This window comes from Mustelus asterias, chromosome 4 (genome assembly GCF_964213995.1).
Source record: "Mustelus asterias chromosome 4, sMusAst1.hap1.1, whole genome shotgun sequence".
Taxonomy (NCBI): Eukaryota; Metazoa; Chordata; class Chondrichthyes; order Carcharhiniformes; family Triakidae; genus Mustelus; species Mustelus asterias.
In genome coordinates this window covers 16,051,095-16,123,183 of record NC_135804.1, presented here as the reverse complement: position 1 = coordinate 16,123,183, position 72,089 = coordinate 16,051,095, and positions in this window count along the sequence as shown.

The window sequence follows — 72,089 nt, the reverse complement described above, 5'->3', positions numbered from 1 at the left end:
TTTTTTTAAACAATGCTTTAATAAGCCAGTAATCGTGGGTGGGATGGTGGCACAGTGGTTAGCACTGCTGCTGCACAGTGCCAGGGACTCAGGTTCAATTCCAGCCTCGAGTCACTGTCTGTGCGGAGTCTGCACATTCTCCCTGTGTCTGCGTGGGTTTCCTCCAGGTGCTCCAGTTTTCTCCCACACGCCAAAAATGTGCGGGTTAGGTTGATTGGCTATGCTAAATTGACCTTAGTGTCAGGGGATTAGCAGGATAAATAAGTGGGGGTACAGGAATAGGGACTGGGTAGGATAGTGGTTGGTGCAGACTCGATGGGCCAAATGACCTTCTTCTGCACTGTCGGGATTCTACAATAAAAGACACAAAGAAATGTTGTTTTTATTTATAGAAAATGCAAATAAGGCAAAGCCCATACACTCTGTTATGCCTGTGCCTACACTGAACCTTCAGTTACATAAATCTACTCCGATCTCACCTCCATTTGTATCATTTTATACCCCGGGTCAAGATATTTCTGCATCAAAATATTTTGTAACTTTTCAGCAGCAGTTGATTACGGAACAACGTGAATCCAATAAATGAGTTGAAATGATAGGAGGAGTGGGGATGGAAGAGGAGGTAAAAGAAACTAACTCCAGAGAGGCAAATAACACAGGCCAGGTTCGATCTGAGAGGAAAGTCTGAAATTTCATCTTGCCAATGTGTAGCTCTCTGACACAGGCACAGCCAAGTTGTCTGTAACACTTTAGCAGTGGTTGAAAGAATGAGAAGGGTGAAAAGCGATGGTGCAAACTTGGCCTCGCTGGTTCCACATTGGCTATCCCTAAAACGCTCAAATGACATTTTAGTTTGGCTGCGAGAGCCTTTTTCAAGCTGTCTTTAATCAGACAATGGAATAGCCAGACACAGGCCAGGCAGCCAATCAAGGCTGTCTTGAACCACCCAAACTAACTGCACAAGGTGGCTTATGTGGGAAAAATAAACTAGGCTTGATGGGCCAAATGACCTTTCTCCCTGAGCAGTAACATTCCATGATTAAAGACACCAAATTTTGCAAGCAAGTTAAAAACAGTGAGTGGGATTTTCCAGCTGTTCCCGCGGGTGGGATGTGCCAATTCTGCCGAGGGTGTTCCCCCCAAACTGCGGGTTCCCCAATGGCAGAGGCTGCCAACAATGGGGAACCCCATTGACAGCAGTGGGATGGGAAGATCCCGCCTCTGGAAAATGGCGGACCATCTCTGTTGCTTCAAAACACGTCACAGGAGACACGGAAAATCCTGTCCATGATAAACATTTTGGGGATGTCTAGTGTAGAAATACTTTCCCTCTTCCTCTCTCTCTCTCTCTCTCTCTCCCTCTATCTCTTTCTCTCTATCTCTGTCCCTCTCCCTATGCAAGCATGAGTCAATCCCACATTGCATGTACCTGTAAATTACCATCAATGTCGATTTTGTAATTATCTTGCTATGACCATGAATTGAAGGCTGGGATTTGCCATTCCAGAGGGTGGGATTTTACGGCCCCTCCTACTGGCAGAATCTTCTGGTCCTGTCGAAGTCAATGGACTTTTGAATGACTCGCCACATTTTCCTGCCCTGCCCCTGCCACTGTTGGGCTGTAGAATTCTGCCAACGTCTTGCGACACAGAGAGGTCAGAGGGTGTTGTGGGGTGAGGAAGGGGAAGGGGGGGAGGGGGGGTTAGGCATTGGGGTCACCCACAAGCACCACACCTGACTTGCCTCAGTGCCTCTTATCTTTCCATCTGCATGGGCACACCACTCTGGAGAGTGCTGCCATGGTTTGGTGCCAATGATTGTCCCTGGGGACAATCGGCAGTGCATCAACCACATGGCACACAGTTCCGTGGGTTATTTGTGAGACTGAAAGCATAGCAAAGATAACTAAAACCCAATTTCACTCAACCCCATCTTCTCTGTGCAGGAAAAGTTATGGACAACAGGAGAGAGAGAGAGAGAGAGAGAGAGAGAAGGGAGGGGGCTACCTGAATTGAGAAACCTCACAGAGTTCAAGAATCATAGAATCCTACAGTGCAGAAGGAGGCCATTCAACCCATCGAGTCGACACCAACCACAATCCCACCCAGGCCGTATCCCCATAACCCCATGCATTTACCCTAGCCAATCCACTTGACCCGCACTTCTTTGGACTGTGGGAGGAAAGCAGAGCACTCAGAGAAAACCCACGATCCATGTGGAGAATGTGCAAACCCCACACAGACAGTGACCCAAGCCGGGAATTGAACCTGGGTCGCTGGCGCTGTGAGGCAGCAGTGCTAACCACTGTGCCACCGTGCCACCCCAGGCAGCTGACCAGGCAGGGGAGGAATCAGAACAAGACTGTGCAGATGGAGGTGTTGACTGGCAACCTCCATCTGTTAAGGATCCATGCACAATGTAGTCATTTGGAAATCTAAGGTAACGCGATCCTCCATGTTGGATTCAGCTCATGCAGTCACTCGCTCTCTCATCTCTCATTTACCACTGCCAGCAGCAAGAGGGGAAGGCCAGAAGAAGGTACCCTGGCCAGTAGCATCTTGAGCTTTTTTCATTCATGGGAATGTGTGCGTCATTGGTTGGGCCAACATTTATTACCCATCCCTAGTTGCACTCCATTTCAGAGGGCATTGAAGCGTCAACCACATTGCTGCAGGTCTGTAGGCCAGACCAGATAAGGATGACAAATTTCCTTCCGTAAAGGACATGAGCGAATGAGATGGGTTTTTACAACAATCAGCAATGGTTTCACGGTTATCATTCGACTTTTAATTACAGATTGTTATTGAATTCCAATTTTACCAACTGCTGTGGTGGATTTGAACCCAGGTCCCCAGAGCATTACTCTGGCTCTCTGGATTACTAGTCCAGTGACAATACCACTGCGCCACTGCCTCGCTAAGTGCTCTGGATCTCTGAATTATCAGACCAGTGGCAACACCATCATGCCACCACCTCCCACGAGGAGCAAAGATATTGGGGAGGAGGAAGGAAGTGCTCCTGAAGAACCATCACAGCAATTACCTCCACCCTCCACCAGCACAGAGACACACACCTTGCTGAGGACAAGGTCTAGTTCAGGCTGAGTCTCACATTCTGGTGGTCACCACCAATAATTGGACAGGGGTGGGGGGGGGAAGAGCAATTCCATTTGGCGCTCCATTTTCACCCCATTTACAGGGTGCAAAATGGCTTCTCATTGACCTATAACGGGAATGGCAATCCACCAGGATGGGCAGGAGCGCATGTTCCTGCTGTCATTGTACACCATTGGGAAACCAGTTTTTCAGCTCCTGGTACATTGTCTTCCCTCTCCCAGCCGCCCCCTACCCCCCTGCTCTCCGCCCCATCCGCCCCACCCCCCCCCCACCCCCCCACCCTCATCATTACACCCGCCACAGAAGTGGGGGAGGGGGACTGGAAAATCCTGGCCACAGTGCTTGTGATTTCGCTTGATCGAGGGTATTAGCTGTCAGAGAGGTGGATGGTACAAACAACATTTTCCAGATCCTCAATATAAAAGCAAAATACTGCAGATGCTGGAGTCTGAAACAAAAACAGAAAATGCTGGAAAATCTCAGCAGATCTGACAGCATCTGTGGGGAGAGAACAAAGAACAAAGAACAAAGAACAGTACAGCACAGGAAACAGGCCCTTCGGCCCTCCAAGCCTGTGCCGCTCCTTGGTACAACTAGACCAATCGTTTGTATCCCTCCATTCCCAGGCTGCTCATGTGACTATCCAGGTAAGTCTTAAACGATGTCAGCGTGCCTGCCTCCACCACCCTACTTGGCAGCGCATTCCAGGCCCCCACCACCCTCTGTGTAAAAAACATCCCTCTGATGTCTGAGTTATACTTCGCCCCTCTCAGCTTGAGCCCGTGACCCCTCGTGATCGTCACCTCCGACCTGGGAAAAAGCTTCCCACTGTTCACCCTATCTATACCCCTCATAATCTTGTATACCTCTATTAGATCTCCCCTCATTCTCCGTCTTTCCAAGGAGAACAACCCCAGTCTACCCAATCTCTCCTCATAGCCAAGACCCTCCATACCAGGCAACATCCTGGTAAACCTTCTCTGCACTCTCTCCAATGCCTCCACATCCTTCTGGTAGTGCGGCGACCAGAACTGGACGCAGTACTCCAAATGTGGCCTAACCAGCGTTCTATACAGCTGCATCATCAGACTCCAGCTTTTATACTCTATACCCCGTCCTATAAAGGCAAGCATACCATATGCCTTCTTCACCACCTTCTCCACCTGTGTTGCCACCTTCAAGGATTTGTGGACTAGCACACCTAGGTCCCTCTGTGTTTCTATACTCCTGATGACTCTGCCATTTATTGTATAACTCCTCCCTACATTATTTCTTCCAAAATGCATCACTTCGCATTTATCCGGATTAAACTCCATCTGCCACCTCTCCGCCCAATTTTCCAGCCTATCTATATCCTGCTGTATTGCCCGACAATGCTCTTCACTATCCGCAATTCCAGCCATCTTCGTGTCATCCGCAAACTTGCTGATTACACCAGTTACACCTTCTTCCAAATCATTTATATATATCACAAATAGCAGAGGTCCCAGTACAGAGCCCTGCGGAACACCACTGGTCACAGACCTCCAGCCGGAAAAAGACCCTTCGACCACTACCCTCTGTCTCCTATGGCCAAGCCAGTTCTCCACCCATCTAGCCACTTCTCCTTGTATCCCATGAGCCTTAACCTTCTTAACCAACCTGCCATGTGGGACTTTGTCAAATGCCTTACTGAAATCCATATAGACGACATCCATGGCCCTTCCTTCATCAACCGTTTTTGTCTCCAACATTTGGAGTCTAGACAACCATTTGCTGACAAAGGGTTATTTAGACTTGAAACATTAGGTCTCTTCTTTCCCCACAGATGCTGTCAGACCTGCTGAGATTTTCCAGCATTTTCCTGTTTTTTTCCAGATCCTTCCGTTGCGCCAATACAGGGAGACTCAAACCAAGGATGGGGAGTTGAAACCACATGGCATATTCGGCATGGACAAACTGCCTAGCACTTACTGAAGTAAAATATCAGAATTAGTCAAATGAAACGAACTATTGTAAAGACGATGTTAAAATCACACTTTCCGACAGCCCTCTGCATCCACTTCCTGCTGGTCTAACTTGTCAGCTTGCAGTATGGCAACAATTACTATTATAAATGTATCGCCGTTAAATATATATCTCTGTTTGACTTGGCGAATGGGCGATATGAATTATAGGAACACACAGTCCATTAAGGATATTTTTTAAAGAATGAACCACTTGCTGTAAAAAAAAAGCTCTTCCTCTTCAATCTGCTTTTGAACAGATTTTTCCATTCGCAGGTTTAATAAACGTCGGAATTGCAATGTGTAGAATAAGGACGATCAGAATTTGCATTCAATGCCTGCAGTCAGTCTTTTTACTCTTCTCAATTAGATAACCACATGGAGCAGACACTATACTTTTTCTCCGCCGTTGCCCCTGGGAGAGATAGCAGTCGCCCGGAGGCCCAAGGCACTCGGATGTTCTCAAATGTCTGGTTCGAGCAGCAGAATTTTGGTGCATCCCTTCTGTTGCACTTTTGCCTGCCTCTCAGGGACTGCTCCGCAAGGCTAAGGGTTAGATTTCCTCTATAGAGTGAGAGCTAGGCTGATGTCAACAAGGTGGCCAAGGAGATAGACTGACAAGGGAAATTTCAAAGAGCTCGCAGACAATAGTCACTAAATCTAAGCATCAGATGATTCCTGTTGATGGTCCAATAAGAAATAGCTCCTGTCAAAAAAAACCAGCAAATTGTTTTTCAATTAACTCTTCGCCTTCATTTGGCTAATTTTAATACATTTATTTGACGGGTAGGTTATGATCCTGTCAATGTTTCAGCAGATCAGAATTAATTATACTCCTTGTAGGAAGAATAGATTTTACAGATGGCAAAAATATTTGGGGCTGTTTTATGAAATTTCAAATCCGTTTGAAAAGAATGGAGACAGAATTTTCCTTCAATGTGCCGATGATACTGGATAGAAACAAAAGGTAAATTTATTCCCATTGGATTCAGAGCGAACACGCTGACCTGGATTTGCACTGAGACCATAAGACCAAAAGACCATAAGACATAGGAGCAGAATTAGGCCACTCGGCCCATCGAGTCTGCTCCGCCATTCAATCATGGCTGATATTTTTCTCATCCCCATTCTCCTGCCTTTTCCCCATAACCCCTGATCCCCTTATTAACCAAGAACCTATCTATCTCTGTCTTAAAGACTGAGTCGGGATGATTCAGGCGCCCTCTAAAGATGGTGGTTGGGACCCAATTCTGGGATTCTCAACCAAATTTCTGGGCTTTCCAATTTTTGGGGGTGCCTTTTAGTGGTGGGGACTGGTTCGAGTCGTGAGCCCCAACCCTGCTCTGCCAGTCTGGCTGGCTCCATTGTGCAGATAGGCATATCCTCACCTTCCGCTATTGTCATGGAGTCAAGCCAAGTTTTCAAAGAGACATGGTTCAAAGCACCTCAGAGGAGTTGTAAACCATAGCCTGCAATAGGGAACTTTTTTGAGAGGTAACTTCAAATTTCCTCCCATGCCACACTGACCAGGGGAGCACACCCACACCTCACCGAAAAGGGACATCCTTTCACCCCAACCCACAAATAACAAGTAGCCCATGCACCCCGCCCCCTCCCCACCACACCAGGCAGACATGACCCAACCCCACCCCCCACTCAAGCCCCTTTCCCCCTCAGGCCACCCTCCTCAGCGACCCTCCTACTCAGACTCTCCACCCAGACCCCCTTCCTCTTCATACCCCCCACTCGGCTCCCCCTTCAGGCCACGCACCTTGGCAGTGCCAATAGTGTACTGTCCCCTGGGACTCTGGCACTGACATCCTAGCTTGGTACCTTGGGCCCTGAGGGGGGGTCAAGGAGGTAGGTCCAATAGCCATTTGCCCCTCTGCTGCTGCCAGTCTGCAGAGGAAGGATTCGACTGTTTGTGAACAGAATTCCCACTCACCTGAAGAAGGGGCTTAAGGCTCCGAAAGCTTGTGGCTTTTGCTACCAAATAAACCTGTTGGACTTTAACCTGGTGTTGTTAAACTACTTACTGAGGAAGGATTCCTCAGGGGTCTTTGGGTTGGGTGGGCATGGGCTGGGGGGCAAGGTGTTGACCTCACCACTATCTGCTGAGATGGGGTGTCATGGCTGGACTGTCACTTCTTCCCCTGGCAGACCTGAAGATTACCCCTGGCATGATGATTTCAGACAATACTATGATCAACATCTGCATTCCTGCCAGTCAGCTGTGAAAATTCTGAAGTGGCCGGGTCACTTTAATCTCTATGCCCCCGGTCACCTGGCAGGGTTTTAAATCCCTGCAGCGCTCCATTCTGCCGCAGAGATTTTCCTTTCCCCCTGTCAGAAGCTGCAGGTATGAGCAGGCCCCTGTGAAGTTCTCTGACAGAGAGATGTCAATTTCACCTTGGGGTGGGGGTTCCATTCTGCACAGCTATGCACTCAGCCCCTGTGTTTGCACACAACTTTGATTTGAGGTTGCTGAGGCTTCTCAGAAAATTGCATTCTTTGAAACCCTCTCCATTCCAATGGAACCTTTATATCGCTAGGAAATTCAATGTGCAGTGCCTCGTAAAAGATTCCATTGACAGCTCAATGGATTTCTATCATCCTCCATCTCCCTGTGTTTATTTTAATTTCCCTTCACGGTTGAATGCACCTCAAGTACCCCATTGACATTGGCCGCAATGTTGACAGAGTCTGAGCCACATTGACAGCCTATGGTTTCACTTCCTCTTCTGCAAATCACAATCATTTTGAAGAAATCTCAGGGATGGAGGTTAAAGTGACCTGGCCACTTCAGAATTTTCACAGCTGACAGGCAGGAATGCAGAAATCAACACCTTGCCACCAGCCTGATCCTAACCCACCCCCAGGATTTTTGAGGGACCCTTCCTCTGCACCCTGGCAGCAGCAGAGGGGCAAAGGGCCACTGCACCAACTTCCTCAAGCCCCTTTGGGGTCCAAAGCTCCAGGCCAGGGTGTCAGTGCCAGAGTGCCGGGGGCAGTGCAGTGTTGGCACTGCTAAGGCATGTGGCCTGAAAGGGTGCTGAGTGGGGGGCCCAAGGAAGGAGGGGGATAAGTGGAGGGTGTGAGGAAGAAGGAAGGTTGAGAGGGGGTCAGATCACCCTCATGCTAACGCGGTTTGTTGAGGGGGAGGATGCCCCTCTTTTCTGAGGGGTTGGCGGTTCTTCCCTAGATCTTCGGGATCCAGCATACCATGACCTCGTTTGTGGGTAGCACATGTAAAGCCCGCCTGGCACCATTCCCACTGGTGGGCCGGGTAAATCATGGAGTCTGGTGAATGGTCTGTCAAACCCACTAATGACATTTGAATAAGCAGGTTTGCATCATTATTGGGTTGCCACCCGGTCTGGACGGGAACGCATTCTGGGCCGACAGGGCAGATAGGGTGAAACCTGAGATCCCTCATGCCCATCAGGAATCCCAATGTTTGGCCAACGACCCATTCAGTAGAACATCGAGATTCCCGTTGGCCTTCTGAGGAGGTCATAGAATAGCCCCATTGTAAAATTGACAGCATGGATTAGGGAGCCAGAGCTGTCAATCATGTAATGTTTTCTTTGGGGCTCAGGTGTTTTAGTATTCTAATGGATGCCTGGATACACAGCCAAAGTTATGTGATGGGGCTTGCCTGAGATATCCATTAGTCTGTTGAAACAGCTGAGCCCCAACAAAAATATTACTTGGTTGCCAGCTCAGACTCTCCGATCTTGATGATTGACAATTTTATTGACCAGTGGTAAAAACGTTTTTTCTTTAAGGAAGTAGAAGGTTATGAATGAATGACTTTTTCTTTGAAGCTTTTTTAGACCTCCTGCTGTCCCTTTAACTTTAACTGTTTCTGATCAGTGTATAGTGGGTGAATGTACACACACATGTGTCATAATGTAGGGATTCCTTGACAGACAGACCTTAGCTTGGGGACATTAGGAGACATTAGCGGCTAAAGGGAATGGATGCGGGCCGTAAGATGGGATGGTTGGGACATGGGGAGCAAATAGGGATGAGGGGCTTTGGGGGTAAGTGATGTCAGGTCTTTCTGGATTTAGTGTAGCTGGGCTAATGTCCCACAGCACAGTCTTTTAAACAGCCCACCGCAACACCCAGCAGCCCTGTGCCTGTCACCAAACGTTTTTTGCGCGCGAAGCCTGGCCTGACTGCAGCCTGCACCTGCCTCCAGAATGAAAACTCTACCTTTGCAAGCACTCCCTCCGAAGGTTTAAAGTTTATTTATTAGTGTCACAAGTGGTCTTACATTAGCACTGCATTGAAGTTACTGTAAAAATCACCACATTCCGGCGCCTGTTCGGATGCACTGAGGGAGAATTTAGCATCGCCAATCCACCTAACCAGCACGTCTTTCAGACTGTGGGAGGAAACTGGAGCACCAAAAGGAATCCCACGCAGACACAGGGAGAACGTGCAGAATCCGCACAGTGACCCAATCCGGGAATTGAACCCAGGGCCCTGGCACAGTAAGGCAGTAGTGTTAACCGCTGTGCCACTGTGCCGCCCATGAGTAGGGCCTGGAACCTTCCCAATGGGATACCCACCTCAAGCATGAGAATCCAGGTCTGTGCTTTCCCCTCCTTGCATTTGACAATGTGTTATTTGTCCAATATATGGACACGCTATGTCATGGGAGCCATTTCAGAGTCAGCGGGGGTAGAAAATAAAAGGTTTGGAAGGCCATGTTTTCCTTTATTTGAAATAAGTTGTTGCCCAGATTGTGTTAGCTATGGCTCAGTGGCAGCAACCTCGACTCTGAGTCAAAAGGTTTAGGCCAGAGTCCGGGGACTCGAGTTCACAGCCTCGGCTGGTGTTTCAGTACTGCAGCAATGCTGCAATGCTGGAAATGCTGTCTCTCCGATAAGATGTTGATCTACTTACGGCCTCATCTGCCCTCTCAGGTAAACATATCAGATCCTATGCCACTATGTGAAGAAGAGCAGTAGGGAGAGGTCTCTGGCCTCTTTGCCGCATGTTTCCCGGCGGCAGGAGATGGCGCGCTGTTCGCTCGCAGCGGGATCCTCTTGTCCCGCCACTGTCAATGGGATTTCCCACTGTTGTCACTCCACACTGCTGCAAAACCCATGGGAGGGGGGGTGTGCTGCCAGCAGGACTGGAGAATCCCACCAGCGTGGACAACTGGAGAATTTCCCCCCCTCCCAGAAGTGTTACTCTAAGTGTTCTGACCAACACGTTATCCTTCAGCCACCAAAAAACATGTCAACTAGTCCATTATTTCTTTGGCGTTTGTGCATGCTCGCTGTTTGTAAATTGGCTTCCATGTTTCCAACATTGCAACAGTGGTGATCAATTCAAAAGTACTTCATTTGTAGTAAAACACCTCAGGCCACCATCGTCTTGTGAATTCCGCTGTATAAATCTAAGTTTGTTATTGATTTTGTTTACAGAGCTTTGGTCTTGCGTTGTCATTGCCAGCTTTGAGTGAATGTTAGATAAATCATTTTCTTAATTTAGGGGTGAATTGTCAAAAACAAACATGAAGGGTGAATCGACTGACATTATTCAGGGTTCGATATTCCTCTTTATAACATTTTCAGTATCGAGATGAGGTAGTATTTAGAGACAGAGGAAAATACACCTTTAAATATTTTCCAGCCTTTCATAGGAAACATCATAGAATCCCTACAGTGCAAAAGGGGACCATTCGGTCCATCGAGTCTGCACTGACCACAATCCCACCCAGGCCCTATTCCCATAAGCCCATATATGTACCCTGCTAATCCCCCTGACACTAGGGTCAATTTAACATGGCCAATCATAACCCGCACATCTTCGCACTGTGGGAGGAAACCAGAGGACCCAGAGGAAACCCATGCAGGCAAGGGGAGAATGTGCAAACTCCACACAAAGTGACCCGAGGCTGGAATTGAACCCAGGTCCCTGACGCTGTCAGGCAGCCATGCTAGCCACTATACCGCCGTGCCGCCCCAACCACTGTGGCACCGTGCCGTCTATGATTCTATGATCATAATTAACAATAATGATATTACGAATGCCTCAATATACAAAACATCCTTTGAAGGCTGTGTATTTATTATTCATCAAAAGTATCCTGTTGAGAAAGAAATGGTAACGTTTGAGAAAATGGAAAGATTGTTAAATTGCACCTTTATTTTTCTTGATCAGTGGGACTTTTGGATTCTGTTGTTAGCTTTGCTGGTATTGACTGCACTTGGTTTCCACATGGCTCCCTCGCACTTTTTTCAAGTTGTTCCATATGTAACCCATTGGTTCTTACTCCTGGTCACCGGCCTATTAATAGTTGCCCAGTTTGCCCCATGACCAGCATGAGGTCAGACGTTTGAAAAAAGCATTTGTTACTTTCCAAAATTGTTGGGGGGGGCGGGGGGGGGGGGGGGGGGGGGGGGCGGCTGCGGTGGAAACAGGGGGACGAAAAGTTTTTAAAATCCTCTGGAAACTGGCAAAGTTCAAGACCCAGGCATATGCCGTACCGTGGTCAGGCTGGAACCTGATCTGACTGTTCTTGGCAATTTTTTTGTAAGCGTGAAATGTCATAAAGCTATACAGTGATGCCTGCATGAATAGTCCATTTGTTTTTTACCCTGACAGCCTTTTCAACCCTTGACTTGCACAGCAGCCTGAAGCAGTTTACCAGACACTGCAGTGCGCTGTTCCTGCACACGTTAACTATAAAAGTTTGTGTGTAAGCTGGCCCCCAGAGCTAAGGTTTTTGTCCACATTTATGAATGTGGCTAAGGTTAAAGCTCGCTTTATTGACAGCACCTGCTTGGGTTTTAAATTTTGGAAACTCATAAAGTGCAGCTGAAAAACTCTAATAACTTGCAAGGAAAAATTAATTATTTGGAAGACTATGATTACTTTGCAAGCGACCTCTTGTCAATGTGAAACTTGAATCTTGAAGCCTATCTAAAAATCAATTTATCAGTAAAAGCTTAGTGCAGGTCTTGTTAACTTACACATCTTTGCAATTGTTTTGGATTGACGTGTGGCAGATTTATTGGAATGTAGACCTCTGGCTGGAGATAATGAAAAAGTAAACATCTACACAGCGGTTTCAAACAGCCATAATGTCACCAGCAACGGGAGTGGCACTGAAAGTCTTGTGAATGTTAAGGGATTTGAACGAGTTGACAGACTGCTGAGCACTGGGCTCTTGGATGGGTGAAGAAATTGTGACACACTGCAATGGGAGCTGGAATTCTCCGACCTCGCCCACATCTGGGATTCTCCAGTCCCGCTGCTGTGAATGGAGATTTGACAGAGCGCCAAGTTCTCCAGGCGGCAATAGCTGGGTGTGTGAGACTGGAGAATTCTGGCTGGTAAATGTTTATAGTAATAGTTCTTTTTGGGCAGCAGTAGTCCTTAGGATCTGGTGTCAGCGTGTACTAGGTGCCAAATATTGTATAATATCCCCCTCATTTGGACTTCCGTAAATCTCTGGAAACAAAAGAAACTACTATTTTCTTTCTTCTTTTTTCACTTTTTCTACCATTCCTGAAGGCAGTAAGTTGTGCTGCAGAATGGTTCAATCGGCATAGGCAATCCTCCAGCACCTCCCACAAGTGATCATTCTTGATGTGTAAGCCTTAGACATTGAGTGTTGGCAGGCTGGTCAACCTCAAAGAGGACGAGACTATCGCAGTAGAGTTCAAACCTGGCTCTCCTGACATCTATGCATCCTGCTTACAGGAATGGTCACAGGGTAGACCATACTTAAGAGTATTGCGTACATTTTAGCAAAGAGATATATGGAGGCACACTGGAGAGGGTTTAGGGGAGGATTTGCAAGGATGATGCCAAAAATCTGTAGGTATACAAATCAAGAAAAGATCGACAGACTGTCTCATTTTTCTCTTGGAACGAAAAGGCTAAGGGTTGACCTAATAGAAGTCTTTAAAATTATGAAAGGTCTTAACAGAGAGAAGGTTTCTCTTCTGGGGAAGATCATCACTAGAATCTATCAATATATGATAGTCACCAAAAATATGCATGGGATTCAGAAGAAACTTCTTTACCCAAAGGGTGGTAAGAATGCGGAACACACTACCATAGGGGGTGGTTGAAATAACTGGAATAGGTAAAGAGAAAGCTACACAAGCACATGAGGGAGAAAGGAATTGATGATCACGATGGTAGATTTAGATGAGAAAAGTTGGAAGGAGGCTTGAGTGGAGGATAGAAACATGGAAAATAGAAGCTGGAGTAGGCCATTTGGCCCTTCAAGTCTGCTCCACCATTCATTTTGATCATGGCTGATCATCAAATTCAATATCCTGATCCTGCCTTCCCCCCCATATCCCTTGATTCCCCAAGAGCTATGACTAAGTTCTTCAACAACGTTTTGGCCTCAACTACTTTCCGTGGTCATGAATTCCACACATTCACCACTCCCTGGGTGAAGAAATTTCTCCTCACCTCAGTCCCTTATCCTCAAACTGCGAAACCTAGTTCTGGACTCCCCCCACCATCGGGAACATTCTTTCTGAATCTAATCTGTCTAATCCTGTTAGAATTTCATAAGTCTTTATGAGATCCCCTCTCACTCTTCTAAACTCCAACGAAAATAATCCTAACTGACTTAGTCTCTCCTCATATGACAGACTATGCTGGTGTGTGACCCCTGACTGGCCTATCCCCATCCTTCGCCCCAACTTTAAATGTTGAAGCCTGAGGTCAGAAACAGGGATGCTGAGAAAAATCAGATCTTCTTAAATAAACCTGAGTAATTATCTGTCCCTCAAGCACCTCTGATCGTTTGAGAAACTTATTACGACAATATTTCATAAATTTTGGAACATAATCGTATTGACGAAAGTGAAACAGGCCTATTTTGATAACTGTAGTTTACTGTGGTAATTCTTAACACACTCTCAGACACATATAAAACTTCAGTGAAAGGGAGTGTTTATCTCTCCTGGGGAAATCTCAAGCTCACTGGCTAGAATGGGACCACCTCTCCCTGGAGATCACATGGTCTGGAATGGGGGGGTGGGGGTGAGTTAATAGTTGTGATGAACAAAGCATCGTAGCTGTGAGGGACAGCTCGGTGGATAGGATATTAGGATGTAGATAGGCTGGAAAATTGGGCGGGGATCCTGGATTCAGGATTCAATCCTGGACCGGGGAGCGGCGCGGGCTTGGAGGGCCGAAGGGCCTGTTCCTGTGCTGTATTGTTCTTTGTTCTTTGTTCTTGTCTGCCCCGATTCTGGGGCGGGCGAGGCTCACAGAACGGAATTCTCCGTTGGCCTCAGGCGGGATTTTACGAGCCTCGCCCAAACGAGGTTGCAAATTCCTGGCCACTGTTAAGGTTTCAAGTCTTAAACTGTTTTGCTGATGTCTTATAAAAACAATAGTGTTTTTCAGATGTGGTGGCACCCTCGGTGTGAAATATGGGTTAGGATGAATATTATTCAAACTACTCTGGTAGACTACAAAGTCAAGTTGTACTAATGCTTGAATGGTTAAAAGCAATGGTATATTTGTTATCATTGCTGTAGGTCTTAGATGAGGTTGCTGTTAATCAGGATCGATAGAGAATGCTGACTGCAAGGCTGTTGGTAAACATTTAAAGTAAAATTTAACGTTTATTTATTAGTCACAAGTAAGGCTTACTTTAACATTGCAATGAAGTTACTGTGAAATTCCCCTAGTCGCCACACTCCGGTGCCTGTTTGGGTCAGTGCACCTAACTAGCACGTCTTTCAGACTGTGGGAGGAAACCGGAGCATCCGGAGGAAACCCACGCAGACACGGGGAGAACGTGCAGACTCCGCACAGACAGTGACCCAAGCCGAGAATTGAACCCGGGTCCCTGGCGCTGTGGGACAGCAGTGCTAGCCACTGTGCCACCGTGCCGCCCAATCTTACCTTTTATTGAACATTACACTAACTATGTACCCTATAATTGGGCTTAGTACAAGGATTCACGTAGAACCATCACTCAGCCTATTCAGTTGTCATGTGATCTTACATCAATGATGATAGACTGTCTACTTACATATTTAACATTAACCGTACATTACAAACCCTACATTAACTCTACAGTACAAAGAACAGGCGAGGGCTAGGGTTGATCCCTTCGAGGGCAGGAATTGGACTGCTGCAATGGCTCTTTTTGAAGATGCCATTTGAAGTCACTATTTTAACTATGTTCCTCTCCTGTCACGTATAGCCTGGGAAAGTTGTTTGCGTATACTGCTCGTGGCTTAGGGGAATACTGGACCATTATTGCATTGCTCTTATTTGCAAGCACCAGTTTAGTTCCATCAGAAGGCTTGAGATGGTAGCCAAATAGGTTGTAGTGCTTGCATCAGGAGGAGCAAGTCATAGAATCATAGACTCCTACAGTGCAGAAGGAGGCCATTCGGCCCATCGAGTCTGCACCAACTACAGTCCCACCCAGGCCCTATCCCCATAACCCCATGCACTTACCCTCCCCCTGACACTAAGGGGCAATTTAGCATGGCCATTCTACCTAACCCACACATCTTTGGACTGTGGGAGGAAACTGCAGCAACCGGAGGAAACCCACGCAGACATGGGGAGAATGTGCAAACTCCACACAGACAGTGACCCAAGCCAGGAATTAAACACAGGTCCCTGGCACTGTGAGGCAGCAGTGCTAACAACTGTGCCACTGTGCCGCCTCATGTGTTGGTGGCAGATAAACTGCGGGAACTTGCAGCACAAATGCACTTCATCAAATCAATCAGTGTGTAACCATTCCATACTCACATTGCTTTTCAATGAAAAATGAGATGACACTGTAGTTGTAGACCATGCTGAACGTTACCTCAATTACCCGCTTAGCGTATCTGCGGGAAGCACCTTGGAATGATACAGAGGCAACAGCAAAAGACACAACAGCTACATGACTGCTCACAAGCCAATCTGAAATCTGTGGAGGATTTTTCTCTTGGTCATTGCAAGGGCCTGCACATACAATTAGTGGCTTCAAGGAAGGTAGGGACAGTTGGCTTGATATTGCAGGTAGATTGTATTTCATTGTGTACTGCATTACCTGTAATATACCGTGGTGCTTACAAAGTCATATTGACATCTATGTGACATGTACTTTGGTGGTAAAAACATTGCTGCTGATGAACTGGAGTGAAGTTTTGCATTGAAGATCTGAGTCTGGAACTTTCCCTCAGTCACTTTAGTTTTATTGGCATAATTCACCCGATAATGAAGAAGCATGAAAGATATAAGTTGATCTTTCTCTACACTATAGCTATGACAATAACATTATATTCTGCACCACCTCCTTTTCTTCTTCCCTATGTACTCTCTGAATGGTATGCTTTGTATAGCGCGCAAGAAACAATGCTTTTCACTGTATTCTAATACATGTGACAATAATAAATCAAATCAAATCAAAAGGACAAATTACTTTCAGCATGGTGACTTGCCTTGATCTTTTGAGTAAGTTTAAAAATCATTGCATCAGGCCCAGCCCATAAAACTGGCCTCACTCCCAACTGAGTTAATCATGGGGAGTTTCCTTTGATTGCACTTACTTGCAGACCGAGGGAGGCTCTAATGTCAAATAATTTTCAGATGCAAGGGCATTAATAAGCATCTTTTAAAAACTTATGAATGTATATTTTAATTTACTAACTTCTGTATTCAAACAACTTCCAAATTATTTATTTCTTAAAGTCATTTACAGTTAGGTTAGTGCCAGATGTTTTAGACTTGACACTGATCTGAATGTGGACTATTGTGATTATTAATTTTCCAATGTATTAATCATTTGCAATGAAGTTACTGTGAAATCCCCTAGTCGCCACACTCCAGCGTCCGTTCGGGTGCACTCAGGGAGAATTTAGCATGGCCAATGCACCCTAAGCAGCACGTCTTTCAGACTGTGGGAGGAAACTGGAGCACCCGGAGGAAACCCACGCAGACACGGGAAGAACGTGCAGACTCCGCATAGACAGCGACCCAAGCTGGGAATCGAACCTGGGTCCCTGGCACCGTGAGGCAGCTGTGCTAACCACTGTGCCACCGTGCTGCCCCCATGACAAATGACCACCCTTAAAAAAACAAGGGATTAATTTTAAAGCATTTATTTTTAAATTGATATATCCTAGGACACCTCCTGATTGCATTGTTTCGTGGCAAATTGTACCTTTGGCAATAAGCGAATGGAGTTTGAACAGAAACTTGAGAAAAAAAAACAACTTTAAACCCAGTTCAATTTGGGGAGCAATTTGCAGGTCATTGATTTCAGCCAAGACACATTTAAAATCTGCCTGTACTGCTGAACGGTTCAAAATTATTTTTTTCCAAGTATTTTTCCAGTGATTTTACAATGATTTGGCTGATTTCCATTAGAACGCACATTTTAAATCTGTCCTGATTAAAAAAAAATGACAACATTCTTTCTCCTAAAGAAAAACAATAAGTCCTCTGTTCCTTTAAGAGCTCCTTGCTGCATACGCCTTATCTTCAACATCCTTTGTAAATTGGCAAAAGTAAACTGGGCGCGACTTCCAGCAAAGACCAACAAATCCTTCGATTCAGCTCCAAACCTTGCAGTTGCCTGCAGGACACACATACCTCATTGAATTCTCCCATATTGTGTGCAAGACTCAGGCGTTAAGCCTGATCGGAAAATCACATCTGGGAAACTGGGACTGGGCGGGATTGCCAGGCATGCAATATCCTGCTTCCCGTAGGAATGGACTGTGCCAGTAGGAGCAACTCCAATAGGCGAAATTCCTGGCCCTAACAATTCTGCTTCTTGCTATTCATGATAACTGCAAAAAATCGGGATCTGTTTCGACAATTCGTGCCATTTCATCATTGGGAAATTGGATAAGTCAGTGCCCGCCCATCACTGATGTTTCCTGGACGATCCTGTGAGTCTAAGCCTCCACTGCAACATCCATGGCCAGGGACGTAAGAGCATAAAGGGCTGGAGCTGTTGCATGGACATAGAAGGGCACGGTCTCCATGTGATGGGGACTTTCAGTGAGGTCAGTAGTTGAACTCTGAGTGAATATGTGGCATTATGTATACTGAGATGCACTGCCTTAATGAGCAAAGAACAATGAAAACTACATCACAGGAACAGGCCCTTCAGGCCTCTAAGTCTGCACCGACCATGCTGCCCGTCTGAACTAAAACCCCCTAATCTTCCGGGGACCTCATCTCTTTATTCTCATCCTACTCATGCATTTGTCTGGATGCCCCTTAAAAGTCATTTTCGTATCTGCTTCCATACCTCCAACGGCAATGAGCTCCAGGCACCCACCACCATCTGTGTAAAAAACTTGCCTCATACATCTCCTTTAAACCTTGCCCCTCGCACCTTAAACCTATGCCTCCTAGTAATTGACTCTTCCAACCTGGGAAAAAGCTTCTGACTATCCACTCTGTCCATGCCTCTCATAATCTTGTAGCCTTCTATCTACCCCTCAACTTCCGTCCTTCCAGTGAGAACAAACCAAGTTTCTCCAACCTCTCCTCATAGCTAATGCCCTTCATACCAGGCAACATCCTGGTAAATATTTTCAGTACTCTCTCCAAAACCTCCACATCCTTCTGGTAGTGTGGCGACCAGAATTGAACACTATATTCCAAGTGCGGCCTAACTAAGATTCTATAAAGCTGCAACAATGGATTGGATAGTCTAGAGTTCCGTCGTGAACCATGGGTGGGTAGTAAAAATGGAAGTTCCAAAATAATCTTATCCGTCATTTTAATTTGGTGAAAAAAATTGTTTAGCTTGGCAGCCCACCCCGAACAAATGAGGACCCTTTTTAGACTTTGAAAGCCATTGGGCCAATTTATGTCATGGGCTTTGCAAAGCAATTTTAACCAGAAAATTGAGAAACCCTCATGACCCTAGGGTTTATATTGGAACCTGACAAAAAACAACAGAGTAGCTAGATTAGGACACCGCATGTCTTCTTGTATTCCTATCCTGCCCCACTCCACCCACCCCTCCGACATCGCTTCCCACAAGCCTTTGCTTACACCATCACTGCAGGCTTGTGGCAGGAGACTACCTTGAGCAATTCAAATGAGTTAAAATTGCATTCATCCTTTTTTCAAGCCATCAATCATTTGTCCCATTTGGGGGCGTCTCGGTGGCACAGTGGTTAGCACTGCTGCCCCACAGCGCCAGGGACCCACGTTCAATTCTGGCCTCGGTCACTATCTGTGTGGAGTTTGCACGTTCTCCCCGTGGCTGCGTGGGTTTCCTCCGGGTGCTCCCAAAGATGTGCGGGCCAGGTTGATCGGCCATGCTAAATTGCCCCTTAGTGTGTGTGTGGGATTAGCAGGATAAATGTATGCTGTTGTGGGAATAGGGCCTGGGTGGGATTGTGGTCGGTGCATACTCGATGGGCCGAATGGCCTCCTTTTCTACTGTAGGGATTCATATGTAGGGATTATGATTCATAATCCTCAGTTTTCCCAATGTATTCATTGTATAGCCATTCATAACCGTTCATGTGGGGCTTTACCTGGGGATAGACCACAGTCTTTACTGTTAAATGAATCGAAGCAAATGGAAATCATTGATATTTGCTTCTTTTAAATGTGTGGAAAATACTTGAATTAAATCTGTCGCAGTTTTACGTGTGTTGAAGATCGAGCTTTGTCATAAGTGCTGCTCTAATATAATGCATAGGTTTGAGTTAACAAATCGTTATATTCTTTTGTTTTTTCATGACAGCTACAAACCTTTGCCATGTATTGCCACTGGTATTGGCACTACTCGTGCCTTGAAGGAAGAAAGTGCTGCCTAATGTTTCTGTTTGATCCATGTGGCTAGCATGCTGGTAAAGGCATTAGTGTGGCGATACCAATCATAAACCATGGGTATCAGGAATGGTCATAGGGAATTTCCCACTGGGGTTCATCATGCCCATTACTTCTGTTATATTTATGTTTAAATATTTCAGTGTATATCTACATTGAGTGCTGATTGTGTCAACTAGGAGAGCGGCTGGGATGAAATCTGGGCCAGACATGCCCGTGGAATTACTTCATCAGTGTACCTGAGCTGCAAACTCTGGGTTAATGGGTTTAATCTATGGGTTATTGATTGTCAGGCAAATATTCTATCGTTGGGGATAAATCAATGCTCTCATGGAACGATGAGTTTTGCACTCTCTGAACTGGTCTTGTGTGATTTATTGCGGCCAAATGATCAATGCACAGTGAATTCCCAGATCAGACTGGGCCTACCCACAGAGGTTCACTGTGCTTAGAAAGTTCAGCCTCAGTAAATCTTGAGGCTGCAACTATTGGTTAAAGGAGAACATCAATTGTTACTGAACAGAGAAAGGCATGGCTGCAAGAGGCAGCAAGTTGGCTCCAGTTTTGGAAGCGTTAGAAAAATTACAAGAAAGGGGAGTTGCCATTCTTGACATGGCATCGCTCCTCTCTCAGAATAAGTGTACTGACTTCCTGGCAAGAGGTAGCCGTCAGGGTAAATGCCGTCTCTAATATTCACAGGAACTTGGAGACAAAAGAGAAAAAAGATTAGTGGCCTCAGGAAGTTTGCCAAGGTAAACCTAGTCAGCACTGCAGAAGACAAAATAGATGGGTGGGGTTTGCAGGCCACCAACGGTTTCTTGGCACCGTGTTATAACATAAGTGAGGCTGTGATTAAGGCCTTCAGAAAGTTGTCCTTTACATGCATTGTCACACTGTAGCAGGCACAGACCTGATTTACATTTTAGATTTTATTGTAGATATTTATCTTAGGTTCAATGTCACTGACCACAAGTCATTAGGTAGAGCATCTGTGAACAGTTGTGGTCTCCATGCTATGAAAAGGATGTGGAAGCACTGAAGCAGGTGCAAAAAAGATTCACTATAATGATACTGGAACTGAGGGCTTATATCTGTCAGGAAAAGTATAATAGACAGGAACTCTTTTCTCCAGAAGAGGAAGAACCCATAGAGGTCTTCAAGATTATGAAAGGATTTTGATGAGGTAGGGATAGAGAAGGAGAGTTCACTTGTAGGTGATATCAACAATATGAAATAATCACCAATAAATCCAATAGATAATTCACAAGAAACTTCTTTACCTAGTAGACTGGAAAATATTATACTGATTTTAGATCAACAGATCATCATATTTTTTGTTATGTTCATTAGTGTTTAAATATTTCACTTTAATACAGTGCTGATGACGTCAACAAGGAGAGCTACAATAGGGAGTAGCTGAGGTGAATAACATAAATGTATTCTCAAGTGGAAGTTAGAAAATTATCTTTGGGAGAAAGGAATAGAAATTTTTCAGCCTCGCTCGTCCTGAAACCTTAAATTTCCACCTGAGGTCAACAGACCATTCCATTGTCTGTCCCTCGCCCACTCCGATTCCCGTGGCAGGCAGGACAGTAAAATCCATCCCATAAAAACTAGAAGATATTTCCAAGATGGCGCCGGTGCGAGGTGACTTCTTGCAAGCTGTGCCCAGCATACCTTCTCATTCTATCTTTTACTCTCGTTCTATGCTTCTAAAACTTTATTCTAACTCTTTTAAACTTTCTAACAATGAAATTCTTCCCTGTTGTCATCAGACTTTTGAATGGATCTACCTCGCATTAAGTTGATCTTTCTCTACACCCTAGCTCTGATTGTAACATTACATTCTGCACCCTCTTCTTTCCTTCTCTATGAACGGTATGTTTCGTCTGTATAGCGCGCAAGAAACAATATTTTCATTGTATACTAATACATGTGACAATAATAAGTCAAATCAAATCAAAAAGCAGGAGTAGGCCATTCGGCCCTTCAAGCTTGCTCTGTCATTCATTTTGATCATGGATGATCATCAAATTCAATAACCTGATCACGCCTTCCCCCCATATCCCTTGATCCCTTTAGCCCCAAGAGCTGTTTCTAATTTCTCCTTGATATGGGTATGTTATGATAAGGATATGTTGATGTAATTAAATCAGGGAGGATGGTGTGGTGTGAAGATGGTGTGGAGCATAAAAAGTGGGTGGACTTGTTGGGCCGAATGACCTATTTCTGGACTGCAAACACTTCATAATCTGCTGTGATGCAATCTCTTCAATTCAGGAAGGCAGATGAATCAACATTCCATCAGATTCTAGTATAGGGTATGAGCTACAAGTCAAATCTCTTGAATACACAAACATACAAGCAATGTCAGACAGAAGAAGACCCTCATGTACAACACAAATGCAATGCCGTGTATGGTAAATAAGCAATATTTCTACAGCAATTACAAGCTTTTCTATTCTCCTCCAAGTGTTCAATAAAATAATTAACTAAACTTCAACACGATTTTCTGCTTGAATGAGTGGTGGAAGCAAATTCAATGGTAATTTTCAAAAGGCAATTGGATAATACCTGAAAATGCAGGACTATGATGAAAGAGTAGGAGACTTGGGCTAATTCAACTGGTCTGTCAAAGGGACAACACAGACACAGTGGACTGAATGGCCTCTTTCTGTTTTAAAAGTCATTTAACTGAATGTTGCTAGTTCTGTCAATGCCTTAATGTCTAATGGTTTAAAAATCTTACCGCCCCATTAGGGGGTTCCACTTACACATGGGCTGTCCTAGAATTATCCAGATATTGGTCATCTGCCCAAAATGGCTGGTGGGATGATTCTGGGTCAGCGCTGGAAAAATATTTCTGAAGTGAGTAGTCACATGGAAAGTTGATCATTTACTGAGCACGGCAAAGTTAACTCTTTACTCTCCTCAAGGAATGTTACTGAAGTGAAGAAAACTAATAGTAAGGAAGAAATCAAAGCACCTTTTCGTGCAAACATTAAACTATGTTTCAGAAACCTATGGAATTCCTTCAGGGAGGTAATGAATTTAGTGGATGAGGGGATTCCAGTAGATGGAGTTCATTTGGGTTTTCTTTGTGAGATCGGGAGTTAACAATCGTCAGGATTGACTGAGAATTGGCTCAATAACACAAGTCAGAGTGCGGGTGATAAATCAAAAACTCCTCTGAATGGGAAAAATGTAAGTGGTGATGTTCTGTGAGGACCTGTTCTGTGGCCACCTGCAGTTCACAGCAAGACAGAAATGGGTTGATATTGAGTTCCGCTGTGGCGAAGATCAAAGATAGGCCAGAAATTGTCCCACCAGCCAGTGTGCGCACTCTTGTCCAGCTCCATCCTGCCTTCGAGCCATTTTCCTGGAGGCAGGATGGGTGCTGACAGGTCTACCTGACCAGTACCTAATCGGCCCCCAGACCCCCAGGTTCCTGAAGACCATGGAAGCCAATTTAAGTGCCGAAGGTAGCCAGCCCTTTGTGGAGGAAGGGGGGGTGGGGGGGGGGGGGGGGGGGTGATGTTAACACACAGGGCAGGGCTTCACGCCCTCATTGCCTGCCTGAATGCTGCAACAGACTCAGGAGACCCGGTAGAGGGGCTCCCCACAGTCCTAGAGGCCAGGCACCAAAATCAGTTTTAAAAATTTAACCTTCAACCAAAGATTTGACAAAGAGATTGCCTCCATTCACCTCATAGCCCACTGCTCCTTTCAAGTTGAAAGGCTCCTGATTGGTCCTCCAGTGCTGGGGCGGTGGGGGGGAGTGAGGATTTTATGGAACACTCAAGACCGGGAAGAATGTTGTATTGAATTAGGTGGGATAGGAATTTTTGAAGGCAGGTTGAAATGCAGAGGTAAAGTCAGTGACATGTTGACACTATGCCGAACACTACATCCGCCTGCTGCAGGATTTTACTTGTAACACATTTCCATGTTATGAATACTGTGTGAAAGACTTTTTAATGAAGTCCTATTCTAGAATCATAGAATCATAGAATCCCTATAGTGCAGAAGGAAGCCATTTGGCCCTTCAAGCCTGCACCGACAACAATCCCAGCAAGGCCATCTCCCTATAACTGCACACATTTACCCTGCTAATCCCCCTGGCACTAAAGGTCAATTTATCATGGCCAATCCACCTAATCCGCACATCTTTGGAGTGTGGAAGGAAACCGGAGCAACTGGAAGGAACCCATGCAGACACGGGAAGAATGTGCAAACTCCACACTGACAGTGACCCAAGGCCAGAATTGAACTCGGGTCCCTGGCACTTTGAGGCAGCAGCGCTAACCACTGTGCCACTGTGGCGCCCCACTGAATTTATCCTCAGGCGCATGAGATTCCCATGGCAAAAGGTTCAGGATCATTTGAAGAAGGCGTGCACTAGTTGGCATTGGGCATTTATGTGTCAGCTCAGGGCTTTTCCTCTGATGCGCTATTCAAACACGAGGCTTGAAGCTCAGTAAATGAAAGGCTTTTATTTACTGTAACGAAGCTACCAGAACTTATATACACTATCCCAGACTGAAGGGGTCCCGGCCAGAGCAGGGACTCTTATACCTCTCCCAGGAGGCGGAGCCCGACTGGGATGTGCCACAACACTACAGTACAAAGGTGTAACAACCCCACCCTAACCCCAACAGCAACAATAGCACAACCCAACAGTAACATATGTACATCCTTGTAGTACTGGCCAGCCCCTGGCTCAGTACTATCCAGTGGGAACCAACGATGGTTCACCACATCCTCATTTAACTCAAAGGAATAAGGGAGGGGAACAGGGGATTGGCAGATTGCATTGAGGCTCGGGGCTACTGAGCCTCAATGTGATGAGGGAGGTTGTGAAGTGGGTTCGGGGGCATGGAGGAGTGAAGAGGAATCCAGCGGAGGATAAGGAGTGAGGTTGGGGGCATGGAGGAGTGAAGTGGGCAGGGCCTGCTATACTGGGTGTGGTCCATTGGGTGGTGGGAACAGTCCAACAAGGAAAGAAAATAAGGAAACTAAAGAGCGGTGTCAGTACTATGCAAAATTCTGTCCTCAGGGTTGGCAGAGTCCAGACAGGCTCTTGAGTTTACTATCAGCATTTCAATTAACCTCACTAAGCGTGGTCTCAGACAATGTCCTTTACCATGTGTAAAAGAGAGTGCCAGCTGAGCCTACAACTTCAGCTCTGACCCACAGAATGACAAATACAACACTGGACACAACACAGAACATTTAACAAAGAGTTAACAAAAAACTCAACATTATCTCTTCTACCCTAGTCCTCAACCTGGGACAACCATGGGGTACATTGAGCTTTCCCTTAGTCTCAACAAATAATGATGTGCACAGATGAATAAAGTGAAACCCACGTAATGTGAAATATTTACAAGTGAATCCATAACTTCTACCATCTAGAAGGACAAGGGCAGAAGATGCATGGGGGCACTAGCATCTTCATTTCCCCTCCCAGTCACACACATTCCTGACTTGGAAATATATCGCTGTTCCTTCAATGTTGCTGGGTCAAAATCCTGGAACTCTCTTCCTAACAACACTTTGGGTGTATCTATACCACATGGACTACAGCAGTTCAAGAAGGAATGTGCACCATCACCTTTTCAAGGGCAATTAGAAGTGGGCAATAAATGCTGGCTTAACCAGCGATGCCCACATCACATGAACAAACATTTTTTTAAAATTAAACTACTTTCGAGAAGCATTGTCAAACAGAGAAATTTGACACAAGCCATATAAGATTTGATTTGGTTTATTATTGTCACATGCATTGGTATGCAGTGAAAAGTATTGTTTCTTGGGTGCTATACAGACTTTGCATATTGTTACTGGAGAAGGAAAGGGGCGAGTGCAGGATGTAGTATTACAGTCATAGCTAGGGTGTAGAGAAAGACCAACTTAGTGCGAGGTAGGTCCATTCAAAAGTCTGAGTCGGTTAGTACGTGACCTCAGACTTTTGCACCCTTTTCCCGACAGGAGAAGGTGGAAGAGAGTATGTCAGAGGTCCATGGGATCTTTGTTTATGTTGGCTGCTTTTTGAGGCAGCAGGAAGTGTAGACAGAGTCAATGGGTGGGAGGCTGGTTTGCGTGATGGACTGGGCTTCGTTTACAACCCTTTGTAGTTTCTTGCGGTCTTGGACATAGCAAGAGCCATACCAAGCTATGATACAACCAGAAAGAATGCTTTCTAAAGTAAAAGTTTATTTGTTAGTCACAAGTAAGGCTTACATTAAGGCAATGAAGTTACTGTAAAATTCCCCTAGTCACCGCATTCCGGCGCTTGTTCGGGTCAATGCACCTAACCAGCACATCTTTCAGACTGTGGGAGGAAACCGGTGCACCCGGAGGAAACCCTCGCAGACACGGGGAGAAGTGCAAACTCCACACAGACAGTGACCCAAGCCGCAAATCGAACCCAGGTCCCTGGCGCTGTGAGGCAGCAGTGCTAATCACTGTGCCACCGTGCCGCCCAATGGTAAAAGTTGTATCTGTAAAAGTTGGTGAGAGTCATAGTGGACATGCCAAATTTCCTTAGCCTCCAGAGAAAGTAGAGGTGTTGATGGACTTTCTTAACTATAGCATCGGCATGGTGGGGCCAGGACAGGTTGTTGGTGAGCTATTAGGAGCTATTAGGACCGCTTGATCACTGAGATATATTTCCAGGCTTTGTTTGTTTTTTTATTAGTGTCAGAGGTAGGCCTACATTAACACTGCAATGAAGTTACTGTGATAAAGGCATGTCTTAAAGAAGCAGAAAGATGTGGGAGAGATAATTTCAGGGGCATATAATAAGTAGAAAGGAAACTGATTTTCTTCTGAGGGTTTTTGATAAATTTTGTAGCTGTACTGAGATATGACAGATGAATTTAGTGTTAGTACACATGAAATAATGTACATAGAAATAATGCAGATTGAAAGAAGCAACAGTAAATATGCGTGTAACATAGAAACATAGAAACTAGAAGCAGGAGTACGCCATTTGGCCATTCGAGCCTGCTCTGCCATTCATTTTGATCATGGCTGACCATCAAATTCAATATCCTGATTCCCCCCCTTCCCCACCGTATCCTTGATCCCTTTAGCCTCAAGAGCTACATCTCATTTCTTCCATGAAACAGCAGATGCTAAATAGAAAAGGGATTTTGGAGTGACTATTGAACACACTCAGAAATGAATAGGTCAGAATAAGGCAGTCAACTACCACAGCAAATTGTGGCTCAATAAAACACATCGGGTACCAGGGTGTATCTCGAGGGAAGTGAATTACAAATTAGAACATACTGACTTTGCATGAATTAACAGTGAGGTCAGTTCTGGAGTACTGGGCCAGCAAACCTCAAAAAAGGATATGGCTGCATTAAAAACAGGTCAAAAGTGAGTGACCAACTTGATTTCAGACCTTCTTGGAATGGGTTGTGTGAAAAAGCTCCAAAGGCTAAACTTGTTTTTATGACTGAGGGGTTGACATGATACAGGACGTTGAAGCAATAAATCATGCAGATAAGGTTGAAGTAAACAACCTATTTAACTTGGATTGGAGGACTCAAGTCCAAAATTCACAGGTACAAATCTGTGTGGATCTCTAGAAAGATAGTGGCTCTATGGCAGAAACTCCTTGAGCAGGTAGTAGACTTGCGTTCAATTGACATCATTAAACAAAGAGTTGGGATTTACATTTGACAAGAAGAGCGATCTAATACAACTGTTTTATGTATTACCCCCCCAGACAGGTAGTGTTCCTTGACATATGGAATCACAATGGTAGTGGGATGAAAGTCAATGATAGAATACTAATTAAGTATTAATAGATAGTGTCTAGTGTAAATCACCTGATTAGTAAGAAACAGCTTACCTAGATGACTGAAAAATCAATGGAAGCATACACATGCTAATTTCAAGAATCCAGGAATTTGAGAGTTGTAGACAGCCAGAAGGAAGAATCAGAGAGGAAATATTATATAATTGCCAGCATCCTCAGAAGCAGACCAACAATTTACATCTAGCAGCCGAGAAGCTGGTTTACAAGTTACAGCCAGGAGGCCAGACCTCCATCTATGTCTTTGAGCCAATGCAGTGCAGAAACCTTCATAAAGGCAGTTTAACTATCTTTGCTGAGCCAGGAAAAGAAGTTTCCCAGACTTGATCTTCAGCCTTGTGTTGTGTGGTAACTATAAGCTGGATTTGATTGATAGTTTTATTTCATTTGGATGTTGTTTGGGAAGGAGGATGCTTTAAGCAGTCTAGGAATTGTAGATCCATTTTAGAACAAGGGGTAATTTCTACATATTCTGTGTGTGTGTGTGTGTTGTGATTTAAATACCTAATTGCCTTAGATTATTGTCTGTGCATATTTGTTTTTTTCTTTAATTTCATAAATAGTCTTTAATAATTGTTATATGACAACTAGGCTGGTTCTTCTCATTCGGGTTTTATCTGACTCCTCACGTTATTCCAAAAACAAAGCTATATACCACCACGAACTGGTGTTTCAGGCTGGGACACCCTCACAGATAATATATAAATGTTGGAACCAAATTGACCTTTCCTTGTTCCAGATTTTTATGGTATGAACTAGATTTGGATAGGGGGACAGGAAAGAGGATGCAGAAAGTTCCCAAATTATTCAATGCAGCAAAATTATGATTACAAGAATGGAATACTAAAAAAGGATTAACTTAGTTTCATCTCTTCATTTCTCAGTTACCAAATCTGGAAATAAATTTGCTCCCAGCTAGTTAGTGATTAAATATTAAAGTGTGGAGTGGACCTGAATCAGTGGAAAATGAAGCAGCAACAACAATGTTCCCTCTCTTTGTGCCATATGTTGGAACATCATTCATTAACTCCATATTTCTTCTCATATCAAGGTTCTAACCTCTGCTGTGTCTCAAGGGACATTTACAATCCACTTTGACAGAAGTGACAACAAGGCATCTTGGGCTCTTGATCTTGTTCTCTCTCTCTGTGTACAGGCTAACAAGGCTGATCTGTGTGTGTGGAAAGGTTCTCAGTGTCTGTTTTATTGGCAGTTATCAGAAGCTTTTCAAGAAGAGCCATCCTCTCCTTTCATTTCTCATGTGGAGTTGGTGGTCAATGGCTCCTGAAATGCAGCACTCACATCCCAAGAATGAATACAAAAGAAAAAGCAACTCCTCCTCAAAAAGCAGCAGACAAACCCAACTGGCCATGGAAGTGCATTCCCGAACTCCCATTGATTGTACAATGCTCGAGCGCATCTTTGAGTCATTTGTGCCGGCCGATTCCCTTATGCTGTCCCTTCCTGAGCTCCGCATGAGACATTTGTTCAGGAAGCTGATTCTTATCCATTCTCTTCACGAGACCAGAAGGGCTGTGCTAGTATCAGCATTGCCTGAATGGCCTTCAGAGTTAAGATCTGAGATGGAAGTCAGGGGATTCCTGACAGGAGAAGACGAGGGATGGATCAGAAATGAGTCTGCTCGGGCAGTGCCCTTGTACTAGTTTGTCAGATCAACAAATGTGTTGTAGATGCCTGGGAGTAACTTACTACCTCCTGTACTTGCCTCTGAGCCATAGGCTAGTGTGCTGCACACGGGAGCTGTGGACTGGAGGAACAATCACTTTAAAAATAAACTTAACTAAAGCAAAACACTTTTCTGTGGTTCAGGATTTCTCACTGCACCACAGACAACTATATTATTTGTAAAAATACAGTGACCAGTATTTTAATCAGATAAGGTGATGACATTCCAGAGCACCCTGCCAACTGAATGAGGGATGGCTACATGTGGAATGCTGGTATAAAGTTTCCCTCAGGGACTAGACACAGTTGTTATATTTCACCGAATGAATAGGGAGCATTGTGGCCACACAGATAAATTTATTGTCCTTAGGGCGGATTTGATGGGGCCTCTGGTGTGAGGTATTGTGGAGGAGTACCTGTCAGAACTCAGGATGATGGACAGGGAGAGAAAAATCAGTTTTCACCTTCAGAATTAGAGATATTGCGCAGATATAAGTATTTTTTTCCAGATGTACTCCTTTTCCATCAAATAAAATGGAAAGGATTCCTGTTTCGCTTCCTTGTTCAAGTCTGAATTCAATCCTGCCTAACCAAGCAGTATTGAGTCAAACAACTTGTTTGGCTAGAGGCAAGGATACGACTCCAAGGACACTGGGTCAACATGGTAGCATTTGCCATTGCTTCTTTTACTTGGACTGCGCCGAAGATGGATCCGAGAGTGATTCTGAGTAAGTCTTTGTGCAATAATAATTCCACGTTAGCTTTGGATTTAAGAGGATTGCTTCGCTCAGTAGGGAAACATAATGTGCTGTTCCGCTATAAGAACTTGGGCTGTTCCCACTCCAAACCCTGTGTGTGCTGCTGTCACCCAAGGTTAGAGAGGAACCTCCAACACGTCGCCTTGCTGTGACTGGGTGAGGGAGGGGGAGAATTCGCCATGGTGTCTGCTGTTGATTCATGTCTACTGCCCTCTGCTGGAGAATGCAATGGGAGGACACAACAGAGGATGGCCAGCATCTGGGGAGTTAAATGCAGAGCAACAATGACTGACTTAAGATAAGGAGGTGGAGCACCCCATACTGAAGTTTCCAGTTGCATTTTAGCAAATTCAGTGTGTTCACCTGAACACGTTTCATATTTTTGATGCTGAGCTCCAACTGGATCATTTCAAGAATAAATTAGGAAGTAGTATGATGTAACAAGTGACCAGCAGACATTTAAGTCTCAGGCCTGCATGTAACTTCAATCTACTTGCCATAATACATACGTTTTGTACGTTCTCAGTGAGGCCACTCGATTGAATTCCCCACAGGTGAAAAATATTTCATTTGAAGGCAGCGACTAACATTATACTTTTTGCAGATCATATCTCCTGTGAGCTAAGCTTGAGGCTCTTCGAATCCCGCACTTGGCGTTTGTCCATAGACTAGAGTGTCTAACAGTTCGATTGGGAAAAGTACCGGATTAAGCAGCTTGCAAGGGGTGAGAAATGGGAAGAACATTGCAATTTATTTTTAAACTACTACTTTCCCTTGATTTAGCAGATCCCACATATATTAATTAGCAACTGTGCGTGGTTGTTCTATAAGTGAATCTAAAAGTGGTGGTTCTAAAAACGAATGGCCTCCTTCTGCACTGGAGGGATTCAATGAAAGATTCTATGGGTGGAGTTTTCCCGTCCCGCCCGCTACGGGAATTGGGACACGGACCATGCAAAGTCCCTTGATCACGGGCAACCATGGGGCGAGCTTGGTCGGAAAACCCTGCTCTATGAATCCAATTGTCGTGGAGATTTGGTTCAGGTGTAATTTTAATTCAAATGTCTTTTATTAACCTATTAAACGTATTACAATTTGAACAACAAAGATAGACCAAAAGGGTTAGACTGGTATGTAACCAGTTACTGAAAACTACTGCCATTTAGGCCCCAAATGATAACTCAGGGGGTTATAAAATTCATTCTTACCTCGATCTCTAATCTGTCTCTGTGAAAAATCCATCTTATTTTTGCTCATGATTTATTTTTATGTTACTGAACTGGTGTCACTATACATCACCTGCTTTGTGCTGTTATTAATGTTATGTGAAACATTGTGTAAAATGGGGGCACTATTATAGACACAGAAATGTGTTTTGGTGCAGAGAAAAGTGGGAGTCAATAGACACTTGACAATTTCTGCATTCCTCCAGTCTCGTGGAAGGCTTTGTAGGAGTCTGGATGAGGAACAGCTTTTTATTTTGTGACTGAGGCAGTCGGCGGGAGGAGAGAGGCAGCGAAAGGAGAGAGAAAAAAAAGGCATTGCGTTGTTGAATGTGATCAGCCAGTTTCAGGTCTCTTGTGAGATGGCAATCTGGCAGATCCTGGATTCTTTCTCACAAACTCTAAGGGTGCTGTGTTTTAATGGTGGCTTTAACAAACGGACAGGGTGATAACGACACACAGCAGGGATCAATCTGCCTCCAAATATAGCACAGCAACAGATGGCAATGCTAACACCACGTTAACAACATTGCCCATTTATTTTTCAGTCATTCAGTGGTCTTTGTAGATACAGCAGAGCCGATTAGACTACTAGCAATGCTAATATTTTTTGAACTCGGTTGAGTGATGAACTATCAGCAAAATAAAGTTTGACTCGGAAAAGGTTTACCTTGGTGTTTATGTTTTTTTTCTTCTGCAATGTGGCCACAGGCCATTAGGAAACAGTTCAGTTTACAAATTTGCTTTCTATCCTATTTAGTGAAATTATAACAAATAACCAAGGCAGTTGGAGAACACAAATAGCCAGCTTTATGCAAATCAATCATCTTAATTGGTGCTATTAGTGTTTGACTATTTAAGTTCTACCAGATGATAGAACGCATTCTAAGACAATCATTAAGTTGCTTTGTTGTCAGTGCAGCTATCATATGTACAGTAGTTGTGTGCACTCGCTCTGACCTCTCGAGAGTCACCACCAAAGGTCAATTTGATTCGAAGATGACACTGACTGCACCGCCCCAGTTCGATTCCATGCAAAAATGCAGTGTCATTAACTTCGTGCACTATGGACTTGAGGTCACGGCTGCAGAGAAAAAAAAAGAAAACTTTATTCTGATTTGCTACATCGTCCTCCAGTGTCAGTTTTCAGTGTGGTTCTCTGTGCAGTGAGCTGTCAGCATCCCCTCCAATGGCTATTAATCTTTTCCCTTAGCATTTTGGAGCCTGTATATCTCTGAAGGGCCCTTAAATGGTGAACTTTGATTTTCCTCAGGTTCCAGCACTGTTTCCCATCTTTATGCCAGAAAAGAACTTTTATTTTTTTCCATGAAACAGATGGAGATTTAGATAGTGACAATTCATCTGTTAGACACAAGATAGCTAGCGTTAGTTTTCCATATTGAGTCATGATGTGTTTTGCATACGTTCCTTGCTCTCCAAAGACAACCCTTCTCCCCAGGCACTAAATATGAGCAGCATTTTTTAGATTCTTCACACAATGCATTTAACATAGCAATAGTGCTTGGAAAGATTTATTTCTAGCTTTTATTTTCATTCATACAAGTGTCGCCGTTGCTTTTTTTTTTCCATTCCTGATACTTTTCCCAAGTATAGTCCGAATGCCTCCCGTATCGTGAGAAAATTTCAACAAAAAAATGTAACCTTCACTGTGAACTAAATTTCCTTTGCAACTTGCGTCAAAGGGGTATTTTTCTTTCCCAGAATTTAATTTTGGCGAAAGCAAGTTCTGGATTTTTAAAAAAATATATAGATTGAATTTAGTGCCAGCCACAAATAAGACCTGGGGTCGAAGTCTGCCCTTAAAAATTGGCCCTTTAAAAGATTAGGTTACTGCTGTTGAATATGACATAGAGGAGATTTTTGAGGGTTAGAAAGATTCCACGGCAATAATATTGAGGGTGGTGAATGTGTGGAATTCACTACCGCAGAAAGTATTTGAGGCCAAAACGTTGTCTGATTTCAAGAGGAAATTAGATATAGCTCGTGGGGCTCAAGAGATCAAGGGATATGAGAGGAAAGGGGGATCAGGATATTGAATTCGATGATCAGCCATGATCAAAATGAATGGCAGGGCAGACTCGAAGGGCCGAATGGCCTCCTCCTGTTTCTAGTTTCTATGTATCTAATACTGTTTTACCTTTTCCTCTGAAATCGCTGTGTTAGTGGGCATATGTAAAAAAAAGTATTTTCTTTTCCTTTCTACCCCCAGACAAATCTGTTCATTTATTCTCTTCTCTGAGGCATTGGGGCCAATTTACAACTTGCAGCTCAGGTCTATATTTGGAATTTCAGGCTGAAGTTATGGAAGCCACCTATTTCACACTTCCATTCAAGCTTCACGCTGCCAAGAACCCTGATTCAATTCTGGCCGTGGGTGACTGTGTGGTGCTTGAACGTTCTCCATGTGTCTGAGTGGGTTTCCTCCGGGTGCTCCGGTTTCCTCCCACACTCTAAAGATATGAAGATTAGGTTGATTGGCCATGCTAAATTGCTCTTTGTGTTCGGAGGATTAGCAGCGTAAATATGTGGGATTGTGGGGATAGTGCCTGGGTGGGATTGTTGTCAGTGCTGGCTCAATGGGCCGTATAGCCTCCTTATATACTGGAGCTCTATGATTCTATCAATGGGAAACTTCACTGCTAAGCTCTACCATGTTCCACCCAGAAGCTACATATATCTGCAGCACTGGTGACTGCAGAAGCAAAATTTTCATACCCCAAGCATGCTCCAATGAAATAACAAAATACTTTAGATACCGGACTTCTGAATTAAAAACAGAAAATGCTGGATAAACTCGGCAGGATCCGTGAAGAGAAAAACAAAGGGCAGAACTTTCCAACTGTTCACCCCTGTGGGATCTTGTGTCCCATCGACAGCGCACCCCCACCATGGGTTTTCCAGCAACGTGAGTGGAGTCAATGGGAAATCCAGTGGGACCAGAAGATCCAGCCACCAGCCAATGGCACGCCACCTCCCACCACGAGAAAGACACCATGGGGGGGCCAGAGAATCCCACCCAGAGTTAACATTGAGTCTATATGACCCTTCTGCAAAACTACAGATGTTGCCAGACCTGCTGAGTTTTTCCAGCATTTTCTGATTTTATGCTCTAATCAAAGACTGATTTTGGGGTGGCACGGGGGCACAGTGGTTACCACTGCTGCCTCACAGCGCCAGGGACTCAGGTTCGATTCCAGCCTTGGATCACTGCCTGTGTGGAGTTTGCACATCTGTCTGCGTGGGTTTCCTCCGGGTGCTCCGGTTTCCTCCCACACTCCAAAGGTGTGCGGGTTAGGTTGATTGGCCATGCTAAATTCACCCTTAGTGTTAGGGAGATTCGCAGGGTAAATGTGTGTGGTTACGGGAATAGGGCCTGGATGGGATTGTGGTTGATACAGACTCGATGGGTCAAATGGCCTCCTACCATACTACAGGGATTCCATATTCTATGATGATTATTCCTTGACAAGTACTAACTTTATATTAGTTATTTTATACAGGCATTATTGCAACACTGCATTTATTGCCCACTTCTGATTGCCCTGAGGAGGTGATGGCTTTCTCCTTGAACCACTTAAGTCCATGTGGTGTTTAAGTTTAAATTTATTTATTAGTGTCACAAGTAGGCTTACATTAACACAGCAATGAAGTTACTGTGAAAACCCCTAGTCACCACACTCCGGCGCCTGTTCGGGTACACTGAGGGAGAATTTAGCATGGTCAATTCACCTAACTAGCATGTCTTTCAGACTGTGTGAGGAAACCTGAACACCCAGAGGAAACCCTCGCAGACATGGGGAGGATGTGCAGACTCCGCACAGACAGTGACCCAAGCCGGGAATCGAACCCAAGTCCTTGGCGCTGTGAGGCAGCAGTGCTAACCACTCACCTGATGAAGGAGCAGTGCTCCAAAAGCTCATGATTCCAAATAAACCTGTTGGACTTTAAGCTGGTGTTGTGAGATTTCTTACTAGGAACACATAGACAAGGCATCAGAGAGAGTGCACAAACCTCCAAACACCTCCTCTATCAGACCCTTCAAGCACAACCTGCCCGACACGTGGCAGAGTTGATTGCGCATTGGACTTATCAGCCATCTTATAACTCATCGAACTAAAGTGGAAACAAGTCATCTGCCACCCGAAAGCTTGCCTAAGACGAAGAAGAAAGTTATGTGGAGATTTAAGGATATTCACGCAGTGTCGATGAAAGAACAACATTATTATAAGGCCAAATCAGACTGCTGCGTTACTTGGAGAAATATTGATTTTGTGTGACTAACCCTATTCTGGCGTTCAGGCTTTTCTGTTCAGACCTGTTCTCCCCATGCAAAGCTGCATGGTTTTATCCTGCCTGGCCATTTCCCAGTCCTCAACAAACCCTGAGCAAGCAGACTCGTTCCTATTTCTGCTCTCCTCTTTAGACTGCTAGCAAATGAAGATTATTGAACGAGAAGCCCATTACTGCTTTTCCCATGTTTACCCATGTCTGCTATTCAGTTACCTGAAGACGGGACATCTGAAGGTTCAACGTTCTGAAAAAGTGATAAGCTGATGTAGCAAAAGGCTGGACCCAGTTTAAAGACAGTCTTGTTTAGCTGAGACAGGAACCATTACTCTTGGGTGAGATGTTAAACTGAGGACCCGCCTGTCCTCTCTGGGAGATATAAAAAACTCACAGCCATTAATGAAAGGAGAGTTGAACCCCAATCAATATTTATCCCTTAACCAGCACCATTATAAAGCAGATTAACTTGTCATTATCACATTGCTATTTGCTGGAGCTTGCTGTGCGCAAAATGGCTGCCACATTTCCTTACCACAACAGGGAGGTGGTGGCACAGTTGAATTATCAATGGAATAGTAGTCCAGAGATCCAGGGTGATGCTTGGGGGACCTGGGTTTGAATCCTACCACGGCAGATAATGAAAGTTGAATAAAATTCAATAAAAATCTGGAATTAAAAGTCTAATGATGACCACATGGTAAAAACCCATCTGGTTCACTAATGTCTTTTAGGGAAGGAAATCTGTCGTCCTTATCCAGTCTGGCCCACATGTGAGTCCAGACCCACAGCAATGTGGTTGACTTTTAAATGCCCCCAGGGATGGGCGATAAATGCTGGCCCAGCCAACGACGCCCACATCCCATGAACAAATACAAAAAAAAATAAGTCCTCGGAGGCAGAAGTCACTTTGCCAAAATCCCTTTATTTACAAGTCTGACAACAGCATACAGAGTGCTATCAGTTAGCAGTGTACACTAGGAGTCCCAGAGGAACTGACACTCCTGGTTAGTACAAAGCAAGAGGCTCCCTGGTTGGCCCATCAATTTGGCCCTTAATCAGGGAGTCCACATTCTAACAGGCCCATCTCAATTACCTGATTAAAGTCATTACACCACAATTCAAAGGTATCATCATTGGTTGTAAAGGACTTTCGAACATCTAAGATTGTGAATGATGCTGATGTCAATCTATGTCTTTGGTATTTTTTTCTACATCAGTTGAGGGTGTCTTCCTTTCCATTCAACCCAACAGTCTAACGCACTGGAAACACAATTAGCATTGCAACTGTGTACCAGTAATACTGAATGGGACTTTAAAGGAACAACCATCAACTCTGATGGAAAATTGTTCACCAGAGTTCCTCTCATTGCCACAGTTGATAGGAACCTGCCTTTAAGATGCTTATACTGCAGGTCGAGTATCCTTTATCCAAAGATTTTGGGTGGGATATTCTGGCAGCGCTCGCCCCAATGCTGGAAGATCCACCCTAGGTCAATGCACGTTTGCATGGTCCGGGTTCCGCTATGATTCCCGAGGCGGGCAGGATGGGAAAATTCCACCTTTTGGGACTGATTGCATTTCACTACTGAGGATTTTTCGATTTTTGGATCTACTGAATATACAGTAGGCTGAGGCCTACTGACATTACAATAGCCTAAGCCTAGGCTGGCTGCAGTCTACAAACGGTAGATTGTTTCTCCATTTGCCAACTCTCACATACCCCACTTTCAACTAGGTAACACTTATTACACCTATAATATGAGGAAAAATTGCTTTTAACATACAAAATTAACTGCAAATCCGGTCAAAAAATAAACTGAGGACCTCCCTGTTAGGAGGACTTAAAATCCTACAGCCATTATTGTAGGTTGACCCCGACCAATATTTATCCCTTAACCAGAACTTGTTAAAAAACAGATGAACTGGTCATTATCACATTGCTATTTGCAAGAGCTTGCTGTGTGCAAAATGGCTGCCATTGTTCCTACATAACGACAGAGACTAGACTCCAAAAATACTTCATTGGCTGGAAAACACTTCAGAACATTCTGAGATTGTGAAAGATGCTGACATGAATCCAAGTCCTCAACTAAAGTTTGGTTTTTGGACATGTTTGGGCGGCACGGTGGCACAGTGGTTAGCACTGCTGCCTCACAGTGCCAGGGACCTGGGTTCGCTTCCCGGCTTGGGTCACTATGAATGTGGAGTCTGCACGTTCTCCCCATGTCTGCGTGGGTTTCCTCCAGGTGCTCCGGATTCCTCCCGCATTCTGAAAAAACGTGCAGTTTAGATGCATTGGCCATGCTAAATTCTCCCTCAGTGTACCCAAACAGGCGCCGGCTTATGGCAACTAGGGGATTTTCACAGCAACTTCATTGTAGTGTTAATGTAAGTCTATTTGTCACACTAATAAATAAACTTAAACTTAATGATGCGAATGTTCCCATTCCGCCCACCATGGGAATCGCAGTGGGTGAGGGGTGGACTATGCAAAGATCCATTGACCTCAGGCAGGATTCTCCAGTTTTGGGGTGAGCGCGATCGGAAAAGCCTGCCCAAGGTGTTTGGTTTTTGAATGTGCAGATTAAGGACAAAGAACCGATATCATGATATTAAGCAGCTTAGAGCCTTAATGCTTGCGCGGAACTTGGATGTGGTTGCAGTGACGGAGACTTGGTTAAAAGAAGGACAGGACTGGCAGCTGAATATTCCGGGGTATAAGTGTTTTAGGCGAGACAGAGGAGGGGTGAGGAGAGGTGGGGGAGTAGCAATGCTGGTTAGGGAGCACATTACAGCGGCACAGAGGGTGGACAATTTGGAAGGGTCAGGTAACGAGTCACTGTGGGTGGAGCTCAGAAACAGGAAGGGCGCAGTCACTATGCTGGGGGTATACTACAGGCCTCCCAACAGCCCACGGGAAGTTGAGGAACGGATATGTAAGGAGATTCTGGACAGGTGCAGAAAAAATAGGATGGTTGTCGTGGGAGACTTTAAGTTCCCTCACATAGACTGGAAATCACTTAGGGCTGGGGGCCTGGACGGGAAAGAGTTTATAAAATGCGTACAGGAAGGTTCTTTGGAACAATATATTGACAGTCCAACTACAGAGGAGGCTATACTGGAACTAGTACTGGGGAATGAGCCCGATCTGGTCATCAAAGTTTCAGTGGGGGAACATGTGGCAAATAGTGACCACAATTCTGTAAACTTTAGGGTAGTAATGGAAAACGATGAGTGTTGTCCTATGGGTAAGGTACTGAATTGGGGGAAGGCAAACTACAGCCAGATTCGGCAGGATTTGGTGGCTGTTGATTGGGAGAGGCTGTTCGAGGGTAAATCCACATCTGGCATGTGGGAGTCTTTTAAGGAGCAGTTGATAGGACTGCAGGACAGGCATGTGCCTGTAAAGAGGGAGGATAGGAAAGGTAGGATTCGAGAGCCGTGGATAACCAGTGAAATTGTGGGTCTCATCAAAAAGAAAAAAGAGGCATACATGAGGTCCAGGCAGCTAAAAACAGATGGAGCATTGGAGGAATACAGAGAAAGTAGAAAAGAACTCAAACAGGGAGTTAGAAGGGCAAAAAGGGGTCACGAAATGTCCTTGGCAGACAGGATTAAGGAGAATCCTAAGGCATTTTATACATACGTTAGGAACAAGAGGGTTGTTCGGGAAAGAATCGGACCTCTCAGGGACAAAGGAGGGGAATTATGCTTAGAACCAAAGGAAGTAGGTGAGATCCTAAACAAATACTTTGCATCAGTATTCACAAAGGAGAGGGACATGTTGACTGGTAGTGTCTCAGAGAGATGTGTTGACCCGTTAGAAAAAATCTCAATTACAAGGGAGGAAGTGTTAGGTTTTTTAGGAAACATTAAGACAGACAAATCCCCAGGGCCAGATGGCATCTATCCTAGACTCCTCAGGGAGGTAAGAGATGCAATTGCTGGGCCTCTAACAGAAATCTTTGTCTCTTCACTGGACACAGGTGAGGTCCCAGAGGATTGGAGGATAGCAAATGTGGTCCCGTTATTTAAGAAGGGTAGCAAGGATAACCCAGTAATTATAGGCCGGTGAGCTTGACGTCCGTGGTCGGGAAATTGTTGGAGAAGACTCTCAGAGATAGGATATATGCACATTTAGAACTGAATAATCTCATTAGCGATAGACAGCATGGTTTTGTACGAGGGAGGTCATGCCTCACAAATTTGGCTGAGGTTTTTGAGGAGGTGACAAAAATGATTGACGAGGGAAGGGCCGTGGATGTCGTCTATATGGATTTTAGTAAAGTGTTTGACAAGGTCCCTCATGGCAGGCTGGTGCAAAAAGTTAACCTCACGGGATAAAAGGTGAGCTAGCTAGATGGGTGGAGAACTGGCTGAGCCATAGAAGTGGAGATGCCGGCATTGGACTGGGGTAAACACAGTAAGAAGTTTAACAACATCAGGTTAAAGTCTAACAGGTTTATTTGGTAGCAAAAGCCACACAAGCTTTCGGAGCCCCAAGCCCCTTCTTCAGGTGATCAGGTGAGGTCCTCACCTGAGGGGGTTGGTTTAGCTCAGTTGGCTGGTAAGCTGGTTAGTGATGCCAACAGTATGGGTTCAATTCCCGTACCGGCTGACCTTATTCATGAAGGTCCTTCTTCTCAACCTTACCCCTCGCCTGAGATGTGGTGATCCTCAGGTTAAATCACCACCAGTCTGCTCTCCCTTTGAGGGGCGAACAGCCTATGGTCATCTGGGACTATAGCGACTTTACCTGATGAGTGCAAGATGCAAAGTTTTGACATGTCTCTTTATTCAGCAATAAATAATTTATATTATTCTGTAGCATCGGTTCAACTCCTTTCTTCTTTTGCCCTTCTCATCAGTATTTTCTATTTTTATTTCAGATTTTCAGCATGCGTGAGATTATTTCTTTTTCCCTTTTCCTCTCCTGAAAGGGTTTCACTCTGCTATGTATAGATTCACTGGTGGAATTGAATACAGTTCTGGACACCTGCCGAGACTAATGTTGACTCCCCAAAGGTTATCCTTCACCTGTCCACTTAAATGCGCAATTGCTGGTTGTGCAAAAGATTCCCTTTATGGTTTTGATGGGATTTTTGACACTGAAGCTTCTCGAGTTTGGTTCTAGGCAGGTGTTTGGGTCTGAATTGAATTCCACCAGTGGACCTATATATAGTGAAATGCAGCCTGTGTGGAGAGATAAAAGGAAAAAGTTTTTTAAAAACCTGAACCTGCTGGAAATCTGATATTAAAAAGAGAACATATTGGGAAATGCTGATGAGGAAAGTGAAGGAAGAAAGGAATGTCAAAGAATATCATAATTATAGAATACTGCAGTGAGGAAGCAGGCTTCTTCAGCCCATCGAGTCTGCACCGACCACAATTCCACCCTGGCCCCATCCCTATAACCTCATGCACTTATCCTAGCTGGTCTCCCTGACACTCAGGGGCAATTTAGCAGGGACAATCCACCTAACTCGCACATCTTTGGACTGTGGGAGGAAACCGGAGCACTCGAAGGAAACCCACGCAGAGATGAGGAGAACATGCAAACTCCACATAGACAGTGACCCAAGCCGGGAATCGAACCAGGGCCCCTGGCGCTGTGAAGCAGCAGTGCTAATCACCTCACATGCCACCATGCCACTCCATTAAACACCATGCTAGGTATAATCACTGCCATGATGCAGACAAAGGTGGGACTGCTATAATGACCAGGGTGGAATTGTCAATAACAAGGGGGCACAGGTTCAAGATGCGAGGGGAAAGTTTCAGGGAGATGAGCCGGCGAAGTTTTTCATGCAGAGAGTGATGGGTGCCTGAAATGCGCTGCCAGAGAAGGTGGTGGAAGCAGACACGTTAGCAACATTTAAGAGGCATCTGGATGGGTACATGAATGGGGAGGGAATAGGGGGATATGGAACAACTAAGGGCAGAAGGTTTTCATTTTAGTTTAGTTAGGGCATCATGATCGGCACGGACTTGGAGGGCCGAAGGGCCTGTTCCAGTGCTGTACTTTTCTTTGTTCTTTGTTCTAAATGTAACAGCCAATTTGTACACTGCAAGGTTCCACAGAAAGCAGATGAGATGGATGAGGCATTAAAGTGGCACAGTGGCTAGCACTGCTGCCTCACAGTGCCTGGGACCTGGGATCAATTCCGGCCTCGGGTCACTGTCTGTGTGGAGTTTGCACATTCTCCCCATGTCTGCATGGGTTTCCTCCGGGTGCTCAGGTTTCCTCCCACAGTCCAAAGATGTGCAAATTAGGTTGTTTGGCCATGCTAAATTGACCCTAGTGTCAAGGGGATTAGCAGGGTAAATATGGGGCGGCACGTTAGCACAGTGGTTAGCACTGCTGCTTCACAGCTCCAGGGTCCCGGGTTCGGTTCCCGGCTCAGGTCACTGTCTGTGTGGAGTTTGCACATTCTCCTTGTGTCTGCGTGGGTTTCCTCCGGGTACTCTGGTTTCCTCCCACAGTCCAAAGATGTGCGGGTTAGGTTGATTGGCCAGGTTAAAAAAAAATTGCCCCTTAGAGTCCTGAGATGCGTAGGTTAGAGGGATTAGCGGGTAAAATATGTGGGGGTAGGGCCTGGGTGGGATTGTGGTCGGTGCAGACTCGATGGGCCGAATGGCCTCCTTCTGCACTGTAGGGATTCTATGATTCTATGTGGGGTTATGGGAATAGGGCCTGGTGGGATGGTGGTCGGTGCTGACTTGATGGGCTGAATGGCCTCCTTCTGCGCTGTAGGGATTCTATGATACAGATGACTGTCATTTCTTATGGGAACATTAGCTCAGAGTGAGATACTTGAACAAAAGAGAGATGGAAAGGGTAAAAGAGATTCCAAAAGCTTGTGCACCAGTCTGGATTTGCCCTTTCCTGTCTCTCACCCTGTAAAACCAACCAACATTTCCTTACCATTCAATGATGATGAAATGAAGTCGATGTTGTTTTTACAAAGATTTCCGCAATGGTTATCCATGTCAGAAAAGAAAAATAAGTAGAATTTTGGAGCCAAAAGGCATTGAACAGTCTGGATTCAGAAAGGAGTTAAAGAAAGTTGCATTAATAATTTACAGATACTATTTATGAGAATGCACAGATTGTGCTTTGCAAAACAATTAAATCTATACATCATTCCACACCATGCTTGAGCAAAGTATTTTTTTAGATCTAAAATATTTCCCATTAATATTTGCAACATGCGTGCTTGGCTTACTGCCTGTCAGCTAAAGATCATTTTCAGTGCGGAGGTATGCATAGTTCTAATTGCTTGTAGTGAGATGGTATAGACTTGAATAATGCAAACACAGCCCAATTATGCACTGGGACAAAATCCCTATGGGGTGCCTACCAATGCATGGTGGCACAGTGGTTAGCACTGCTGCCTCACAGCAACAGGGGCTTAGATTCCATTCCAGCCTCAGGTGACTGTCTATGAAGTTTGCACATTCTCCCCGTGTCTGTGTGTGTTTCCTCCAGATGCTCCGGTTTCCCCACACAGTTCAAAGATGCGCAGGTTAGAGGAATTGTTCATGTTAAATTGTCCCTCAGTGTCCCAAGATGTGTGGATTGAGTTTAAGTTTATTTATTGGTGTCACAAGTAGGCTTATATTAACACTGCAATGAAGTTACTGTGAAAATCCCCGAGTCGCCACACTCCGGCACCTGTTCGGGTACACTGGGGGAGAATTTAGCATGGCCAATGCACCTAACCAGCACATATTTGGGACTGTGGGAGGAAACTGGAGCACCTGAGGAAACCCACGCAGACATGGGGAGAACATGCAGACTCCGCACAGACAGTGACCCAAGCCGGGAATCGAACCCAGGTCCCTGGCATTGTGAGGCAGCAGTGCTAACCACTGTGCTACCGTGCCAGTGTCCCAAAATGTCTGGGTTAGGGGGATTAGTGGGGTAAATATGTGGGGTTACGGGGATAGGATGCTCTATCATAGGGTTGGTGCAGACTTAATGGACTGAATGGTCTCCTTACGCACTGTAGTGATTCTATGAGAATATCAAAAATGGCCAACCAACAAACAGTGTTGAACCAACAAACAGGTTCTTTTATTACCCCGGAGAACCAATCAATCAATTTAGGAAAGAAGAGATAAATGAGGAAGACCTAAAAGTTTGGACCTGCTAAATGATTATGAATGCTCAAACTCTGAATAACTGTTCAGAAGCAATAAATATGCTCAAATTTGTACACCCACTAAGTTATATAAGTTGCCCTACATTTTGACCCTCTGGGCTTGTCAAAAAAGCAATAAGAATTTGCTCACAGGCTCTGCTGTGTCAACCTGGCTCTATTCCTGTTTGTATCTATGAATGTCGTGTGATTTTATATGAATCATTGGATAGACAAACTTTGAAAATTACAATAACATAAATATTTTCAAAGAACCTCGTACCTGACGAAACATTATTTCCTGTCGAATGTTTTATTTTAATATTCCTCTATTTGATCTCAGTTCAGAGAGCATGTTGACCTCCATAAATGTTACCCATGTGTCTCTTCTAGATGACAAGCCAGGGAGGTACCAGGCATTCCAGCAGCATGTAAAGTGAGCTCTGACTCCACCCTGATTCAGCTGCGGCCAGTGAAATGCATCCCTTGGAATAGGCTAGTGGGTATGTTACTGGATTGATAATCCAGACAGCATGAGTTCACTATCCCATGACAGCAGCTTGTGCATTTGAGTTGCATTTCTCAAACAGATTGCTGTTTAAAAACTTGACTGGTTTAGGGGAGGAAACCTGCTGTCATTACCCAGTCTGGTCTAAACATGACTCTGGTTACATTAAAAAAATGTGTTTGATACTTGATTGTATCTGCTGAAATAGACACTCAGTTTACATAGAATCATAGGGCGCGATCTTACCAGCCGTTCAGTCTACGCTCCCGCTGCTGCGAGGTCGGAGAATTTGGTGGCCAACCAAATCTCCATTCACTGCGGCTGGATGGTAAAATCCCACCGGCGTGAACAGTGGTAAGATTCCAGCAATAGAATCCCGACAGTACAGAAAAGGTGTCCATTCAGCCCATCAAACCTGCACCGACAACAATCCCACCCACGCTCTATCCCCGTAATCCCACATATTTACCCTACTAGTCTTACTGACACTGGGGACAATATAGTAAGGCCAATCAACCTAACCTGCACATCTTTGGACTCTGGAAGGAAACCGGAGCACCCGGAGGAAACTCATGCAGACACTGGGAGAATATGCAAACTCCACACAGACAGTCACCCAAGGCTGGAATTGAATCTGAGTCCCTGGCACTGTGAAGCAGCAGTGCCAATCACTGTAGCACCGTGCCACTCCCTTTTATCAGAGTAGTTCAGGAAAATGCTCCATAATCATTAGGTCAAGGCCATTGTCACACCCATATAGTTATACACACAAACTGATGGAAAAATGAACATCTTAAACTTCAAAAGCAACATGAAGAATGGACATTCTGCCTTGTAACAAGATGGAGTCAAGGGGGTCAGATGACCTCTCCCCTTTCTTTGCCAATATACAGGAAGCTGCCCAAGGCTGGTAATCTGTTTGTCTGGTCAGGACAAAAATGACCTTTATTGACAGACCATTGAGATGACCTTAAAATGCAACCAATCTTTGCTGTGGAGTTCACAGCTGCTGTTGTCCAAATATCTACAGAAGCTAGTGCATAATGACCCCACAGACTTACTGGCTGCAGAGTGGAATTCCACAGAATGGGTCTGAGAAAGACCCCTGCTATCAGAAGGAGATGCAAATGGCCAAGTTTCAAACCCCACACCCACATCATCAGGACCATTTCTGTGGACAATGGAAACACCAGCAGTACTCCCAGAAACTAGCTTATGATAAGAATCACTTTTCTTTCATTCACTGATGGGATATGGGTATCACTGGCTGTGTCATTTCAGACGGCATTTAAAAGTCAACCACTTTGCTGTGGATCACACGAAGGCCAGGCCAGGTGAGGATGGCAGATTTCCTTCCCGAAAGTGAACCAGATGAGTTTTTACAACAATTAACAATGGTTTTGTGGTCATCATTAGAATTTTAATTCCAGATATTTATTGAATTCAAATTGAGTCCAAAGATGTGTGGGTTAGGTTGATTGACCATGATAAATGGACCCTAGTGTCAGGGGATTAGCAGGGTAAATATGTGGGGTTACGGGAATAGGGCCTGGGTGGGATTGTGGTTGGTGCAGACTCGATGGGCTGAATGGCCTCCTTCTGCACTGTAGGGATTCTATTCTATGAATTCAAATTTGACCATTTGCCATGGTGGGATGTGAAGCCATGACCCTACCCTGGATTACTAGCCCAGTGACAATGCCACTATGCCATTGCTTTCCCTAATTTAGTAAGTTGTATTTTGAGAGCAGCCTCATGTCTATCAGTCAGCCAGTCTGGGAGTCAAGGAGACTACAGAGGGAGGAGATCGGCCCAGCAAAGGAAGAACACTGCTTAGAATCACCTAACAGGCAGAGAAGTGGGGCTAGCCATTTACCTACCAGCTTAAAGAACCAAGCCAGATCTTCACTACAGTAGCTTGACTGTATCTTGGTTGGAACAAAGCTGTTGTTGCAAGGAATAAGTCCCGACAGGTTCATCAGCAGAAACTTCCAATTTCCATCTCCTCAGTGAACCAAAAGAGAATCATCAGGTCTGCACGATTTTCAGCTTTCACTTTGAAGGACACAAGGGTAAAATAATCCCGGCTTTCCTGTGTTCATGAAAGTTGCTATATAAATGCAAGTTCTTTCTTTACAATTGAGGGATCTGAGCATTGTTTCACAACCCTGATCAACGAATAGTTTTTCACTTCCCTGGGCTGGGGTTTGGAAAGGAAACCAACAAGAGAAGAAAATAGGATAGTTGAAAGTTTGTTTACTTATTGGTGTTTCAAGTCGGCTTACATTCACACTGCAATGAAGTTACTGTGAAAATCCCCTAGTCTCCACACTCCTGCACCTGTTTGGGTACACTGAGGGAGAATTTAGCACGGCCAATGCATCTAACCAGCACGTCTTTTGGACTGTGGGAGGAAACCAGAGCACCCAGAGGAAACCCACGCAGACATGGGGAGAACGTACAGACTCCGCACAGACAGTGACCCAACCGGGAATCGAACCTGGGAGTCCCTAGTGCTGTGAGGCAGCAGTGCTAACCACTGTGCCACCATGCAGCCCAGTTAGCAATTAGAAAATAAAATTAAAGATATGTATTATTTCCAGTTCATTGACCTTTACCAAAAAGAATTGTCAAAGCAGATGTGAAACACTCACGGAAATATTTTTTGGTCGAAAATGGCAGTAGGCACAAAATGCAGAAAGAGAACCTTTCACTCCCACTTCAAATTATAATCAACTCAGAGGAATTTATAAGTCCTAAATAGTTCAGCACATGTGTGTTGTACTTTTGTACACCATAAACCCTTCCATTTTGTCTGAAGACATTTCTTTTTTCTCAATGGACTCTTTTACTCTTAATTATAGCGTGGAAAAAGGAACCTGTCCAAAGCGGGTTTGATTTGTTCCTATTTATAAATCACCAGCACATTTTCATTTATAGAAATAAAATATGTTTTGTTGGAACTAAATAAAGAGGCAGTTTTTTTTACAAAAAATAATTTTAACATTTTGTGGATTGTTTTAGCTCAATTATGTAGCAATTTACAGGGCACATTTTGTAAAAGTTGGAATGTGTATTGTAAATTTGATAGTTGATAAAGTTTCAGTAATATAGTTGAGGTAGAGCAGTCATAACACCTCTTATAGTGGAGTTCCACATAGTTTTCAAGCCAGCTTTCAAGCCACATTGTTCGGTTATGTCATTTTTACCGAGCATCTGAAGACGACAAGAGCTTTTCATAATGTGAAATCATGGCACTGATGTCACAATCATATCTCAATGAACTTTAATGCTGATCTGCACAAAACTGGCACAAGTAAAGCTCATCGTGATGCTGGCATGGTGGGTGAGAGTAACTTTACAGAAAAGTTTATTTCTTAGTAGGCTTACATTTCAGAGGACAGTTAAGAGCCAACCATAGGTCTGGAGTCACATGTAGGACAAATCTTGTCTAAGTTTAAGTTTATTTATTAATGTCACAACTAGGCTTGCATTAACACTGCAATGAAGTTATCGTGAAAATTACTCGCCACACTCCGGCGTCTGTTCGGGTACACTGAGGGAGAATTTAGCATGGCCAATGCACCTAACCAGCACATCTTTCGGACTGTGGGAGGTGATGCGCGATATAACACACGAGAGGCGGGATGTACTCGGGAAATAAAGGCTTTTATTGCCAACAATAACAGAGCTACTATATACAGTATACGATCCCAGACTAAAGGGTCACCAGGCAGAGCAGTGACCTTTATACCTCTCCCAGGAGGCGGAGCCAACTGGGGTGTACCATAGGACTATATTAACAGGTAGAACAGCCCAACCCTAACCCCAACAGTAACATATCTACAGACTCATAGTACTGGCCAGACCATGGCTCAGCACTACCTGATGGGAACCAACAATGGTTCACCACAGGAGGAAACCGGAGCACCCGAAGAAAACCCACACAGACAACGCACAGACTCCACACAGACAGTGACCAAAGCCGGGAATCGAACCCAGGTCCCTAGCGGCTGTGAGACAGCAGTGCTAACTACTGTGCCACCCGTGCTGCCCAGTTGTTCATTAGACTAGTTCATTGTGTGTAGTCCGTCTTTAGATTGTTCTTCACCCCATCCACTCAATAAATTTCAGTACGCAATCTCCCATGCATATTATGGTTAGACAGGGTAGATTCAGAAAGAATGTTCCCAATTGTGGGGATTCCAGAACTAGTGGTCATAGTTTGAGGATAAGGGATAAACCTTTCAGAACTGAGGCGAGGAGAAATTTCTTCATCCAGAAGGTGGCGAATGTCTGGAATTCACTACCACAGAATGTAGCTGAGGCCAAAACATTGTCTGATTTCAAGAAGAAGTTAGATATAACTCTTGGGGCTAAAGAAATCAAGGGATATAGGAGGAAGGGGGGATCAGGATTTTGAATTTGATGATCAGCCATGATCAAAATGAATAGCGGAGCAAGCTCGAAGGGCCGAATGGTCTACTCCTGCTTCTAGTTTCTATGCTTCTATGTTTCTATTATGCACTGAGTTTCTGAAGTCTTGCAATGCACTGAATTGGAAATTCAGATTATTCTCCTCAGATCTGTCAGTCAGCTAGCCCACCTTGGCCAGGATTTTACAGAGTAACTGTGGCCCCATTCACCAGCCAGAATGTCAGTGGTGATCCCAAATCAGCCAATCATGGAAGCCCCCGACTGAATTTTATGTTCATCAGGCAATTAACGACTTGCACTGGGGGCTTCCACCCCTTTAAGTGATGAGGTCCTGTCCCCATGACCTGCTGGCCAATCAGAGGGCTAGCAACTTTTCAGTCCCAGTAACGCCACCAGGTGGGCGGCACGGTAGCACAGTGGTTAGCACTGCTGCTTCACAGCTCCAGGGTCCCGGGTTCGATTCCCGGCTCGGGTCACTGTCTGTGTGGAGTTTGCACATTCTCCTCGTGTCTGCGTGGGTTTCCTCCGGGTGCTCCGGTTTCCTCCCACAGTCCAAAGATGTGCGGGTTAGGTTGATTGGCTCGGTTAAAGAAATTGCCCCTTAGAGTCCTGGGATGCGTAGGTTAGAGGGATTAGTGGGTAAAATATGTGGGGGTAGGGCCTAGGTGGGATTGTGGTCGGTGCAGACTCGATGGGCCGAATGGCCTCCTTCTGCACTGTAGGGTTTCTATGATTCTATGATTTCTATGATTCTAGGAGCAGTGGCCATTGCTGGGAGTACAACAGGTTTGGAAGGGCCACAATGGAGCTAAACTGAGTTGGGCTCGTTGGTGACAATCAGGCATATGCTGGTAAGGGGTGGTGTCAGTCATTTGTGAGGCCAAGGGGGAATCTTTCTATTGGTCCTTGCAACCTGGAGGCAGGGGGTCTCCAATGGGTCACAGGGCGCCTAATCAGGAAGCCAGCCTCCCTCTAAACCCTAAAGGGGGCCGCCCCAGGGTATAGTTGGTGATCTCCTCACATGGCAAGGAAGCATAAGTGGCCCTTAATTGGACATGTAAAGGCCTCCATTGGCTGAAGACAGCAGTGCATCAGTATTAGTAAAATGCCAGTGGTTATGGGAAGGTGGTGGTCATGCCACCCGCCCCCCCCCCCATTGTTATCCTGCCGGATTTTAACCCCCCATCCCCTTGCAATGTCCAGCACGATCCCTGGGGCTGGGTAAAATCATGGCCCCCATCTCAGTCATCTCAGCCTCACTATCTTAGTCTTCAATCTGTGTATTCCATCTTTCCCCTCCAGCTTTGGAGGCAGATCCTTCAGCAATTAGTCCAAATCTTTGAAACCTCCTCATGAAATATTCACGCCTTCTTATGCTGGCAGAAGTTTTTGTGTTCATGCATTGGATCATCTCTCCTAATACTTCCGCGCAAACTGTTGTTGGTTTTTTTCAAAATGTTGACTATGATAAGGAGGCTGTACAAACACCAGTTCCAGTTGTTATCGTGTGGGTTTGATGTATGCCAATGTAACCATGGGAAAACAACAGCGTAAATTGCTTCTCCTACAGCTTAGTAATATAACCAGTGGCTGTTAAACTAGTCAGTCCCAGATAACTTCCAGGTTTAATACTAGTCAGTACTGAGATCAGCAGAAGATAAGAATGATACAAGGGTCCTCATTGCTAATAAGTTAGCCTTTTCATTCTTAATCATCCCTATCAACCTTCACATGCCTATGTTTGTTACCTTGATTAAGTGGTCTTCTTCATGTATGAGCTTACAAAATATGTTAACCAACTATTTAGAACATAGAACATAGAACATTACAGCGCAGAACAGGCCCTTCGGCCCACGATGTTGCACCGACCAGTTAAAAAAAAACTGTGACCCTCCAACCTAAACCAATATCTTTTCGTCCATGAACCTATCTACGGATCTCTTAAACGCCCCCAAACTAGGCGCATTTACTACTGATGCTGGCAGGGCATTCCAATCCCTCACCACCCTCTGGGTAAAGAACCTACCCCTGACATCGGTTCTATAACTACCCCCCCTCAATTTAAAGCCATGCCCCCTCGTGCTGGATTTCTCCATCAGAGGAAAAAGGCTATCACTATCCACCCTATCTAAACCTCTAATCATCTTATATGTTTCAATAAGATCCCCTCTTAGCCGCCGCCTTTCCAGCGAAAACAATCCCAATTTGGCTGTAGAGGGCGTCACAACCCAGTATAATTCTATCCCTACCCAACTTCCTAGCAGAGATCACAAGTAAATGGGCACCCGGGCTGAATTGTTTTCCGGCTTTGTCCAGCAACAGTAAGGTCAACTGTAGAATCTTAACTAAGATAAAAGCAAAATACTGCAGATACTGGAATCTGAAACAAAAACAGAAAATGCTGGAAAATCTCAGCAGGTCTGACAACATCTGCTATCTGCTCTGACATGGGGTCATCTAGACTCAAGACGCTAGCTCTATTCTCTCCCCACAGATGCTGTCAGACCTGCTGAGATTTGCCAGCATTTTCTGTTTTTGTTGTAGAATCTTAACTGCTGCTCCCTGAATGCAACAAGCTGATGCCCAGCATATACCGGAGACCACAGAGCCTTCTCATCTACAAGTTATTTCCGTTTTAGTTTTGAAAGAGAAAAGCGAAGAAAAGATTGATGCAACAATGAATTTCGGGCGGGATTTTATGGCCTCGCTCATCCCGAAACCATAAAATCCCGCCCGAGGTGAACGGACCTTCCCATTGTCCACCCCTCATCCACTCCGATTCCCGTGGCGAGCGGGCCGGTAAAAGTCTAGCCGAAATCTCAGCCCGTATTCTATGTAAGGGTTCATTTGGATAGCAGGACTTTTCTGGGATCTTTACTTACTTTACATGATATTTTCTTAGTAACATCAGGCTGCATTTATGTCACATTTGTAATGTGTCCAACTCATGATTAATACAAAGCAATTTAGAAACTATAGAGAAATATGAGTTTATTAAATAACCGATATCATTCCTGCAGTGTAATTTCTGCTCGCATAGTATTTTTAGAAAGATAATTTTATCTATTTTCCTTGCTTAGCATCTGGGGAAGCTCATATCTGTTCACCGGTTGTCAACATCTTCTCGTTGCTCACACTGTCACTTACTCCTCCTCCCCATCCCCATTGCCTTCAAAGTTAGCTTGCGTCTTACTCCATGTTGACGCATTGTCAGAAATCTAAAAGGAGCCTGGTGACTGGAAGAGGTTTGCTCCTAATAGGCCAATTAGTTTTCGTTCAGCAATCATATGCCATCTGTCACTAGCGAATTGCCTTTGCACATTGCTGGTTCTTGGTTCTGTCTCGCAGGAGGTATGTGGTGAATGTCTCCTGTCACCTCATTAATGCCCACCGTGTAAAATATTGATGCCCGTGGGAGATTCCGTGGAATCTATGGAGACTAATCTTTCTGTGCGCTCACTGTCAGTAAGTCTATACCTCAGCAAATTCTTGTCTTGTCTCTTTTCATTAACACCATTCCGTTCGACCCAAGCTATATTGATTCCATCTGGTGTTGTCAAAAAATGTTATTTATTAAAGCCTGAGAAACATCCTCAGCAGGCTAATACATATTGGTAAATAGCTGCAGATCTTACGAAACAACAGTCAGAAGTTAAGATGATTAAAGGTTATGAATGCCCTGTAAAATTTTTCTGTTTTAATGAAAATGGTGTTTTCCTCAAAAGGAACTTTTTGGAAACAGTTAGTCATGTTGAGTGAAGCATTTCTTTTCTTGGGGCTCTCTGTCCTGGCTACTTGTTTGAACTATTCATGAACAAATGGGACCACCAAACTGTGGAGTCCTCTCTCTGGCAGGCAAGATGCTCACTTCAATCCCATCAGCATGTTTCAAAGTAATACCTTACTTAGTCCCAATTTACAGGCTGGTTTTAATTGATCTGGGGTGATGGGTTTTGGCCTAATTTCCAACCCAGATTTGGCTGCAAATGCTTGGCAGAAGCCGGAGGCCTGAGGCTGACCTCCAAAATTGGTTCCCTGGATTGATTATAACACCAAAACATGGACTTGAAGGGCTGAATGGACTGTACCCATTCAATGGCAATTTCTCGGCAAGTTGTCAGCACCTGTTGCCTCCTCCAGAGGTAGCTCATTCAATGTCAGAGATTAACATTGGGTTTGCTACCTCACTTGCTGTGGACCTCAGCTATGTCTTAGTGAAAGGGGGAGAACATTAGTGGTGGAATCAGTTTGGACCAGCTGTGGCTCTTGGGAATGCTGTAGAGTTGGGGACAGGCCCACCAATGCTGATGCATCCTGACACAGGCATTTAGCTTCTCATTGCCTTTTACATCGGACCTAATGACTGTCTTAAGGTGGCTGTATAGGTGCTTGAAAATCGCCTCAAGCCAATATAGTGGCCAGAATTCTCCGGCCGTTCATGCCCCACCGCAGCTGCCAGAAGAGAACAGAGAAGTTGGCGCTCAGCCAAATCTCCTTTCACGGCAGCGGGACCAGAGAATCCCAGCTGTGGGTGGGGTCGGAGAATCCAGTCCATTGTCAGATGTATTTCCCACTTACTTTGGGCACAGATCTGAAAATTGGTGACTTTTGCCATCATTTCCTACCTGGAAATTGAGCACAATTATATACTCTTATATACTCTCTGGAATTTAAAAGAATGAGAGGAGATCAAATTGAGGTATACAAGATGATAAAAGCTTTGGATAAAGTAGACATGGAGCGGATGCTTCCTCTTGTGGGCATTCTAGGATGAGAGGTCATAGTCTTAGGGTAAGGGGTAGCAAATTTAAAAGCGTTGAGAAGAAGCTACTCCTCCCAAAGGGTTGTGAATCTGTGGAATTTGCTACCTCAAAGTGCGGTGGATGCTGGGACAGTGAGTAAATTTAAGGAGGAGTTAGACAGATTTTTAATTGGTAATGGGTTGAAGGGTTATGGGGAGAAGGCAGGAAAATGGAGTTGAGGAGTATATCAGCCATGATCGAATGGTGGAGCAGACTCAATAGGCCGAATGGCCCAATTCTGCTCCTACGTCTTATGAACTCATGAACTTATGAACAATGAGATCAATTTTCACCTCAATTTTTTTGTATGTTGCAAGAACGAAAGCTTGATTCAGCTGCAGTCTGAATGTTTGGCCACAGCTTCCTTTGATTTATATTCTATTCTGTTGACTATTTTGATCAACTGTATGTTGGCTTTGTTTACTCTGCATTGGCTGGACATTGGCTGGACATTGCAAATGTCATGTTCATGAAAGCGTTTATGTTTCTTTCCACTTCATTCATAATTTCTCAGACCATTCATGGAATGTGCGTGCCATCTATTTTCCTTTCCATATGCAATACTTTCCATTTGTCGATATTAAATTTTATCAGAGTTTGTTTGGCCCACTTGCACATTTTGCCACCATCTTTTGGAATTTTTGAGGTTCCTCCTTCGATTTCACTGTCCCCCTTAGTTTTGCATTATCTGAACATGTGACCAGGATGAATTGGCTCATATTCTCCTGCCAAGGTAGGAGTGATGCAAATGATATTTATTATTATTTATGCATGAAGGATATACCAACCTCAGGCACTGGGAAGGGGCACAGTTAAACTCAAAGTGGTTCACACTGTTCTCTCACAGCACCTGGGACCTGGGTTTGATTCCCGGCTTGGGTCACTGTCTGTGCGGAGTTTACACATTCTCCCCATATCTCCGTGCGTTTCTTCCGGGTGCTCCGGTTTCCTCCCACAGTCCAAAATACAAGCCGGTTAGGTGCATTGACAATGCTGAATTCTCCGTCAGTGTACCTGAACAGGTGCCGGAGTGTGGCGACTCGTGGATTTTCGCAGTAACTTCATTGCAGTGTTAATGTAAATAAACTAGGTAAATATCTAAATGTTCGTGTTTAAATTGCATTACTTTACTGTTAGTTTCACATAAACAGTATTTTACTGTCTAGTTCACCATTGAATGCAATGAAGTTCCTGTATTTCTATGGCCCATTCAAACTAAACTTGCCACATACAAACATTGGAGATAGGAGCAGAAGTAGGCCTGTCAGCCTTTAGAGCCTGCTCCGCCATTGAATAAAATCATAGCTAGTCGGACTGTAACCTCACACCTACCCGTAATAATCCATCACCCCCTTGTTTAGCAAGAATCTATCCACCTCTGCCTTGAAGATTTTCAAAGACTCAGCCTCCACTGCATTTTGAGAAAAAGAGTTCCAAAGACTCACTACCCTCTGAGAGAAAACATTTCATCTCATCTCTATCTTAAATGGGTGACCCTTTATGTTTAAACAGTGACCCCGACTACTAGATTTTCCCAAAAGAGGAGGCATCTTCTCCACATCACTCCTGTCTAGCTCCCTCAGGCTTTTATATGCTTCAACCAAGTCACCATTTACTCATCGAAACTCCAGCAGATACAAGCCTAACTTATTCAATATTTCCTCATAAGAACAACTCACTCATTTCTGGTATTACTTTGGGAAACCTTCTATGAACTGCTTCTAATGTATTCACATCCTTCCTTAAATAAGTTGACCAGTACTGTACACAGCAGTCCAGATGTGGCCGCACGAGTGCCCTTTGCAACTGAAGGACAGCTTCCCGACTTTGGTATGCAACTCCCCTCACAATAGACAATAACATTCTATTTCCTAAATACTTGCTGTACCTGCATATTAGCCTTTTATGATTCATGCACTAGTACACTCAAATCCCTCAGAATCTCTGAGCTCTGCAATCTCTCACCATTTAAATAATATACTTCTTTATTCTTCCTGCCAAAATGGACAATTTCCCATTTTCCCATATTTTACTCATTTTGCCAGGTTTTGGCCCATTCACTTAATTATCTATGCTCCCTTGTAGCCTCCTTATGTCAACTTCACAACTTACTTTCCTATCTATCTTTGTATCATCAGCTAATCTGCCAACCATACATTCAGTCCCTTCATCCAAGTTATTTGGATAAAATGAAAAAATTTGAGGACCCAGCACTGATCCCAATTGCACTCATTACATCCCACCAATGGTAAAAAATTGCAGCATGCTGCTGTGCAGAGGGACCTGGGTGTCCTTGTGTACGAATCACAAAAAGTTGGTTTGCAGGTGCAGCAGGTAATTAAGAAGGCAAATGGAATTTTGTCCTTCATTGCTCGAGGGATGGAGTTTAAAAACAGCGAGGTTATGTTACAACTATATAAGGTGCAGGTGAGGCCACATCTAGAGTACTGTGTACAGTTTTCATCTCCTCACTACAGAAAGGATATACTGCCACTGGAGGGGGTGCAGAGGAGATTCATTAGGTTGATTCTGGAGTTCAGAGGGTTGGCTTAAGAGGAGAGACTGAATAGACTGGGACTATACTCATTGGAATTTAGAAGAATGAGGGGGGATCTTATAGAAACATATAAAGTTATGAAGGAAATAGGTAAGATAGAAGCAGGGTGGTTGTTTCCACTGGCAGGTGAAACTAGAACTAGGCGGCATAGCCTCAAAATAAGGAGAAACAGATTTAGGACTGAGTAGAAAAAGACCTATGTAGGGCAACCTTCTGTTTTCTGTCAGTAAGCCAATGTTCTGTCCATGCCATTAAATTACTCCCATACACCATGAGCTTTTATTTTCTGCAGTAACCTTTGGTGTGTCACCTTCTGGAAATCTAAGTACAGTACTTCCACCGGTTCCCCTTTATCCACTGCACGTGTGACTCCTTCAAAGAGCTCCAATTAACCGATTAAACATGATTTCCCTTTCACAAAATCATGTTCACTCTGTCTGACTGCCTTGATTTTTTCTTAGTATGCTAACATCTTTAATAATATCTTACAAAACTTTCCTTATTACAGACGTTAAGCTAACTGGCCAGTAGTTCCTTGATTTCTGTTTCGTTCCCTTTTTGAATAAAGGAATTACATTTGCTATCTCCAAATCTGATGGCAGCTTCCCTGAACCCAGGAAATTTTAGAAAATTAAAACCAACGCATCAACTATTTCACTTCTTTCAAGATCCCAGGATGAGATCCATCGGGACCCAGGGATTTGTCAGCCCTGCAGCTCCAACATTTTGCAGTACATCCCCCATGCCTTAAATAATTCTCCTAATGAATTCTTTGTTTTTTAATTTATCCTGTCGCAAGATTTACGAATGCTTTGAATTTAATACTACCATTTAAGGTGGAACTTATTCAAAAGTCTCTTATAAGGCCAGAACAGCAGAAAGTGTCCAATAATCTACTCCATTGGCCTAGTCTCAACAAACTGAAGAGGTTTGTGAGGTAAGATCTTCTTCCTTTGAATTGATGTTGACAGATGTTTATAAATTATTACTTGGGCAGATAATCCTCAGGTTTATTCATTATTTTACACTGGACAAAAGAGACAAAAATGCATCTGCTTTGTTCCATAACGAGGTGATATGGTTGAGGTGGAGGAGCTGACTATTTTTTACCTGTTAGGGTGATCTAAGGAAGACTGAATTACTTGCCTTTTCTGTATTTATCTTCTGATCTGTACTATTAGAATTCTGGGAACATCAAAGCATCTTCTCAGTTTGACTTACAATTTAATAATGTCCAAAATTGAAATGTTCTCCTGTTTCGATTGCTTGGGTACATTGTGACCTTATAATATATTTTGGAATGTTACATTGCACCGGGAAAACCGATTTGGCTTTCATTGACATTCACGAAGCCTTCAACTTAGTGCCTCATACAACCCTCATGAAAACGTTGATACACGTGTCTTTACCTGGAAACATATTTGATTTTAGCATAGATTTGTAGTCTAACCCCATTGTGTATATTTAGATACCTATCTCTCTAACTTAGAACTTAGGGAGGACAAGGGTATGAGATTGGACTCTGTAGCCCCAGCGGTGTCAATGCCAGGGTGACTCTGAAGTACCAAAGTGATGCAGCCACCCACCTGGCCACTTCTGTGTCCCCCATGCAGTGCCACATGTTCGGAAAGACATTAGCATGGGCGCGCCATCCATTTCGCAGAAACACCCGCAGTGGTGCTATCATCATGTCAAACAGCCTTGATGGCTCAATTGGGGCCAGCTTCAGGAACTTTGCCTGCTTCAAAAATTGGGCAAGATTTTCCATTCCTCGGATATCAGCCTGGGAGACAGGAGGACTGGGAAATTAGTGGTGAGCTTTGTGGTGACGGCTCCCTGATGCATTCCCACCAGCTTGGAGGTTCCCCAGTGGCAGAATCAGCTGCGGACCAGGAAGCCTACTGAAATAATTGAAGACTCTGTGGAGAACAGTTTTCCCAGGCCACCGGCATTTAACTACAAATGACGTGCTTCCCCCTACTCCAGAGGCTGCCTCCCTGCAGCTGTCCTAAGGGCCATTGGATGCTCTATACCCCAAAGAGGGGGTCATGGGCAGGAAAAGCCACCCACGCATCTCCCCTTCCACCGGAGATATCCAAAAGGGCTCTCAGATTTTTATTTTACAATCTCCACACTGCCTCAGCAGTGCCCACCTCTCCCTGTGGGGTTGCTGAGACTCTAGGTCTGTCAGTCCTCAGATTAAGCCAGTAGCATCTACAACCTGCCCACAGTCCTTAATTGGACAGTGAGCCAGAGATGGACAGTTAGGAGGCCACCTCCAGGAAAATAACTGAGCCAGTTCCGCTGCAGCAAGTGTGGGCCTGGGGCACCCTTTCCGATCCAATGTTGGGGTCCTTAGGAGCATGGTAAAATACTGCCCAATATGTGTGTGGATCAGTCCTAGCTGAACAGGCATTCATCATCAGCATGACAGCACATGCACACACCACTAATTCCCTCTGCACCCAGCCCCCCACCCCACCCCAAGCAATGGTTATTTAAAGGGTCTAATAACAATTTGCATGTGAGGAGCGTTTGACTTTTCTTTTCTTGGGCTGAGTTTGTGGAAGTGTGTTGTGCTGTGCTGCATTTTTGGAAGAGTTACAGAGAGTAGCGCTTACAATCAGTGAGGACACAGGATTTGGCGAGATATGGGGGCTGTGGTTGCAGTGTCTCTGCAACATGAAATGGAGCAAAGATCGCAGAGAGGGGAATCTCTGCAAAGAGGGAGGAGGAAGTGCTCTCCACAGAATGTCCGACCACCAAGGTCTATCTCTGGAGCACTTCTGGAGCCCTGGTTCAACTAGGAGATGGTTCAGCTGCTGTTCCCATGTGCCCTTGTTCTCCAAAGTGGTAGAAGTCACAGGTTTAGAAGGAGGTGTCAAAGAAGGCTTGTTGAGTTGCGAGAGTTTATGGTGCACATTGCTGCCACTGTGAACCAACGGTGGAGGGAGTGAATGTTTAGGTTGTTGGATGGGGTACCAATTAAGCAGGCTGCTTTATTCTGGATGCTGTCGAGCCTCTTCAACCTCTACCTGGCTGACTTTCCAGTCGGGATATAAATTATTTACTGCAGAATTCCTAGCCTCTGATTTTCCCTTGTAGACACAGTATTTACATTGCTAGTCCAGTGACGTTTCTGGTCAGGTTAACCCCAGAACGTTATGGTGAGAGTTTCAGCAATGGTAATGCTGTTGAATATCAATACCAGATGGTTAGATTCTCTCTTGTTGGAAATAGTCATTGTCTTCAGTATCTGATCAGTTGTGAATGATGCTGAAAATTGTGCAATCATTAGTGAATATCCCCACTTCTGACCTTACGGTGGAAGAAAATTCATTGATGAAGCAATTGAAGATGGTTGGGTCTGGGACACTACCCTGAGGAAAACCTGCAGCCGTTTTCAACAACCACTACCATTTTTCATCGTATTAGGTATCATAGAAAGACATAGAAACCCTACAGTGCAGAAACAGGCCATTCAGCCCATCGAGTCTGCACCGACCACAATCCCACCCAGGCTCTACTCCCATATCCCTACACATTTACCCGCTAATCCCTCTAACCTACACATCTCAGGAGACTAAGGGGCAATTTTAGCATGGCCAATCAACCTAACCCGCACATCTTTGGACTGTGGAAGAAAACTGGAGCACCCGGAGGAAACTCATGCAGACACGAGGAAAATGTGTGGGGGATCCTACAAGAGCAATTCGGGGAGTTGGGAAATAGGTTAAAAAGTAGGGCCTCCAGGGTGGCAATCTCTGGGCTTCTCCCAATGTCTAGGGCCAGTGAGGTTAGGAATAGGGAGATAGTACAATTGAACACTTGGCTAAAGGACTGGTCCAGGAGGGAGGGCTTCATATTCCTGGATCACTGGGAAGTTTCCAAGAGAGGGGGGCACCTGTACAAGAAGGACGGGTCACAACTAAATTGGAAGGGCACGAATAACCTGGCTGGGAGTTTTGCTAGTGCAGTTCGGGTGGGTTTAAACTAATATGGCAGGGGGGTGGGGATCAAAAAATTATATCTACAAGTGTAGAGGCTGGGGACGAGCTTGGGGCCAGGACAAGGCTGGCAAAGAAGAAAAGCACTCTGGGGGAGGATGACCTCACTGGGCCTGGAGGTCTGGAGTGCATCTACTTCAATGCAAGGAGCGTAGCAGGTAAGACAGACGAACTTAGGGCCTTAATGCTTACGAGGAATTTGGATGTGGTTGCGGTGACAGAGACTTGGTTGAAAGAGGGACAGGACTGGCAACTGAATATTCCGGGGTACAAGTGTTTTAGGCGAGACAGAGGAGGGGCCAAAAGAGGTGGGGGAGTAGCAGTATTAGTGAGAGAGCATATTACAGCAGTGCAGAGGGAGGACAATTCAGAGGGGTCGTGTAACGAGTCACTGTGGGTGGAGCTCAGAAACAGGAAGGGCGCAGTCACTCTGTTGGAGGTATACTACAGGCCCCCCAACAGCCAAAGGGAAGTGGAAGAACGGATATGTCAGGAGATAATGGATAGGTGCAGGAAAAATAAGGTTGTTGTAGTGGGAGACTTCAATTTCCCTGGTATAGACTGGAAATCGCGTAGGGCTGGGAGTCTGAATGGGGATGAATTTGTAAAATGCATACAGGAAGGTTCTTTGGAACAATATGTAGATAGCCCGACTAGAGAGGGGGGCTATACTGGACCTAGTACTGGGGAATGAGCCCGGTCAGGTCTTCAAAGTTTAGGTAGGGGAACATGTGGCAAATAGTGACCACAATTCTGTTAGCTTTAGGATAGTAATGGAAAAGGATGAGTGGTGTCCCAAGGGTAAGGTGTTGGATTGAGGGAAGGCTAACTTTAGTGGGATTAGGCAGAAATTGGCAGCTGTTGATTGGGAGAGGCTGTTTGAGGGTAAATCCACATCTGGCATGTGGGAGTCTTTTAAGGAACAGTTGTTAGGGCTGCAGGATAGGCATGTGCCTGTAAAAAAGAAGGATAGGAAGGGTAGGATTCGAGAACCGTGGATAACCAGGGAAATTGAGGGATTGGTCAAAAAGAAAAGAGAGACGTACGTTTGGTCCAGGCAGGTAAAAATGGAAGGAGCTCTGGAGGAATACAAAGAAAGTCGGAAAGAACTCAAACGAGGAATTAGAAGGGCAAAAAGGGGTCACGAAATGTCCTTGGCAGACAGGATTAAGGAGAATCCCAAGGCATTTTATTCATACGTTAGGAACAAAAGGGTTGTCAGGGAAAAAATCAGACCTCTCAGGGACAAAAGTGGGGAATTATGCTTAGAGCCCAAAGAAGTAGGGGAGATCCTAAATGAATACTTTGCGTCGGTATTCACAAAGGAGAGGGATGTGTTGACTGGGAGTGTCTCGGAGGGGAGTGTTGACCTGTTCGCGAAAATCTCCATTACAAGGGAGGAAGTGTTAGGTTTTTTAGGGAATATAAAGACTGACAAATCCCCAGGGCCTGATGGAATCTATCCAAGGCTGCTCAGGGAGACGAGAGATGAAATCGCTGGGCCTCTGACGCAAATCTGTGTCTCGTCACTGGACACAGGTGAGGTCCCAGAGGATTGGAGGATAGCTAATGTGGTCCCATTATTTAAGAAGGGTAGGAAGGATAACCCAGGAAATTATAGGCCGGTGAGCTTGACGTCCGTGGTAGGGAAGTTATTGGAGAGGATTCTTAGAGATAGGATGTATGCGCATTTAGAAAGGAATAAACTCATCAACGATAGTCAGCATGGTTTTGTGAGAGGGAGGTCATGCCTCACTAATCTGGTGGAGTTTTTTGAAGAAGTGACCAGAATGGTTGATGAGGGAAGGGCCGTGGATGTCGTCTATATGGACTTTAGTAAAGCGGTTGACAAAGTCCCTCATGGTAGGTTGGTGCAAAAGGTTGGATCTCATGGGATAAAGGGGGAGGTGGCTAGATGGGTGGAGAACTGGCTTGGTCACAGAATAAGAAGTCTCACAACACCAGGTTAAAGTCCAACAGGTTTATTTGGTAGCAAATACCATAAGCTTTCGGAGCGCTGCTCCTTCGTCAGATGGAGTGGAAATGTGCTCTCAAACAGTGCACAGAATCACAGAAATCAAGTTACAGAATACTAATTAGAATGCGAATCCCTACAGCCAGCCAGGTCTTAAAGGTACAGACAATGTGGAGGAGGGAGCATTAAACACAGGTTAAAGAGATGTGTATTGTCTTCAGACAGAGCAGCTAGTGAGATTCTGCAAGTCCAGGGGGCAAGCTGTGGGGGTTACTGATAATGTGACATAAATCCAACATCCCGGTTTAGGCCGTCCTCATGTGTGCGGAACTTGGCTATCAGTTTCTGCTCAGCGACTCTGCGCTGTTGTGTGTCATGAAGGCCGCCTTGGAGAACGCTTATCTGAAGATCCAAGGCTGAATGCCCGTGACTGCTGAAGTGCTCCCCCACAGGAAGAGAACAGTCTTGCCTGGTGATTGTCGAGCGGTGTTCATTCATCCGTTGTCGTAGCATCTGCATGGTTTCCCCAACGTACCATGCCTCAGGACATCCTTTCCTACAGCGTATCAGGTAGACAATGTTGGCCGAGTTGCAAGAGTAGGTACCGTGTACCTGGTAGATGGTGTTCTCACGTGAGATGATGGCATCCGTGTCGATGATCCGGCACGTCTTGCAGAGGTGGTCACAGAAGACAGAGGGTGGTAGTGGAAGTGTCTTTTTCCGGCTGGATGCCTCTGATGAGTGGTGTTCCGCAGGGCTCTGTATTGGGACCTCTGCTGTTTGTGATTTATATAAACGATCTGGAAGAAGATGTAACTGGGGTGATCAGTGAGTTTGCGGATGACACGAAAATGGCTGGATTTGCAGATAGTGAGGAACATTGTCAGAGGTTACAGAAGGATATGGATAGGCTGGAAATTTGGGCAAAGAAATGGCAGATGGAGTTCAATCCAGATAAATGCGAAGTGATGCATTTTGGTAGAACTAACGTATGGGGGAGCTATACGATAAATGGCAGAACCATAAAGGGTGTAGATACGCAGAGGGACCTGGGTATGCAAGTGCACAGATCCTTGAAGGTGACGTCACAGGTGGAGAAGGTAGTGAATAAGGCATATGGCATGCTTGCCTTTATAGTATTGGGGCATAGAGTATAAAAGTTGGGGTCTGATGTTGCAGTTGTATAGAACATTGGTTCGGCCGCATTTGGAATACTGCGCCCAGTTCTGGTCGCCACACTACCAGAAGGATGTGGAGGCTTTAGAGAGAGTGCAGAGGAGGTTTACCAGGATGTTGCCTGGTATGGAAGGACTTAGTTATGAGGAGAGATTGAGTAAACTGGGGTTGTTCTCACTGGAAAGACGGAGGATGAGGGGTGACCTAATAGAGGTGTATAAAATTATGAAAGGCATAGATAGGATGAACGATGGGAAGCTTTTTCCCAGCTCGGTGGTGACGTTCACGAGGGGTCATAGGTTCAAGGTGAGGGGGGGGGGGGGGAGGTTTAACACGGATATCAGAAGGACGTATTTTACACAGAGGGTGGTGGGGGCCTGGAATGCGCTGCCGGGCAAGGTGGTGGAGGCGGACACACTGGGAACATTTAAGAATTATCTAGATAGCCACATGAACGGAGTGGGAATGGAGAGATACAAAAGAATGGTCTAGTTTGGACCAGGGAGCGGCGCAGGCTTGGAGGGCTGAAGGGCCTGTTCCTGTGCTGTATTGTTCTTTGTTCTTTGTTCCACATAGACAGTGACCCAAGCCGGGAATCGAACCCAGGTCCCTGGAGCTGTGAGGCAGCAGTGCTAACCACTGTGCTACCGTGCCGCCCCTGGTTGGAGTCAGGTATGACTCCAACCAGCGGAGAATTTCCCCCTCCCCCAATTCCCATTGAAATCAATTTCACTATGGCCGCCTTGATGTCAAGGGCAGTCACTGTCATCTCACCTCTGGAATTCAGCTCCTTTGCCTAATTTAGGACCAACACTGTAATGAGACTGAAGCCAAGTGACCCTGGCTGAACCCAAACTAAGCATTAGTTAGCAGCTTATTGCTAATTAAGTGCCACGATGATAATAATTTTGGTGATACACAACGATGGCTAAGAATAGACTAATGGGGTGGAAATTGGCTGGATTGGATTTGTCCTGCTTTTTATGGACAGGACATACCAGGGCAACTTTGCACAGTCAGGTAGATGTCAGTGCGGAAATTAAGTTACAACAATTATGGCAGACAGCTTTGTCAACAAGAATGGAAAGTGCTTATGTGTAAACAAAGCCTGGGTGAGGTCAGTGATTCCTTATTCAGAGAAGCAACTAATCTAACCTTGTGTCAGTTTCTACCTGGCCAGGGGGTTAATCAAAAACAAGTATGGGAACAAATACCAAAAACAAGTTATGGCGACATATTATGCTCATGATGGATTAGAAGGATATGGTTTTCTAGTGGATAAGAAAGGACAATTAGCTATACTATGATTGGTGGATGATGTATGTAAATTAAGGATGAGAATGTTGCTCGTTTCTCATTTGCTGTAATGAACCATAATTGCAAATCATCTGTATGAATCGACAGAACACCTGGCAGTGCATCCCACTGTATGGGTGTTCTCCTTGTGCACAAGTAATAAAGCTTGGAAGTTTGAGTACTTTCTGTGCTATAGTCCTAATTGTACCCATGTTGACTACACCAGTATCGTACTGTATTGGAACAGCTTGGTAAGGAACACAGCTAGTCTGGAGCACAAGACTCCAGTACTACTGCCAGAACATTGTCAGGGCCCATAGCCTGTGCAGTTTCCAGTTGCTTCAGCCAGCTCTTGATATCACATGGAATGAATCAGATTTGCTGAAGATCTGTGATGCTGGGGATCTCAGGAGAAGGCCAAGATGGATCATCCACTCGGCACTTCTGGCTGAAGCTAATTACAAATGCTTCAGCTTGTCTTATGCACTGAAATGCTGGGCTCCCCATCATAGAAGATGAAGATGTTGCTAAGCCTCCTCTTCCAGTTATTTTTTAAATTGTCCACCAGTATTCATGACTGGATATGGTGGGAGTGCTTTGAACAGCACTTCTATAATCCATTGGTTTAGTTCTTTCTATTGCTTGCTTCTTCTTCTATTTAGTATCCACATAGTCCCGTGTTGTTTCTTCACCAGGTTGGAACTTCAGGTAAGTCCGGTGCTGCTCCTGGTTTTCTTCCCCCTACATTCCTCATTGAACCAATTTTGGTCCCTTGGCTTGATGGTAGATTGAGGCTAATGCTGAGCAATGAGGCTTTAGATTGTGGTTGAATATAATTCTACTGCTACCGATGGCCCACAGCGCCTGACGGATGCCCAATTCTGAGCTGCTAGATATGTTCTGAACAAATTCCATTCAACACAATGGAGGCTATCCTCAGTGTTAAGCTGGGACTTTGTCTTCACAAGGACTGTGTGGTGGCCACTCCTACGACTGCTGTCACAGACGGATGCATCTGCAGCAGGTAGATTGGTGAAGCTGTTTTTCCCATTTGTTGGTTTTCTCATCATTTTTCCCAGTGCCAGTCTGATAGGCGCGTCCTTCAGGACTTGGGATCCTAACAACTGTAATTTGTCTGAACATGTGATGGAAAGACAAATTCAAAAGCCTAACCTAATACGGAAGAAAATGAAGGAAACGAGAAAGCGAATCCATGGCTCTGGTCACTTTGAAAAACCCTTCTCAATAATATTTATTCCAATAATGTGGAAATCTCTTTCCATTGTCTCCAGCTGTTTGATGATTGGGTAACTCCCAACCAGCTTCTTCCTGTTTTTCAAATGAAAATAAAGGCAACCTCTTCTTTCTATTGGCTGACTTTGTGGAGATTTCTGCAGTGAGGTATTACACTCCAGCTTTGGGAAGCAGCTTTTGGCTGCTGGATGTTGGATTTGCAAAGCTCCCTTCATCCCTTACAAATGTTCATATGCATCTTCTTCAAAGTCCTCAGCCATAGCACGGAATCTCTGAATCCATATTGCTGGCTTATTATATTTATTCATTGAGCTATCATTGAACATTTCCATACTTAGCTAGTAACTGCATGTAATGATCATAATTTTTGCACTGCAATAATGGAACCACAGAATCGCCACAGTGCAGAAAGAGGCCATCCGGCCCATTAAATCTGCACTGACTCTCCACAAGAGCATCCCATCGAGGCCCTCCCCTCTGCCCTATCCCTGTAAACCTGTGCATTTAGCATGGCTAATCCATCTAACCTACACATCTTTGGACTGTGGGAAGTAATTGGAGCACCCGGAGGAAATCCACGCAGACACACAGGCAGGGGAATACATGCAAATTCCACACAGTCACCCAAGGCCGGAATTGAACCCAGGTCCCTGGCGCTGTGAGGCAGCAATGATATACAGTACTTTTGTTCAGTTGAAGTTATGTTGGCATAAAAATTAATGGTGAACAACTGCAGCATTGTTCTCAGCAGTCTTTCATGACATTCTTTCTTGAGATGTAACACAGATTAATCACGAAAGATGTTTAAACTTTGATTTTTCTTGAAGGATTAATCAGGTTGTGAAGTGTGGACAGTTAATAACTGAAAAGATGTTCTCCCTTCATGAGACACCTTTTGAAGTGTCTGAATTCTTGGAGATTCAGAATAGTCCTTACCTCTGTGGCTCTTTGGTAAAATACTTCTCAAGATTCATGATTGCGCTTTCTGGTTGCATTAAACCTGATAGTTGCTGTGGCTCAAATGTTGACAAAAATGTCTTTAATTGGGCCTGTACTCCCTTGGAGTGGCAATCAGTGTCAGGCCTCGGGGGAAGGTGGTTCATAGGGAGAGGGGTTCAAACTGTGGGTGCGAGAGTTGGACCTCAGGGGGCTGTTGGGCCTTGGTGGTGGGGATCAGAACTCCTTGGAGGGTGTTGGGCTTTGGGGGGGAGGGGGTTGATGCAGGAGAAATGTTGGGTCTCAGGAGGGTAGGGAAGGCCTCAGACCCGGTCTGGTTGGGTCTAGAGTGAATTGGGCTGAGAGTCAAGCCCGCCAGGAAGAAGTCCATGCGGATGTGGGAATCTCCTGGAGGCAGATTGTAGGGAAATCCTGTGGGATTCAGAGGGGTGGCAACAGTCCTCTGGGCGGGTTGTCAGGGATGGAGGGAAATCCCTGGGGAGTTAGCAGAGTGCAGATTCCCATGATTGGCGGGGGGGGGGGGGGGGGGGCGGTGGTGTTGTTGGAGGCTGAGGGTGTTCCCTGGGGGATTGGGACAAGGGAGAAGTCCTGTGGGGGTGATTGGTCTGGGTCTGTACAATAATTAGCCTGAACTTTGAAATGGTTTTAATTCTTCCAACTTTCGCTGGGTAACTATCGGTGTCACCTGGTCAGAACCATCCAAAATTTCCGAATCAAATCACAATTTTGAATGGTTCACATTGCAGAGCAATTGCCCAGAGGAAGTTTGCACTTGTAGGCAATTGCTATGCAAAACTTTACCTGGGAGCCTCTGAAGGGGATTCCCCAGTGCATCTATGTGTTACCCCCGCAATCGAACGCCAAGGAGCTTGGAAGTTAAAGCCCTGAGAAGGGGACAAAGAAACTCACCGTTCTTTCATTCAGGATCCTTTATTCACATCCCATCCAAAACTGATAGCTGAACTAAAAGATTCAGGAAAACCATCTTGATGCAGGAAGACCTTTCTATCAGGAGTTTAGATTGAGACACTGTTGTTGGTGTTAACTCTACCTTTGTTGTGCTTGATGCTGACACTGCTTTCTGAAAGTGGAAATGTATTCAAATCCCCACTGAGGATGTTACTGATTTTGAAATGCAGAAAATAAATTTTAATTATCTAATATAATATATAACAACCATAGATGATCCAATGTTTATTGAATCGTCATTTCGTGATTTGGAATTTGAGTATTGCTGAAAAAAGGCATTTTGTAGAAGCTTTTCATCTTGCATTGATCAGGACAATCGCAGGGATACTGATGTCAGGGGAAACAACAACTTTATACTGCATGAAAAGAGGGTGTTGACAGGTTGGCAAGTGGATTTTGATTGGTGGAGGTGTTGCCATGGAGAATGAACCAGTTAATGGTGACTGAGAGTTAATGACCAAGCATTGTTTGAAATTTTAACCAGATATCTTGGCTTTGATTGGTCAAGGCATTTCCCTGAGGAATGAACCAACAAATGGCTTTGTTACTTTTTTTCTCTGAAAAAGGTGCAATGTGTGTGCATGTTCTTTCTGTCTGCATTGATTTTTGTAGCTTCCTGTATTGATGTTTGTAGCTTCCTGTACACGCAAATGCTCCACACTGCGAATCTAACTGACAATCTTAAATTGGTTGGCAGAGTAATTTTTAGCACACTGATGATTATTTAGCAAATGCTGTCCCCTTGCAGAATCACATCTAATATTGGACACTGTGTATTGAGTTTTGTAAGCATGGGCTGGTTGTGTATGGTGTGGACATTGCTCATTGCAAACATTGGAAGGGGCATGCTGTTTGATGCCAGTCTTTGGGATATACGGACTACACTAGCACAGAAATCTATACTCTACAACTCATTTATTTACCACATTTATTGAATCCTTTGTTGTGATTGACAATACCATTTTGAAAGTAACAAAATTGGTGAGTAGCTGTATATCTTTTAAATTTTCTAAAGTGCCAATGTAGGCCAAATGGCTCGTTCCTGTGATGTAAATTCTGTATAAAGAAGTGTTCTGTACTGAATAAGTGCATTATCGCTAACACCAGGGTGACAAATTAGAATTTGTATTAGAAGGATAGGGGAAGGGTTTAAGAGAGGGGTTTTTTTCAAATAACTTGTACTAAGATTGGAGTCAACTACATTTCATAGACAGGTGGACAAACACAAAGTAAAATATCAAAGGATATTGAGAAAGAATAGGAAAACATGATTAGAGGAGGTGGTTCCAATGTGGAGCTGGCAAAGATTTAATGGACTAAATGATCGTATTAAGTGCTGAAATTTATACAACCCATAGAATCCCTCCAGTGCAAAAGGAGGCCATTCGGCCCATTGAGTCTGCACCAACAACAAGCCCACCCAGGCCCTATCCCCTTAAACCCACGTATCTACCCTGCTAGTTCCCCTGATACTAAGGGACAATTTAGCATGGCCAATCCGCCTAACCCGCACATCTTTGATGTGTGGGAAGAAACCGGAGCACCCGGAGGAAACCCACGCAGACACGGGAAGAATGTGCAAACTCCACACAAACAGTGACCTGAGGCTAGAATTGAACCCAGGTCCTTGGTGCTGTGAGGCAGCAGTGCTAACCACTGTGCCACCAGCCTGTACAAACAGAAGCAAAAATATAATTTGAAATAGTGAAGCAGAACAAATTTTTACATGAATACATTACTCACCTAAGAGAGAAATTTCACTTTATTTGCAACCCTAGTGGGTAAAATGGAACAAACTCTTACTGTAAAATGTGCTTTTAAAAACATTCTAAGTCATTACAATAATACAGATACATTTTGAAAATGTTCTCAGGAAATCAGTACACCTGTCAAGTTCAGAGATATATTGCCCCTGTAGTCTCCCATATTAATCTCTTCAGTCCTGTCTATTCTTGTGACCTTTATCAGTTCCTCACACAGTGGACATAAACAAAGTTTAAACACTACCTGGAGGTCACTGGGGATGAGGGACAGCGCAGCAGAGGAAGTTCCCAGCATTTTGTTACATTTCCTTTTCAACAGACTTTCGAAATCTGGGACTGGCACGTTCTAGAGAAAGTACTAGAATATCCCACGGGACCGTTGTTTTTTGTGTGATCCTAAAGCTTTGAAAATAATAGCAGAGTCATAAATCTCCGGCGGTAATCGGCTGTCTGGATGATCAAAAAAATAGTCACAGTTCTGTGGGATGCACGCAGCTGGCACTTATAGCTGTCATGGGCACTGCCAGATTTATATCTCTTGTCGAGTCATTGACTTGTCCTTTTATTCCCCTGTAGTTGATGTTAAAACCCGATTGGAATTTAGAAAAAATAATTCAACAGAAAATACAAAATTTCGTGGCTGCAATATGTTTCCATCGGGATCACTTGTTAGTAACACAAATACTAGATCACCCACCCCTCCCGCCGATTTAGGATCAGGGCAGAACTAATGATTAAATCTTACAACATTGTTAAATACGCTGGTGGTCGGTTAAAGGCAGGATGCAACACTGAATGAACGAGGACGGAGTGGCAAGGAAGAAAAGTATATTGTAACAAAAGTATGTTTAAAAAAAGTAATGAGGAGCTTTGGTGTGTGGTTCATTCAAATTCAGCTCTTCATTTCACCTGAAGAAATCCACATTTAAATAGTTTTTTCTTTTTTAAAAAGTAGTAACTTTTAATCTGGGGTGAACAGGAAATTTTATCCCAAGATGCGAAGATAATGTCACTGGTTGGGCTTCAAACAAGGTACAGAACCACGTATGCTTTTTTTGGCCGTGATAGTTTGAGGTGTGAAGGTAATGAGGCTGGTTTACAAAAAGACTCATTATGTGGTGCCGCATTTGAAGTTTTATACCAAAGGGCAGCAAAAGGTTCAAAGGCTTGGAGGGAATGGGACATTTGTACTTTTATTTATCCATTCAGGTACAACTCCTGCTCCATAGTCCTTTTGGATGAAGGCTCTCAGTAGTATATCTGTGGCATTGCCAAGGATAATAAAGCAATGGAATTTTTTACAAAAAAATCTCCGCACTATGCACCCATGGAGAAAAAGGGCGTTGCATATCTAGAACATTACGATTTGGACATGTTGGGGCCTATAACCATTTGGCAGGAGCAGGGAACCGTTTTGGATCTCAATGGGTTAAGCTTTGCCGATCTAATTGCTACCAGTCGCTGGACCTGATTCCGATCAGCATGTCATTGCTCAAAATGGATGCATCTCATTAAAAGTGGCATAGTACAAATTACCCTCACTTATAAAGTGGTTCGATTCACAGCATGTTTCAATGTGCATCTCATGCAGTTACAGGAGAAAACAGCCAGTACAGATGCAGTTAAACTGCAGCAGCTGCACAAGGCTGATTGGAATCAGGCCTCAGAGCAGTTTACCCGACCAGGAGAGATAGAGAGATCCATGAACACTGGCATGTTATTGGACAATAACTTAAATTTGGGCAGTGCTGCACCAATGAAACTCTATGGCTGGAATTTTACCGCCTCGCCTGCCCGAGGCTCGTAAGCTGCGAGCCTCGCCCGCCCCGCTTCTGGGGCGGGCAAGGAGGTAAAATTCCAGTATCTATGTTTCTGTGAAAATGATTATTGTGTGCAATGGAGAATAAGGTGTCATGCATTGCCGGAATGAGTTGTCCTTTTTTCAATTGTGTGGAGTCCGTGGACTTGTCTACGTTACATGTTTAAGGCTGCACTTCCCTTTCCTTTATTTAAAATAAATCTTTTATTGATGTTTTGTTTGCATTTCAGCTCCTGATTTACAGACACCCTTGGAACGGGGTGGGGAGGCGGAGGACCTTCTCGTGAACCTGCTCCTGGGTCGAGCCAAAGGTGTCATTAAGAGGTCCAGGCAGCGGGCGACTGAAGGGGTCATCCGACCCGACTGTCTGTCCCTCTACCACGGCTATATTCGCGGCCGGGGGTCCCTGGAGAGGGAGCATGTGGCGTCTGAGGGCACCATCAAGGTCTTCCATGCTCGATAGGCACCGCAGAGACTGGGGTGTGATATCAACCCCTTTAATCACATTTTGGTTTAAGGTTTTAAGTTTGCATTCTGCTTTGTTTTCCTTCTTTTTTTGGCGGGGCTGCCCTTCTTGTTTTGTCTCTTAGTTTGTTTACTTTAGTTCAGTTGATTTACCCAAAAGAATGCTGGGATGAGTGACCAGAAGGTGATGATGATTGCTTGTGCGACAAAGTGGAGCTGAGTTAATAGCCTGGATGCAAATG